Source organism: Magnolia sinica, chromosome 4 (genome assembly GCF_029962835.1).
Source record: "Magnolia sinica isolate HGM2019 chromosome 4, MsV1, whole genome shotgun sequence".
Lineage (NCBI taxonomy): Eukaryota > Viridiplantae > Streptophyta > Magnoliopsida > Magnoliales > Magnoliaceae > Magnolia > Magnolia sinica.
In genome coordinates this window covers 76838053-76910141 of record NC_080576.1, presented here as the reverse complement: position 1 = coordinate 76910141, position 72089 = coordinate 76838053, and the positions used below count along the sequence as shown (strand labels likewise).

At 42.2% G+C, this 72089-nt stretch overlaps 2 protein-coding genes and 1 non-coding gene across 3 annotated transcripts; all 3 read right to left on the bottom strand.

The window, feature by feature from the left end:
• Positions 1 to 24317: 24317 nt before the first annotated feature.
• Positions 24318 to 24424, bottom strand: LOC131244694 (small nucleolar RNA R71). The gene has a single exon (XR_009170472.1). It is a non-coding gene; the product is annotated as a small nucleolar RNA R71 (small nucleolar RNA).
• Positions 24425 to 40975: 16551 nt separating this feature from the next.
• Positions 40976 to 45885, bottom strand: LOC131243249 (uncharacterized). Its single transcript, XM_058242449.1, has 5 exons — positions 45308 to 45885; positions 45163 to 45220; positions 44994 to 45077; positions 44750 to 44885; positions 40976 to 41379 (listed from the first exon to the last, which is right to left on the bottom strand). The coding sequence occupies exons 1-4, from the start codon at positions 45450 to 45452 to the stop codon at positions 44783 to 44785; spliced, it is 390 nt and encodes a 129-aa protein (XP_058098432.1). The 5' UTR covers positions 45453 to 45885; the 3' UTR covers positions 40976 to 41379; positions 44750 to 44782.
• A 702-nt stretch (positions 45886 to 46587) lies between these two features.
• On the bottom strand, positions 46588 to 64625 carry LOC131243250 (uncharacterized). Its single transcript, XM_058242450.1, has 2 exons — positions 64206 to 64625; positions 46588 to 46695 (listed from the first exon to the last, which is right to left on the bottom strand). The coding sequence occupies exons 1-2, from the start codon at positions 64491 to 64493 to the stop codon at positions 46633 to 46635; spliced, it is 351 nt and encodes a 116-aa protein (XP_058098433.1). The 5' UTR covers positions 64494 to 64625; the 3' UTR covers positions 46588 to 46632.
• Positions 64626 to 72089: the final 7464 nt, after the last annotated feature.

Below are 72089 nucleotides of genomic sequence, written 5' to 3'. Positions count from 1 at the left end.
TATTGTGCTTCACCCAATATTTGATTTGTCTCCTTTGTATCCAAACATCGTAATAGTAGCTCATTGTAGGATTTCTTATAAAGTTCCTCATTACACATAACGAATTCTTTGCTCTTTGCCTTATTTGCATCTTTTATGTGGGATCCTCCGGTAGGATATCATATTTGAGATAATCCATAAAAGGCTGACGCCAATCATCAATCATATCTCTAAACATGATACGGGAAGTACCTCAGCAATCTCGACATCATCAATAAGTGGTAAGAACCTTCTTTCTTCGATTGTTACTTATAAAGGGCTCCAATTAAAACAAGCTAAAGCTGCAGCCAAACTAGCCAAAGCATCTGCCCTTGCCTTTTCGGACCTGGGTATGTGTTCGATTTCAACATCTTAAAATTACTCCAAAACCTGTTGTGCGCGGCAATGATATGGGAGGAGTTCTTGCTTCCTTACTTCAAATTCTGTTGTGAGCTGGTTTATTACCAACTTAGAATCACAAAAAATTTGCAATGCCCTTATCTTCATTTCCTGGGCTATTTCCATCCCTATAATGACGACCTGATACTCAACCTCATTATTGGTGCATGTTGTACCTAATGTGAATTAGATCGCCTTGTAGACTAATAAATATTACCCCAGCACCGGTTCCTGAAGTCCTGGAAGCACCATCAAAATACATCTTGAAATGGCCAGCTATATGTCCTAGTGGTGGATGGAGTGGATTAAACAAATTCATCATGGTGCGGTCCACGTGTGCGGGGGCAACCCAAATAGTCTTCCGCCCCTCACGTCACTGGGCAATAATGACAGTAAAAGAATCCACTTAGCCAATCTCCCAAATAGCATCGGCCTTGTCATTAAGAATTTCAATGGATCTACTCGTGAAATCAAGATTTTATCATAGGAGAGACAATAATGTCTTAATTTCTGAACTTCAAAGATCAGAGCTAGGCACATTTTCTCGATAGGCGCATAGTTGCATTCGACTCCCACTAAAGTTCTGCTCAAATAATACAGTGCGATTTCCTTCCCTTAATCGTTTATTTGTGCTAGCAAAGCCCCTAATGAATTTTCTAATGCAGGAATACAGAGAATGAGGGGTTTACCTTTCACAAGCACTGCCAATATTAGGGGATGTTTCAGCAACTCTTTAATTGAATCGAATGCGTTTTAACATGACTAGTCCCATGAAAATTCAACTCCTTTCTTCATTAGATGAGAAACGGTTGACACCTACCTTCAAGGTTTGAAATGAAATGACGAATATATGGCAATTTTCCTTGTAAACTTTTTAATTCCTTCAATGTTTTTGGGGGTGGCATTTCCTGTATGGCTTTGATCATTCCTGGGTCGATTTCAATTCCTCGATGTCTAATGACAAAACCGAGAAACTTCCCTGACGAAACGCCGAATGCACATTTAGACGGATTCATCTTCAATTGCTTCTTTCTGAGATGACGGAATTCTGAAGTTAAGTGTTCACAATGTTCTTCATGGTCGGTTGATTGAACCACCAAATTATCTACATAACATTCGATATGCTTATGCATCATATCATGGAATATGTTTTACATTGCCCTTTGATACGTAGCACCAACATTTTTTAGACCAAACGGCATAACTTTGTAACAGTAAATTCCCAGTGAGGTTCTGAATGCCGTAGCTTCCTCATCTTTCGAAGCCATTCTTATCTGATTATATCCTACTTAACCATCCATAAAGGACATGACAACATATTTCGTCATACTATCAATCAACAACTCTATAATCGGCAGTGGAAAGTCATCCGTGGGACATGATTCATTCAAGTCCCTGAAATTGACACATACTCTGATTTTTCCACCCTTCTTTTTTACTTGGACGATATTCGATATCCACTTGGGATACTTGACTTCCCTGATGAACCCAACTTTAATGAGTTTTCCCACTTCTTCCTCAATAAGAGGAACCAACTCCGGATGGAATCGACATTGCACTTGTTTTTTTAAGTAAAAGGAGCTTTTCATAAATGACACGCCAATTACATTCGAGGGTCCCCCGGGAGAAAAAAGGACATGGGGGACGCCTATTGTAGGATCAGGAAAAAACACAAAGCACTATACAAAAAAGAGGAGAGGAAATAAAAAACTTATTCTTGTCCTCTCTCGCCTCTCGACCCTTCCCTAATGGACCCGAGCCCAACCTTGTCTAGGAAAATCAGACCTCTCACCTTTTCCGTGAGGTTACTCTGCCCTAGAATGAGTGCACGACCTTGCTCCAAACTCCCCGTCTGAGCCATCTGGTCAGCCTCTGTATTGGCTTCTCTAAAAAAGTGTTGGAACTTAAAATTGCCACTACGCCTAATGTGGTTAATCCTCTGGATCCAGTACCCCCATTTCCAACAGGGTTTATCAGAACCAGAGAGGAAATTTACAACCAACTGCGAATCTAATTCCAATATCACATGCTTAAAGCCTCTACCTATACATAGCTTCATACCACCAAAAATGGCTCTAAGCTCCGTGTTAACATTCGATCCCACTCCATATCCAATGGAGAACACGAAATGACAATTGCCTTTGTCATCTCTACATACGCAACCCCCTCTAGTATTTTCGGGTTGTTGAGGGACGATTCGTCCATATTGAGCTTCACCCAACCTGGTTGCGGTTTGACCCAACTCACCACTGTGGGTGGGGAGTAGAGTCCATGAGAAGACCTCCAATGACAAGCAGAGGGAGCAACCGAACCAAGCCTAACAGCGGCTCCTGCGTTGGCCACTGGGTGAGAGAAAAAACCCAAATTACTTTGTATTCCAGCTGTTACGTCCTCACCTAGAACACCATAGATAATGGACATCCACCATTTACCTCTGGCAATAACTGAGGCGGCCGAAGGAGGAATACCGTCAAAGACTGCTACGTTCTTGAACTTCCAGATGCTCCATATGATGATAGACGGGGCCAGCTTATGTAGCACAGAAGTAGTTGAACCAGAAGCAGAGGCGACCCACCACTAGGCCAATCTTACCTCTACCGACTCTGTAGCCAGGATGTGGACGTCAAACAATCTACCAAAGAATGGCCAGGAGGCCTCCACAAGGTGACTGTTCAGAAACAAGTGGGAAATGGATTCAGAGGAGTGGCCCTGCCGAGAATTGCTGCAACAACACACACATTTGGACGCCATACTCACTCCATGGGACTGGACTGCCTCGTCAATTGTTATAGCCTTCATTAACACCCTCCAAGACAGCAGGGAGATTCTCGGCGAGAGCTTGCTATGCCACACCCCACGTGCCCAACTTCTATTAGGCAAAGGTGAGCAACACTTATCCCACGCCGAAGCAATGGAAAACTGACCTGACATCGAAAAAGGCCAAATAGGCAAATCCATTCCCTTAGCAATACAGAAGCCTTGCTAAAAAATAAAATTAATGACCCATTGCGGCAAGAAATTGAAAGTCGTCGAAGGGGGAAGAGGGTCATTCATACCCAACACTTGAGCCATTTTCAACTATAGAAGGGAGGACGGAACAGGGGCTAAAGAAAGAAGATGGAGTGGACCAAGACTAATCCAATTATCTAACTAGAACTTGTAGTTGCCTTCTCCCAAATACCACTGAACAAACGAATCCACTGTCGAGATTAAAGCATAGATCCTCTTCCACAGGATGATGCAAAACAAACTGGGCCGTGCGGCACAGGCGAGGACAAATCACGGGAGTATTTAGAAGAGATAAAGGAGCTCCAGAGACTCTTTGCCAACAAAAATCTGATCTCCCAGGCCATTTTCAAACAAAATGCAGACATAGGGATGCTACAGTCTTCCAGCTTTTCCAATGGCATTTACTTTTACACCGCAAATCTCTTCTCTAGGTCCTTCAGATCTATGGAAGGGATATGGACTGCTGCCAAGGAATGGACAGGAATGCTGCTCAACACATGACGAATCAGGACAACCCTCCCAGCCTGCGATAAATATCTGGACTGCCAACCCCTGATTCTCCCTTCCACCCTGTCCAGAAGCAGACGGAAGAATGCTGCCTTCAGCTTACCCATGGCCAAAGGGACTCCCAAATACATAAGCACCCCTGACGCCCTAGCAGTCCCAAGAACCGCTTCAATGGCCCTCACCCTAGCTTCACCCAGCTTGGGAGAGAAGAAGAAAGAGCTCTTCCAAAGGTTGACTTTTTGCCTCGAGCCTTGTTGATATTCTTCTAGGAACGACTTCAAAGCCCATAAGGACGCAAGACCCCCGTTGAGAAATAATAGCGTGTCATCTGCGTACAGGAGATGGGAGACAATAGGGCAACCAGTCCTAAGGCTGAACGGCTTACAACGACCTTGTATGCATAAAGATTTGAGACCATGGCTTCGAACTTCAGTTGCAATAATGAACAGACTGGGCAAGATCAGATCTCCTTGCTGCAGCCCTCTCGAGGATTTGAAGAAACCTGAAGCCTCCCCGTTAACAAGCACCGAAAACCAAGCAATGGCCCAGCATTTCTCCACTAGCTCGATCTAGGAAGAGCAGAAACCAAATCTGGATAAAACTTGCTTCAGGAAATACCAATCTAGCCTATCATAGGTTTTTTCCATATCCAACTTAAACACAATATTACCACCCTGAACTTTTCTGTTTAAATCTCTAAGATGCTCTTGGGACAACAATATTTTTTGCAATTGATCTACCTTGCACAAATGCCCCTTGTTCTTCAGAAATCAAGAGCGGGAGAAGTTGGCTTAGCCTGTTGGTAATGACTTTAGAGAATAGCTTGTATAGAAAGTTATAAAGGTTGATCGGTCTAAAGTTTGAGAATTTCTTTGGTGAGGCCGCTTTAGGAACAAGACATATCAGGGACACCGTGACTGCGCGAGGGAGGCAGCCACCTTGAAAGAGGAATGTGATAACCTGTAATGAATCTTTGCAGATAATACTCCAACAAGCAGAGAAGAAGGATGCCGAAAAACCATCCGGACCAGCAGCACTATCAGCTGGAATAGACCGCACTGCCTGCTAAATTTCCATCTTAGACTTAGGAGCCATCAGCAAATTATACTGCTCTTATTTAATTGGCCTTTTGTCTTTAGAAATATTTAACCGATGCACTGCCACTGATGGTTCTATACCTGACATTTCAGCATATGTCTAAGCAAATACATCTTTGTTCTCTTTTAAAAGTCTCACATATCGGTTGGCCTCCTGTTCAGAAAGACCGGCGCTTATAAATATTTTTTGGGGTTCTTCTTCTGTCCCTATGTTTATTTCTCACAAGTTATCAATCATCAGTTGCCCCCCATCTTCCATCTGTTTAAGAGCCACTTCAGGATGTTTAATCATTTCAATTTCCTTTTCTTCTGTCGCTCCTATAGTGATTGTATTTACAGAGGACTCCCCTCCCAACCTGTGAAATCTTTCCTATCTCTTTTCATCAATCCTAATTGGGATTAAAATACCTTTTCCACTATTCAAACCAACTGGTTCTTCACAATTAAAGCCCATATTCTGCATTATTCTTTTGCTAACAGAGCTGTACCTTTCCAAATCTTCAGGTGTCAACTTTGCAAATTTCATCTCATTATCTCTCTTTGCTTCTATTTCCCCCTCTGATGTCACATAGAAGTCGATAGGTTCAAGGTTCTTCCTATTGGCTTCAGCATGGAACCTTTTAGGCATAGCTGAGAATGGTTTCTTCCTTTCGGCTTGCGGTAGAGGCATCGTATAATTTGCCTTAAAATCTTTAACTGTTCGGATGATAATAATGTCAGTGGAGGTTGTCCTAGCCATCTCAGATGCTTTAGTACAAAATAGAATTTCTGTTTCACCTTCTTTTTTTCGGACATCACTATCTTTGCAATTCTGTTTTGTGTTGTGACAGTGCTGTCTTTCACCATTTCACTATTATTGCTTCTCTTGTTATTTCCTATGGCGAATTCGTCATAATAACCAGCATCAACGAAGAAGGATTCTGCCTCCGTATAGGGTTTTGCATCAGCCATCACCTTACATTGAATCCCGTCTTTACAACACTTGAAGCACTGGTGGAGGGTTGACAGTACAATGCCATATTGATGCATCCAAGGTCTTCCCAGCAGGAGATTATATGTTGTTACTGTATTGATAACATGACAAACAACATCTGTCATCAACTCCTTGATTTCCAATGTCAATGTGATTTTGTCGAGTGCTCTTTATCCATCGTGATTGAACCCTTGTATCATCATCCCACTAGGGCGCAGATGAGAGCGGCGATATCTGAGTTCACTTAGCATCATCAGTGGAAGTAGATTCATTGCAGACCCGTTGTCTAGCATTATCCATTTTATTTGTTTACTACTGATATGGCCTTCAACCATCAGCAGTCTATTATGATCTTCACCACAGATTAAGTCTTCATCAGATAAAGAAACGACCGGCATACAATTGTTTCGTTCTTCATGTTCCATCTCTATAAGCAATGCTCTCCTGACGTTATTATCAGATAAGGCTTGTATTAGACCATTTCTAGAATGCATGAAAATAAATATCATAGTGGGCCACACAAGGTGGTCCATGCTATGATAGCGTGCAAGACATACTCTCCAATAGCGTGGCCCACCTGTGGGTCTCACAACACCATGAGAATAAGAATAGAAAGGAAAATGAAGGGAAATAAATCCGACCATCGAGGTGGCCCCCCTCCACTATGGGATCCACCGCATACTCAATACATGATCAAGGTGGGTCTCACCCTTATGGGCCCGCCAAAATAGAGAAATTACAAAGAAGGGGAGGGTTTTAACCTTCCCATACACTCGTTTAGAAGGATGGACGGTAGGATCGGCTTGAATCGGCGATTGGACAATCCACCAAGATCCTCTCCACCCCTAACCTCCTTTAATCACTCTTTTCTCTATTCTCTTACTCTTACTCTCTTTATCTTTCCTAATACTCTCGCAAGCACTCTTTCTTTTCTCTTAATCTCTCCCTAATCTTTCTTTCTTTTCTTTCTTTCTCTCTTAATTTCTCCCTAATCTTTCTAATATTTTTTTCTCTCTCTTAATCCCTCTTTACTCTTACTAGGAAATTGTTAAAATGAGAGGGAGTTAGGGAGTTTTTGTGGTAGACATTTTAGAATTAATAGGGAGGGAATAAGGGGATGATGGAGGGGTAAAATGGGGAGGGAAAAAAAAAGAATCATGGCTAGCATAAGTAGGGGTATGGGTTGCATGAGAATGACATGGGTTTGTGAAAAGGCCAAGCTATATGTCCTGGGGGGGGGGGGGGGGGGTGAATAGGACTATGCAAAATTTAAGCTTTAACAGCGAAATAAAAAAAATATGATAACTAGAATATGATAGCTAATTAAAAGAAATCAATTCACAATGCTGAAAATGAAAAGTAACCTCAATAATCAAGAATTGAGAGGTTGATACAAATGATGTTCTAAGGACAACCTTACATCATAAAAACCAAGGGTTTATGGCAGGACAACCTTATTTCTAGAACGTTCTTTGTATCAAGAACTCAAACAGAAAAGGAATGAATAAATAACAATGAATTGAAATAAATTACAAGAATTTAAATCTAAATTATTACAACATTTCCCACTGTACTTGAAATGTAAATATTACAACATTCACATCCACACAAACATTCTACAATTCTGAATGATAAAAGATAGGAAAAATTAAACGAACATTCAGACCACAAGACACAAGAAATTATAGTGGTTCGCCTGTGTGTGCACCAACTGTTAAACAACAGCCACATATCTACTCCACTCCTAATATCCTCATACAAGGGATATCAGCGTTCACTATCAAAATAGGTTTCACAGGTTCACCAAAAATCTTCACAATTGTGTCTTTTTAACTTGGGCTTACACAATCCAAAAATTCCACTTTCTGAGTTTTCTGGTTCTCCTCAGATAACCATCGGGTGAGTTATTGGGAAAGATGATCTGGCCATTAATGGCAGATCACTACCCCATGTATATCGACCGAGGTCCATTTGAACGGACCAGTGTTCACTCCCCAAGTATAGGGTTGTGATGTAGTAATAAACTCGGTAAGACCGAGGTCGAATCCACAGGGACTGAAACTTGTACGTGATCTGGAACTAACTAGATCTAGAACTAGCAAAAAATGTAATCTCAATCAAATAGAATTTAATGAATAATTGTGGAATAATTATCGAAAACTTAAGGAATTTAGAGGAAGGAAACTAGGGATTCAGAGGATCCACTTGTAGAGATCAGGGAGATCTTATGCCTGCATCAAGAATTATTGAATTTAAACTGAACTTACTTGATCTGGTTTTCAAGAGATGAAGGTATATGAATTAGAATGGATTCCATCATCTAACCATGCCCAGGAGACAAAGCAAACAACAGGATTAAACTAATTACCAACCAATCAATAGTGCATGAAAGTTAGGAAGGGTACCGTCATCCGACCATGCCCATGAGACGATGGTGAACAATAGGGCTTCCTGACGTCATAAACATAAAAGGAAAGGAACATGCTCAAAGCTATCTCAGACCCATTGTAATTTCAGTCACAATAGACCATTAAAAACTACAAACATCCCTTAATAATTAAACCATAATCAAGTTTAATTCACAATTAAATAATTAAATCAACAAATCGAGTCTCCCATCTCAATACAAGCTTCACCTCTTAGCCCTAGCTAAGAGGATTAGCCCGTCATGATGTGGCTACCTTTAAACAAAAATAAAGAAAAAAAACCTTTTCCTTTCTATCTCTTTCCCTGCTCCACGTCCAGCTCCAAACTGTGCTCAACGTCCAGCTCAAAGCCTCCTCTTTTTGCTCACGTTCCCTGCCTCCACGGCTGCCCACGCCAAGCTTTTCTGTCCCCCACTGTCCCCTTTTCTTTTCTCTTTTTCTTTCTTTTATAAGCCAAGAGGACGTCCGTTCGGAGAGAGCCAAAACTCCTCACGCACGCTGCTAAGTTGGAACCGTCCTTTCTTCGCAGTCCGATTCGTGACAGGAATAGAATTCTTACGCTGAAGTTCCGGTGGGGCCCATTCTTGAATTCAAACAAGAGATCCACTCCGTTCACCAGATTCTCCTCGAAAAACCGACCGGAGATGGTCGGTTTTGGATCAGATTCAGTGTGACCCATGAAAGAGATCAGCTACAACAGTTGTAAGACAGTCCGTTTGTGATCATTGAAACCAGCACCTGCGCATGTATGAGTGCATAAAGACAACATGGGCTTGGCTAAAGCGAGCCCCTCTGTATGATGGGCGGTTAAGATCAAACATCTGATCATCGCCAGTGGGCCAGGACGATCTAGAATGTCCGGTTTTCATGGACACATCAATCTGCGCCAACTTCTTACGCTGATAATTTGGTGGGGCCCATGGTCGGACTTTTCAGAGAAATCCACCCCATACATCAGTTTCTCCTCGAAAAACTGTTCGGAGATGGATAGTTTTGAATTTCTTCTGACGTGGCCCACTTGATTTTCTATTTTACCGTCCGTCCTCCGTTTGAATGGTTGAAATCCGCTTCATGCTATCTTCTATAATTCCTCCACCTGAGTGAGGGTCAAGCCACCCCTCTAGGACACATTGGACGGTCCAGATCATGAAAAAGGATGATGGATGGGGCTCACTGTCAAAACCCAATCACAAGCACGTCCGTCACTGGACATTTTTCACTATTTGCGTGTTTTGTACAAAAAATGGGTGGGGCCCACTTATGATGACATTCTTGGAGATCCACTCCCTCCATTAGCTCCTGTACATAGTGTTAGCCCATGGCTTCCAGTTTAAAGTAGATCTGACTTCAGGGTGGGCCACACGCTTAACCAATGTATGGACAACATTCACCGTTAAAAAAACAATGGGCTTCACGTAAGCCATGCATGGCACATCTATTTACAGATTTGCCATTCTGTTTTGTTATATCTTCTGCCGTCAGTATCTCCCGATTGCACCATCCAAAAGAAGTGAAATTTGGTAAATATCCACCGTTTTTCGTGCTCTTTCCATCAATTCAGTTTGGGTCCAGATCTCCCAAGGATGTCCAAGATGCTTTCTTAATGGTTATTGTCCTCTGATCTCTCTGTTGGGCTACTTCCACAAGGATCTAATGGTTGAAATTTGACATGTACGATTAATTTATGGTCCTCGTGCCATGTATGAAGTTTCGAGCCGAGTGGATGGTGGAAACCCGTGATCTTGCATTCTGGCTAATTTTTTTGCCACTTAAGCTTTAGTTTCTCAATTTTCTCGAATCTCGGCGTGTATATCCATCGATCTTGGTCCCTTGGAGTCCATTCCTTGCTCTGATACTTGAGCATTAAATCCATGCTTTTAATACTCTTTTTCAATCAAAGCTCCTTATTACATCCTGCAACAAAAACACGATTAGATTATAATATTATGCAATATCGAATACGTAAAATCAGGCAGTAATCGGGGTCTGATATGCAATATTAGCAGCCCAGGAGAACCAATCGAAATAGAAGTTCAAATGTAGAAATTCAATGTCCAATACTCACTTTGAAATGGTTCTAAGTTCTAATTGATTTTAAATTAAACCAGTTGAGCTAGCTATATTTGATTTTGATTCCAAGACGAAGGAATAAAACAATTCCTCTTTTCAATTTAGATTGGAATATAGAAACAAAATCAAATTAAATAAGCTAACAAAAGAGAATTTTAAATATGCACAATGTAACTTAAAATAAATACAAACTTTTCTCAGAGTGATGCCTTGATTTTCCTTGAATTGAATTATCAAACTCTGAAATTCATCGTTTATTTATAGATGCAAAAATCACGTCTACGACTGGTCTTGGGAACCCTTCGACTGGTCGTAGATGAAATGGATTTTTGAATTTTTAAGCGGGATTGAATCAGACAGTTACACGACCGGTCGTAGGGTGTCTACGACTGGTCGTACGACTTAAAGATTGGTTGTTGTAGTTTGAGTCGAAGAACTAAGACTGGTCGAATGACTAGTCGATACTATTCACACGACCGGTTGAACAGAGTCCAGGACTGGTCATAGATGAACAAAAAATTTCGAACAATTGCAACAAACTTAGGACTGGTCCTGGATTTTGTAGGACTGGTCGAGTCAGTGCTAGGATTAGTCGAACAAGGTCCAAGACTAGTCTTAGAACATACCAAATACTTATAAAGTTATTCAATTTGAATTATGTATTCAAAATGACCTACCCTAAGGTCAATATATAGTCTTTCATACCTGGAACATGAAGTATGGACATTGAAATACCATTTCTTCGGATGATAGATGACCTTGGAAGATTGTGAAGATTGAGATCTCTATTCTTGATGTAACATTGAGCTTGAGATCTTCTAGGGCTTATATTACACTTAATCTTGAGTTGTACTTCCTGTAGCTTGAATTTCACTTGACTTGGATCTTGAACAAGATCACTTCTTTGTAGCTTGTACTTGCATTTCTTGAAATGGATTGAAGTAGTTCTTCGTTCTTGACTTGAAGCAAAGTGTTATGCAATGTCTAAATCATATATACCAATGAGCTACACAAGATATAGATTGATGTTTTGGCACCGCAAAATTTGACAACTAAAGGAGCATAAAACCATAACACTTACGGTTTGTTTGACTAATGGGGTAGAGTGACATGAGTGATGGATAGCTTGATGGATTGATGGATTTAATAGCATGAGGATTTGTGCAAGTGGGGCCCGTGTGCATTGTGCGGTCCATCTTGAATTGTGCCAAAATTGTAACTTTTAATCTAAGGGTCAAAATGGGGCGTGCTGCATGGCGTTGGAACCATAACGCCTGCGCGGTCGCTAGGGTATAAGTCTCGGGGTATCGCGGTACAAAAATAGGGTAACGATCAAAACTCGTTGATCTGGTCTGCTAAGAATATGTCTTTGTTTATGTAGAAGTGTACGGAAGGTCTTGCGAGGTTACGAGTCTTACATTCCATGTCCTACATCATTTGTTTAGAAAACTTAAAAACAACACTTTAAAAAATTAACCATGAATTCAATTCGGGGCTGGTACATGAGCAAAATGTGGTAAGTGATGGCTTTGGAATGCAGTAAGTAGCTTTGCCCTAACTTTTCTTCTAAAACTAACAACTTTGCCCATTCGAAGTTACTTCCAATGAAATTGTCAGGGTTAATTGCATCCATGTTGTGTGAGCGTGACAAAGTCCATTGGACTCTATCATAATGTATATTCCATCCAGTCCATCCATTTTGCCACATCAACTCAGGGCATGAGCCAAAAAAAAATTGAAATAGACCCAAAGCTCAGCTATACCACACCATAGAGAGTTGTGGGGACAATGACGCTCTTCATTAAAACCTTCCATAGGCCCACCATGATGTTTTCAGCCATCTAACCTGTTCATAATGTCACACAGACCTCGATGAAGGTAAAATACAAATATCAGCTGGGAACAAAAATTCCGTGGCCCCCAAGAAGTTTTTAATTGTAGGCATTCATGAATCAGTTTCGACTTGTTAATGTTGTGTGGTCCAAATGAGCTTTGGATCTGCCTCATTTTTGGACTCATGACCTACAATGATTTTTTATTTTTTATTTTTAAAGGATAAAAAGGATGGATCTGACACATATCATGGTAGGGCTAAAAGAACTTTACCATCTCAACACCTAGGTGGCTACTGGATTGTGAACTTGGATTTCCTGCTAAACGACTTTCAAAGGAAGTTCCTGAATAGAGATTATTTTTAAAAATCCAGTTTGTCCATCTTGTTGTTTATATGCCATCTAAACCATTTATAAGGAAATTCCCATTGGGATAAAGTGAAAATATTAAAAACTTAGCCTGATGAAAAACAATTGTGGTCGTACAAATGTTTCAACAATGCTCACTGAATCCCCATTGTTCCCTTTCATGTGGTCCAATTGAGTTTTAGATCCACCTCATTTTTGGTCAAATGTCAAAAGGAATGGACAAACTAATGTAGGAACTTCTTGTGAAAGGTTTTTGGTAGGAAATCTGTGTCCGAGGAATGTCAGGGGGCCAGATTGGGTGTGGCCCCAGCCTCACCCAAGACGGTGCCAGCCTTACATAGGGCCCACCATGATGTATGTATTCTACATCCACATCATTCATCTGTTTTCTCATAGCGTTTTAGGGCCTGAGCCCAAAAAATGAAACGGAACAAATTCTCAAGTCGCGTAGACCTGGATGTAGGGAGCAGATAACTACTAGCTTGATCCAAAACTTGTGTTGCCCCCAAAAGTTTTTAATGGTGTGATTTCAATTCATGATGTCTGGTCTGTTTTAGATCAGGATCTTCTTCATTTTTATGACCATATACTAAAATGATCTAGGAAAATGGATGGACTGTGTGGATATACAACACATACATCAAGGTGGGCCCCATGGTCCGATGTTAGCCCAGTAAAATGCCTAATCCACTCCTTCCCCAATAAAACGCCTAATCCACTCCAATTAATTTTGGAAGAACGCCAACTAAGTGTGGCCCATTGTGATATCTACGAGAAATCCACCCACCATCCATTTTTTTGGATCATGTTTGGGTATGCACCCAAATTACGGACAATTTTGTAAAATTGTTAAATTCCAGACATTTTTTAGGAAAAAATAAATAAATAAAATTGAGTTCAATACTAAATTTCAGTGTCCAAGAAATTTTTTTTTTTATACAGTTTACCAAGCAAGCATTTCAACGCTTATCAATACTAAAATATAGTACACAATGGATCCATTATTTAAATTAATTTCAGGCCTTTTTTATTCAGTTTACCAAACGCACCCTGACTCTAATTTAAAGCAAAATGTTGAAATCAGAATGGGTTTGAAACGAATTTCTTGCCCATAGTGCATTTTGAATTTTTTTTTTTAATAATAAATATTGTTAATTAAAGGACAAAGTTGGAAAGCAACATCCTTTGATAAACGAGTCTTGAGTACCTGATTCTACTCAATTTATAAGAATAAAGAATTATAAGAAATTTCTAATCACACAAGATTATTAGTTGGTTCTGAAATATGGATCCATATCCAATTAAAACGGCTCAAACGTTTAACATATATCTGAGTATGGTAGCTAGTGACATATCTATATATATGACAAGCTAGGCCTATCTTTATGGCTACCGATCATAGTTACTCTATGAATACTAAAAGATGAATAATCATAGTTCTTCTACGATGGCCACCAACCGGATTCGAAGTATTGCAAGGGAGACAGGTTTCTCCAGATCTGCCCTGCCATTTTCCTACCTTGGAGTCCCTCTATCCAAAGGGCGTATCAAAGCTTCCAGCTTCCAGCCATTAGTCGAGAAAATTTTAGACCGAATTTCTGGGTGGAAAGTGCGCTCCTCAATCAAGCTGCTAGGGTTGTTCTAATTAAACATGTCCTCTCCAGCATTCCCATTCATTCCCTTGCGGCGGTCGACATCCCTATGAAGGCATTTTCTTCCCTGGAGAAAGGGTTCACGGACTTCTTTTAGGGATGATCCGAAGGAAAAAAGAATCTCCATTGGGTGAGTTAGACGTCAATTGTGGGCCCTTCTAAAGAAGGAGGTCTAGGCATCAAAGGATTAAGAGATGTCTCGTCAGCCCTCAAGTTAAAGAGAGCCTGGACTATATTCATTGATCACCACAATAGGCTTTCGGCGAAATTCATGAGAGCTAAATATGAAGTCACGCAACCTTGGGGTCAAGTGACTCGGCGTAAGTCTGACTCCCTGTCTTGGACTCAGGTGAGGAAACTCTGCGACCTCCTTCTTGCCAACTGTCGTCTGTTGCTAGGTAATGGAAACAGTAACTTTTGGGAAGTGGAGTGGATGGGGCTGGGCCCTCTCAAAGGCTTCCTCCAGGACAACATTTCCCCTCAGCCCCAGAACCTACAGATTAATGAGGTCATTGGCCCTGAGGGCCTGTTCCATAATAACTCTTTCCCTACCTCCCTGCCACCTTTAGTTCGTCTCCACATCTCTTCAGAAGGCCTGTCCCTTCACCAGGGAGAGGACCGTCTCATCTGGACTAGGGAAAGGTCGAGTCGTTTTTCCACCAAATCATCCTGGCAAGTCATCAGATCCCAACGTCATCAGTGTTTCTAGGCTAGATGGGCGTGGCATTCTCACCTCCCCCCCAAAATGGCCATCTTTTCTTGGAAAATCCTACACAAAGCAATCTCGGTCGATATTAGTGTGAAGAGAAAGGGTATTCAAATGGCTTCCTCCTATGTTTGCTGCAATGCCGATAGTCGAAATGAGGAATCCCTCGACCATCTCTTTGTGGAAAGCGAGATGGCTTCTGCAATGTGGTCCGTCTTCATCTCCTCCTTCTATGTTGATTGTATCCCCAACCAATCTGTAGGCGGCAGAGTACTTTAATGGTGGGCCATTGCTAAGGAGTCGTCCCCTCTGGGTTTGTTAAGAGGGATCACGTTGGCCCTCATCCTCTGGGAGATCTGGATTGCGAGGAACGATCAACGATTTGACAACCACCCCATCAGGACAAATCATTCCATCAACAAGGTTTGGTCTTGGCTCTCCCGCCTGTACAACGCTTTTCCCCTTCCACTGTGTAAATCCCAGAGTGATAGCAAGGTGGTTGCAGCTGTCGGCCTTCCACTGTCGGTTAATCCTCTCCCCACCATGTCTGTGGTGAAATGGTCTCGCCCATCCAGGGGCTGGATTAAGTTGAGTGTTGATGGCTCGTCCAGAGGTAAGTCGGGTCTTTTTGGAAGTGGGGGAGTCTGTAGAAATGAGAAGGGCGACTTCCTCTTGGCCTTCTCTACTGGTTATGGTGTGGGGTCAAACTTCATGGCAGAGGTCAAGGCTGTGGTTGACAGGTTGAAGCTTTGTAAGGATTTTGGCTACACTAATGTTGAGGTGGAGAGTGATTCCATCGTCATCGTGAATTTATTCTCCAATAGAGGAAATGTCCCTTGGATCGTCTTCTACTGCATGAACCAGTTCGACAATCTTTGGACCGCTCTTTCCAACTCGGTTAAGCATATCCCTAGACAAGCGAATGCAGTCGCAGACAGCCTGCCCGATGGGGTAGCTTAAATCAGCAATATCGGTTGTTCCATTATTCCTCGGATCTCCCCTATATCACTCGTGGGGAGCTGGTTCTCGATAGAGCAGGTTTGGGGGCAATTCATTTCTCGTAGCATAAGTTTTCTTCATTTTGGTTTTGCTTGTTTTTTTATTCTGTTTAGCTCTCCATGATAGGCGGGCCCAGTCCTTTTTCTCTGGGCCTACCGAAATTGTAAATCCCCTTTTTGCAAATGAATATATCTTGGGCCGTTGGCTGGCCTTTATTTGAAAAAAAAAAAAATTATATCAACAACGTCCTCTGTCATACGGATCATGAAGAATCTAAAAGAGCCAAGCAATGGTCCGGGTTAGCATCCTCAATCCCTTCAACGGTGCATATTACAATCACATTTCTTCATTAAAAGAGCCAATAATAGTGGATGATTCTTGTCAATCTGAATTATTCCTTTGAGAATTTCAAAAAGATTTAGATGCAACAATATGTTAGGAAAGATGGATAATGTCACATAACATTTTTAACAAGGAAAGATTAACATAAATGTAAAATAATTCTTGAACTTTTCAAGAATAAAATTGGAATTGAAATTTAAAATTTTGCATTGAATCAAAACTGTGAGGACTATATACAGATGTACAATTCAGAAAGAAGAATAGTTCATATGGCTTCTTTTAATAGCCATGAACAAGTATTGATTGGTTGGCATGTGGTTGATGTAGGTACGATGATGTTGAGCATTGACCATTGCCTATGGACATAAGAAGAGCTCTCTCAACAAATTTAGGCATCTCTCTTTGGATAAACGAAACAATGTAATCCATGAAGACTGCATCGCAAGGCATTTTGATAGGCCCAATATTGCATGGTAATCCGTATTTATCCTCAGATATTTTGAACGACTCTTGAAAGATGGGGCTGTTGTGATGTGCCAAGGAAATTGCAAACCGTCTTCCATCTACTGTATAGATGATGAAATGTCCCTTACTGGGAATTGATTTCTTGTATGCTTTCCAATCTATGGCGACATCTGATCTGGACATGGAGATTCTCATCCGGCCTATGGCAGCTAATTTCTGCCACTTATTTGCAATCGCAACGAGCCTCTTGGGATTGATCATGGTTAGTTGTATTGGCTTGGAAAAATACTTTGAAAAGCAAATAGGAGATTTATATCTTAGATTGCAAAGAATGTGATTGGGTTGAGAGGAAGGTGATGAAGATGGTTAGCTATATATAATAAGTTGGACGGATAGACACTGCATTTAAGTGTGGCTTTTTTATTTTAGGTTGAAAGGATGCGTAGCCATGGGCTGATTGAATGTGTGGAGAGCCTTTTGTGTGGTTTACACACTGAGCAACCATTGCTATCCACACAACATAGGTTTCAATTATTGAATGTTTTTATTGTTAGTAAAAATGAAAGTGGGAAGCTAATTTTAAAAGACAGCTCCATGTAAAGGTCATCCAATTATCCATGATGATCTTCTGAATGGACCCCATGTGTTAAAATTAGGCAATGATGGACCAACAAATTCCATTAATAGCCACATCACTAAATTTCTTCCATGTCTGGTCTGCACATGGCCCTGCGTCCTTAACAACCCACATTAGTATTGCTACACTCAGATGCATGTAGTATGTGGCTTTGTACACACAGACAGGAAACAGCCAGAAATTCGGTGGAACTCCCATTCAACTCAACCTTACCCTTGACAGCCTATAATCTAAAGGTTGTCTGGGTCCACACACACGTGATAGTACATGATAGTAGGCAAGTTGCATTATCCCAGCCATCAACCATCAGGTTGGTCGGACCTTGAAGATCTTCACACCGAAAGTTGGTCCTTCAATTAATATTATTTTTGAGAGTATTTCCTATTCACATTGAGAATCGAAGTTTTAAAAAATTTTGTATTGCATGTACATCATGTTTACCGAACATGAGGTAAAAAGCATGTTGGGCTTCCTCGTCAACTATGTTACGGTGCGAGCAGTGAACACCCTTGTGATTGGTGAACCAAAGAATAGATGTGGTCATCATGCACCCAATAAAACCCTTTCTCTTCAACCTCACTTTCCAATGGTATGCATAATGAGGGAATTTCAACCTTGATAGGTATAACAAGCTCTATTCCATATGTATGCTCATATGGATTGAGGTATGTCCATCGCAGTGCGAAGGAACGTTTGATAAGCCTAGAGTGCATATGGAAGCTTCTCTGACAGTCATGGTGCGTCTTTACTATTTTTTCAATGCTGCGAATAAGTGTCTTGTTTGAAATTGCGATGAGGACCGCTTTAGTTGAAGTGGGAATATGCCAATATGTCCTAAGGGGGGTGAATAAGACTTTTTAAAGTTTTTATGATTTATTAAAAATCCTATTACACTAATCCTAGCAGACTATACTTATCAGGATTACTCAAAAGTAACTCTACTGGCTTCCAAGCCCAGTAGAGGATCCAATCACAAACTATTTAAGAAATGAACAATATGTAAACTAATTTATGATGGATATGACTGTGTGAGTGTGTGTGAGGTGTGATCTCAGATATGAAAGTATTAAAGTAAATAACATAATCAAAAGAATAACAATTTCAAACACAGTCATTTTTATAGTGGTTCGACTACTTGTCTACTCCACTCTCGGTAACCGCACTCAACCCTTGAGTGTACTAAATTTCACACGCATGATATCGCTTAATGGCCTGATTAATCGTGTTTGTAATGCAGAGTGTATGTACGAGCCTGGACCGAAAAGGGTGCTTAAAGCATGGACTTAACGCTCTAATGACACCAAAGCATGGGACGGACTCCAGAGATCCAAGATCAACAAGATTACACATCGGGGACCCGAAAAAATCGAGAAACCGAAGCTCAAAAAGTCAGCCAAAACGCAAAATCACAGGGTTCCTACCATCCGTTCGGTTCGAAACTTCACATATGGCCTAAAAACCAAAAACTAACCGTACATGTCAAATTTCAGCCATTGGATCCCCCTGGAAGTGGCCCAACGGACAGATCAGCCTATAAATCAGTGAACTGGGGCCCGCCTGGTGTCTGAAAGTGCTTCAATCTTGGGTTCAACGATTAAAATGAGATGGCAAAACGGATGGATGGATTAGATTCCGCATAAGACATAAGGGTGGGGCCCATTTTACACGGCCCGTGCACACAACAGGTGTACACCCGCTGTGCACCGGACCGAAAGTCGCCCGGTCAGCAAAGGAGACCCGTCTTCTTCTTTCGCAGCAACAGCGGACGGACGCTGTCCGTCCGTTTTTCATCAGTGGGCCCCACTCGCTCTCCAGATGATAAATCTGGACCATCCATCAGATTCCCATGGTCCATGTTACCATGGCCTAGGTGGAGAAATTTCAAGATGCATTGGAGATCGATTTTCTATCGTTCAAACGGAAGACTGATGGTGGAATAAAATAATTCGTGGGCCACCACGAAGCTGATCCAAAACCGATCAGATCCGACTGGTTTTTCGAGGGGAAACCAATGGACGGCGTGGATTTCTTTGATAAAACAGATCATGGGCCCCATCAGCAGCTCAGCGCAGGTTTTGCGCAGACAGAGCGTGGTTTTCCGTGCGGTTCTGGCCCACCATAGTTGATCAGAGGCTTGATCCAAACCATCCATCGTGTATCTCGTCCAGAGATTTCCCAAGGGACGTCATCTATTTGGAAAGAATGTGATGGAAGTGGAAGCTTTCCCTTCCGTTTTCTTGGCTGCAAAACGCCCCTACGCTCCAACCTTGCGTAAATACATCTTCCGCAGCCTATTCCTTCTCGGACTCAGCCTCTCCACGGCCCTACGCACCTGCCTATAAGGAGGAGAGTGGAAACCAGTGGGAAAAAGGTGTGAAATTGTGGAGGGACGGGAGGACGGCTGGAACGTGAGAGGTGATGTAGTAATAAACTCGGTAAGACCGAGGTCGAATCCACAGGGACTGAAACCTGTACGTTTCCTGAAACTAGATAGAAATAAAACTAGCCTAAGATGCAATCTAAATCAAATAGAATTTCAGAAATAATTGTGGAATAATTATCTAAAAACTTTAAACAATTCAAGGAAGGGAAACTAGGGATTCAGAGGATCCACTTGTAGAGATCAGGGAGCCTGCATCAAGGATTATGGGATTAAGTTGAACTTACTTGATCTGGTTTTCAAGAGATGAAAGGTATATGAATTAGAATGGATTCCATCATCTAACCATGCCCAGGCGACAAAGCAAACAACAGGATTAAACTAATTACCAACCAATCAACAGTGCATGAAAGTTAGGAAGGGTACTATCATCCAACCATGCCCAGGAGACGATGGTGAACAACAGGGCCTCCTGACGTCATAAACATCAAAAGAGAAAAAGAAATATTCAAAGTCATTGCAAACCCATTGTAATTTCAGTCACAACAGACCATTAAAGACTGAGAAAATATTCCTTTAATAATTAAACCACAATCAAGTTTAATTCACAATTAAATAATTAAATCAACAAATAAAGTCTCCCATCTCAATACAAGCTTCACCTCTTAGCCCTAGCTAAGAGGTTTAGCCACACATGAATGGGCTAAATAAAACAACAAAATAAAAATAAAAAAAAGGAAAGAAAAGAACAAGAAGGAAAGAGAGAAAACCAGCTTCACATTCCAGCCGCTACTCGCTCACGTTCCCTGCCTGTGTGTTCCACGTTCAGCCCTCCTGCTCTCCATCTGACGTCCCCTATTCAAGCATACCCTCTTCTCCACGTTTGGAACTCTTTTTATAGCTTTTGGAGTGGTGGAAATCGGATTTGGGAAGCTATCGCATGCGCAGCGAAAGCCTTTTCGCAGCCAAGTTCGGGGCTTCATAACTCTCGCGTTCCTTGCATTATTTCTGTAAAATCAGCGTCTCTTGGAAGTGTTTTGGCTGGCCTACACGATGGACGGTTCAGATCTGCCATATGATCAAAGATGGTGGGCCATAACTGCTTGGAAAGTCTGATTTTGCGGACGTGCGTAGCCTTTCGCACGTCCGACGCTGACGTGATTGGTGGGCCCCACAGAGGTATTTTCTGGGAAATCCACCCCGTCCATTGGATTCATGTCGATTTTTCGATCAAGAATGGGTGGTTTTGAACGTCCATTGACCCAGAGAAGAAATCACCTCAAAATTCGTTTTGAACGTCGCAGCCGCCTGTTTGTGGCCTCCGTATCGCGCACGTGTGCTTGCATGGGTCCAAAAGTTCAGCAAGGTTTTATAGTAGTCGAGGCCCTCTACACGATGGACGGATTGGATCATCCGTCAGGCCATGGGTGGAGCCCACTTGCGTCCGTAAAAACGGACATCGTCCGTCCGTTTTACCGCGTGAAACGGTAGTTGCCGTGTTTGGGAAGGAGACGCGGCTGCTGACCCACCCACGTTTGTTGGCTCGGTGCGGCTCGGGGCACGTGTGTTGTGCACACACACATCACATACGGGCCCCACCGTGATGTGTTTCAACAATCGATCCATCCATTCATTTTCCTATCTTATTTAAACCGCCGAGACCAAAGTTGAGACAGTTCTAGATATAGGTGGGCCCATAATCAATGGTTTATGGGCTGATCTGTCAGTTGGGGTACTTCCATAGTGATCCGAGGGCTGAAATTTGATATGTACGGTTAATTTATGGCCCCCAGGCCATGTATGAAGTTTTGAGCCAATCAGATGGCGAGAACTATGTGATCTTGCATTTTTCACTAATTTCAGGCCTCTTTAACGTGAATAACTTGATTTCCTCGGATCCTTGGTGTGTAATTCTATCGATCTTGGTCCCCTGGAGTCCTTCCCTTACCTTGGGTGTCATCAGAGTGTCAAATCCATGGTCAAAATTTCGAGGAGCAGCTAGTGAACGGAGTGGATCTCCTGTACGAACTTAAGAACGGGCCCCACCGGATTTTTTGCGTAAGCAGTTTCTGTTGCTGTGCACGCTGCCGTGCGTAAACGGGTCTTTGGCACTCTCCGTCTGCAGGTAGGATAAAAGGAGAGAGGAAGTTTGGAGGGGGAGCATCCACGGCTGGAGAGGTTTTGGAGACAGTGGAGCTTGGCTCGGTGGTAACGTGAGAGAGAGAGGAAGGCAGCGTGAGAGAAAAATTTCAAAGAGGAGACAGGGAGCAAGGGGTGCTCGGTTTTGTTTGGCTGTGAAGCTGGGATGTGGGAGAAAGAGGGAGGAGCCTGGTTTTTCTCTTCCTTTACTTTATATTTCATTTATTTTTTAATGTTCAGCCCATCCATGTGTAGCTAATCCTCTTAGCTGGGGCTAAGAGGTGAAGCCTGTAGCGAGATGGGAGACACGATCTCATGTGTTTAAATTGAATTTCTGAACTGAACTTAGAGTTAAGTTGATTAATCAAAGAATAGCTTCACAGTCTTTAAGGGTCTGTTGTGACTGAAATTACAATGGGTTTGCAATAGCTTTGAGTATGTTCATTTCTTTTTATGTTTATGATGTCAGGAAGTCCTTTTGTCCACCATCGTCTCCTAAGCATGGTCGGATGACGGTACCTTTCCTAACTTTTATACATTAATTGGTTGGTTGGTAATTAGTTTAATTCTGTTGTTTACTTTATCTCCTAAGCATGGTTTGGTGATGGAATCCATTCTAATTCATATACCTTTCATCTCTTGAAAACCAGACCAAGTAAGTTCAGTTTGAATCCCATAATCCTTGATGCAGGCATAAGATCTCCCTGATCTCTACAAGTGGATCCTCTGAATCCCTAGTTTCCTTCCTCTGAATTCCTTAAAGTTTTAGATAATTATTCCACAATTATTTCTTAAATTCTATTTGGTTTAGATCGCATCCTAGACTAGTTCTATTTCTACCTAGTTTCAGGAAACGTACAGGTATCAGTCCCTGTGGATTCGACCTCGGTCTTACCGAGTTTATTACTACATCACAACCCTATACTTGGGGAGTGAACAAGTTTTTGGCGCCGTTGCCGGGGACTGACGGTTACGATTCTCTGAAATTAATTGGTTTTAGAATTAGGTTAGGATTGAGATTTTACTTACTTTAGGATAAAAGTTTTTCTTTTATTTTATTCTATTTTTAGAACTTAACCTGTTTTCCTGTTTTGTAGGATCCTGACATAAGCTCTTAAATTGGTAATCCCTTCCTAAATTCTCTACTTTTTCTGTTTTTAGAATTAAGGTTTAAATCTTAGAAATTTTCTAACTCAAGTATTTCTCTATTTGTAGGAAATAGTTTATTTTTTTAAAAAAAAACTTTCCTCTTTTGTTTTTAGAAACTACGTTAGTTATTTCCCTTTTAGAGATTAAATTTCTATTTTTTGTTCTCTAGTAACCTTCTAATTTCAACTCTCTTAGAATCTAATTTGTTTCCTAATTTATTTTTAGAATTTTTTTAGAAACTAACCTTCCTATTTTGTAGGCCTTTAAGATAGAAATTTCTAATTCGGTAAGCTCCTTCCCTACTTTCCATTTTTCACGTAGTGTTAGTAATTTACTTTCTAGTAGAACTTTCTAATTTATTTTAGAAGTTTCCACTTTCTTTTAAAAATCAGTTTACTGCTACCTTTCTTTTAAAGAATTGTTTCTCTTCTTTTAGAATCTAACTTATTTTATTTTTATTTTGCAGGTCCTTAACTTAGGGGCTTCAATTTGGTAATTTCTTTCCAACTCTCCCTCTCTCTCTTTCTAGATTTTCTTTTCCCTTCTTAGGATTAGGCTTTCAAATTTAAATTGAGGGCTGCGAGTGTTTCATGCCCAAGTGGGCCCGTGACAACATTCGACGTCTCTTGACTGAAGGAGGATTGGTTGAGGGGTTGACTATCCATCGCAGAACTAGACACCGTTCAAAATTCCCTGAGTTAACTGAAGTTATGGCTGAAGACCAACCTCCTCTACTTCCACCTAGGGTGGAGGATACTCAAGATGAGAATGAGGTGCAACAGGCACCCCCGCCTCATACTTTATGAGATTATCTACAACCGGCGGGAGTGAGTATGCCCTCATGCATGATTTTCCCTGAAAACACAGGACAAATGGACATCAAGCCAGGAGCCATCTAACTTCTTCTCAAATTCCATGGACTTGAATCAGAGAGTCCATATTTACATTTGAAAGAGTTCGATGAGATTATAGCTACATTATGTTTTCCTAATGTATCTGAGGATACAATTAGGCTGAAACTCTTTCCTTTTTCCTTAAAAGAGAAAGCTAAGACGTGGTTACATTCACCGCGTCCTAGATCCATTGGCACATGGAACGACATGCAGAGGGAATTCATAAAAAAATTCTTCCCACATCATAAAACGATTACCCTCAGAAAAGCAATCATGAACTTTGCCCAAAAGGAAGATGAAACATTCTTCCAATGTTGGGAAAGGTTCAAAGATTTGGTCAGTTCATGCCCACAACACGGATTTGAAACGTGGCGCATTACAAATTTTTTCTACGATGGACTGACATCTTCCATGCGCCAAATGGTCGAGACAATGTGTAATGGAGAGTTCATCAACAAAGATGTTGACGAGGTATGGGATTACCTCAATAGTCTCGGAAAAAACACAATCATGGGACTATTACCCAATGGCAAACACCACATCTAGGCCGACTCAATTAAAGGAAAAAGGTGGATTATATCTCTTGAAAGAAGAGGATGATCTCAAGTGTAAAGTGACTACGCTCATAAGGAAAGTTGAGGCCATGGAAGGAAAGAAGGATAAGGTCAATGAAATTGTTTGCGGCATCTGTGATTGCAACATTCACACAATTGAAAATTGTCCTACAATACCCACCTTTCGAGGAGTGTTGAATGAACAAGCCAATGCCGTAAATAATTATCAAAGACCTTTAACTGGACCTAACTCCAACACATACAATCCTGGCTGGAAAAATCATCCAAACTTTAGTTGGAGGAATGGACAAACGGTGACTCCTCCAGGTTTCTTCAATCAAAATTCAAATCAAGTGAAACCTCAAGAGGAACCGGTTCAAAATCCCATACAAGAGCCGGCTCAGCAATGCGGGAATTACAGATTTTATGCAAAAGATAGACTCTCGTATGACGGTTATAGAAAAGGGGATGCTTCCTGCACAACCTCTCCCCAATCCTAAACCGCAGATGCTTCCTGCACAACCTCTCCCCAATCCTAAACCGCAGTATGAGAGTAATGATCCCAGCTCTTCAAATCAAATGGGGCATGCTAAATCCATCACCACTCTTAGGAGTGGAAAGATCATTGATAAAACTCTTCCTGGTTAGGCCCGAAAAGCCTCAAGAACCGAAGAGGACAACAATGATGGATCCAATGATGCCCCACAAAAAGTAGAACCTGAACTTCTAGAGAAGCCGTTGCTCCATTCCCCAACGGTTGGTTTCACCAAAACCTCTCTCTAACTCTCGGATATCCTAGAGGTGTTGAAACAGTGAAAGTCAACATTCCTCTACTTGATACCGTGAAACAAATACCTTTATAAATTCCTGAAACACTAACGTAAGACTAAAAAACAGTAAAATATTTAAATGAAAATCTTCTTGACTGAGAAAGTGAGTGCCATCCTACAACAAGATGTGCCGCAGAAATTCAAAGATCCCGGTAGTCCAACATATCATGGGTAATCGGGGACTATTGAATTAAGCACACACTTCTTGACTTAGGAGCGAGCGTTAATCTGATTTCCTGCTCGGTATACAAACATTTAGGTTTGCTTGAATTAAAATCCACCCTAACCACACTACAACTTACCGATCGCTCTGTTCGTGTACTAAGAGGGATAATTGAGGATGTGTTGGTCCAGGTTGATCGATTTTACTACCCTGTAGATTTTATCGTCCTAGATACCGAACTCATCGGTAACATGAGCACTCAGATTCCCGTCATTCTTAGTCGCCCATTCCTTGCCACCTCAAACGCAATTATCAATTACAGGATGGAGTCATGACTATGTCTTTTGGAAATTTGACATTGGAGTCAAACATTTTTTTCAATAACGGCAGCAACTCAGAGGATGATGACGATTTCCACGACATTAACATGATTGACTCTTTCGTGGAAGATACGACACCGCTGACTTTATCCTCCGACCATCTGGAGACGTGCCTGGCCCACTCCCATGATTTTGATAATGACATGATTAGGGAGACGTGTGCCTTGCTTGATACTGCACCGGTACTTGAAGTTAACCGGTGGAGGCCACAATTTGAAGAATTGCCACAAACCGATGTAGTGCCTCTACCGTCTAACCTCAAGCCGCCGAAGCTTGACCTAAAACCTTTACCCTCTGATTTGAAATATGCCTATTTAGGTCAAGATGAGACATACCCGGTGGTGATCTCTGCCCACCTGGAGAAAGAACAGGAGAGTATGCTTATATCTACTCTCATTGAGCATAAAGGAGCCCTAGGATGGACGATAGCGGACCTCAAGGGAATCGATCCGTCGACTTGTACTCACCGCATATATCTTGAGGATAATGCAAAAACCGCTCGGCAACCACAACGTAGACTAAATCCAAATATGAAGGAAGTGGTTAAGGCCGAGGTTCTTAAACTATTGGATGTGGGTATTATATACCCTATATCTGATAGTCAATGGGTGAGTCCAACTCAAGTGGTCCCTAAGAAGTCCGGAATCACCATCGTAGCCAATGCTAATAATGAACTCGTGCCAACTAGAGTCACTACTGGTTGGAGAATGTGCATTGACTATAGGAAGTTGAATACCGTCACGAGGAAAGACCACTTTCCTTTACCATTCATTGATCAGATCCTGGAAAGGTTAGCTGGTCATTCCTATTACAGTTTTCTTGACGGGTATTCGGGCTACAACCAGATAGAGATAGCCCCTGAAGACCAAGAAAAGACCACATTTACATGTCCATACGGCACCTTTGCTTACCGAAGGATGCCATTCGGACTATGTAATGCCCCTACCACCTTTCAGCGATGTATGCTTAGTATCTTTTCTGATATGGTGGGGCAATACCTAGAGGTCTTCATGGACAACTTCTCTGTTTACGGTCCATCTTTCAGCAAGTGCTTGGAAAATCTTAAATGTGTACTGAAAAGATGTGAAGAAAAGAACTTGGTACTTAATTGGAAGAAGTGTCATTTCATGGTTCAGAAGAGAATAGTCCTTGGGCATATCATCTCGTCCAAGGGAATCGAGGTAGATAAGGCAAAAATCGATCTTATCTCTAACCTACCCTCACCCAAGAACATCAGAGACGTGCGATCCTTCTTAGGACACGCAGGATTTTACAGGCGATTCATAAAGGACTTTAGTCTCCTCTCTCGTCCTTTATGCACTCTTCTTCAAAAGGATGCTCCGTACGAGTGGACTGAGCAATGCCAGGAAGCTTTCACCAAGCTTAAGGGCACGTTAACCATCGCACCTATCATGCGACCACCCGACCGAGCCTTCCTTTTGAGCTTATGTGCGACGCTTCGATTATGCTCTTGGAGCGGTCCTAGGCCGAGAAAAGATAAGCGGCCCTACGTCATTCATTACGCAAGTAGAACTTTAAATTCCGCCGTGAACTACTCAACTACGGAAAAGGAACTCTTACCTGTAGTGTTCGCCTTGGACAAATTTAGGTCCTACTTGATCGGATCCAAGATCATTATCTACACAGATCATGCGGCACTTAAGTATCTTCTTTCTAAGAATGATTCTAAGCCCCGTTTGATACGATGGATCCTTCTACTCCAAGAATTTGATTTGGAAATTAAAGATAAAAGGGAGTAGAGAACGTAGTGGCCGATCACCTTTCTCGCCTTAATACATCTGATTCCTTTGAGGCGACTCATATCAACGACATGTTCCCTGATGAACAATTGTTCCGAGTCTCCCATTCACCTTGGTTCGCTAATATTGCTAATTATCTTGCTACGGTGCCATACCGACACGGTGGACCACGAAGATAAGAAGAAATTCTTCACCAAGGTGCACAACTTTTCTGGGATGATCCTTACTTATTTAAATATTGCCGACCAAATCCTAAGGAGATGTGTACCAGCGATGAGCATCAAAGCGTCATCTCCTTCTGTCACCACAGCCTGTGGTGGTCACTTTTTCGCTAAAAAGACCACGGCCAAGATTCTGCAATGCGGCTTTTCTTGGCCCACTATGTTTAGGGACACTCATGAGTTTTGCAAAGCTTGTGAGCGTTGTCGAAATTGGGAGCATTGTCCCATCGAAATATGATGCCTTTGAATCCCATCCTTATCATTGAAGCATTTGATTACTGGGGCATCGATTTCATGGGACCATTCCCCAATCGTTTGGGAATCTGTATATTTTGCTCGCCGTGGATTATGTCACTAAATGGGTCGAAGCAATTCCGTGTCGAAAGAATGACCATCGCACGGTCATTAAATTCCTAAAAGAAAACATTATTTCTCGATTCGGAACACCTCGAGCCATCATTAGTGATGGGGGCTCACACTTTTGTAATAAACCATTTGAGAGCTTAATGAAGAAATACGGTATCTCTCATAAGGTGAGCACCCCATACCATCCACAGACAAGTGGGCAAGCCGAGATTTCTAATAGGGAAATTAAACACATCTTGGAGAAGACGGTCAACCCTGATCGTAAGGATTGGTCAATTCGATTGACCGATGCCTTATGGGCATACCGTACTGCATTTAAAACCCCTATTGGAATGTCTCCCTTTAGACTTGTCTATGGGAAGGCTTGTCACTTGCCTGTGGAGCTGGAACATAAAGCGTACTGGGCGATCAAAAATCTTAATTTCAATCTTGACAACGCTGGCTCGCTACGCAAACTTCAATTGAATGAACTTGAGGAAATCCGGAATGATGCGTACGATAATGCGAGAATTTACAAGGACAAGATGAAAGCATTTCATGACCAACACATTTTGCGAAAATCATTCACGCCTGGTCAGAAGGTCCTTTTGTACAATTCTCGATTACATCTCTATACGCGTAAGCTTCAATCTCGTTTGACCGGCCCTTACATTGTTGTTACTGTTTTTCCTCATGGGGCCGTTGAGATAAGAGATCCCGACAATGGCAAGGAGTTTAAAGTCAATGGCCATCGATTGAAACCATTTGTCGAGAAATTTGATTCAGAGGACATGTCCATGCCTTTGACTGATCCTGTTTACCAGGATTGATCTCCTAGTCTGATGGAGGTATAGGTAGGTTTCCTGTTTTCTTAGGACTAGAGTAGTTGCTTTATTTGTCTGGCTGAAGACGGTAAACTTAGCGCTCCTGGGAGGCAACCCAGCTCTTCATTTCATTAGTTAGTTCAATGTTTGTGGGTAACATTACTGCAAACCCTCACGAGACTACAACTCGTCCACTAGGGGTAACCTAGGGGTTTAAAGGCTTGTTGCATACGCTAAATGCAATCGAGAGCACCTACGAAAGTGGTATAGGTAGGATTTCATTTTTCTTCTGTTGGTTTCTCTCACCCGTTCTTACGTAGATATCTTTGGAAAGCCTCTTGATTATTTCATCCAGGTATTATCTTTCCATCACTTCTCATTTACTTATTTTGTCCCATGTGCATCGCATGCTTATTTCTTTTACATTGAGGACAATGTAGATTTTAGGTTGGGGGTGGGAGATTAGGTCACCTAACCAGCATTTTCTTGGTCTTGAACAAAAATTGTGAAAATTTTTAAATTTTTCTAGAATTTCATATGAATTCGAAGCGATTTTGACGGCCATCTTGGATTTAGAACTACAAGATGCGTGATGTTGGTACTTTATGACTCTTGGATTCAGTTATCTATCAAATTTCACAGCTAAGTTTGAATCGTTAATCCATTACTAGAAATTGTAAACATTGATTGAGACATGAATTCGCAGGACACATCTCGCGTGCATATTAAGGTTTCAGTTTGATATTGAAAGATTAACTTGGTAATCACTAAACATGAAAGGAACCAACTTGAAAAATTGAATGGATTGGATGAACAGTCTTTACCATAGGTTTGCTCCCTATAGGTGAGGATTCGATTCCCCATGAATGATATGTGAAAAAGTTGGGTGTACAGTCTTTACCTTAGGTTTGCTCCCTATAGGTGAGGATCTGATCCCTCTTCTTGGCGTTACTTCTAAGGAAAAAATCAAAAAAAAATTAAAAGAATAAAAAGATAATGTGTAAGCCAAGTTGAGTTATCGTGAATTCTCTTAATTGTTACCAATGATATCCTTAAATATCGAGGTGAATCTTAATGTTGACAAGTCGAGATTAGACTATACATTCATAGATCTCAATGGTTAGAATTTTTCTAATTAATGGAATAATACTTTGAACTTGATTATGAAGTTTACCGTGCGCTGGAGTCTAGGAGAAAGTAATATCCAACAGTCATGAATCTAAAAATTCTCATATCTGGATTACTCTGCAAAAATCACTCGAGTTTATAAATTGTTCTGTAATTCTTAACTTATTTTTCGCATACTTTGCTCGGGACTAGCAAAATGCTGGTTGGGGGTTGTGTTGAGGGTCAAATATTGCATATCAGACCCAGTTGTTGCATAGATTTACACGCATGATACCGCTTAATGGCCTGATTAATCGTGTTTGTAATGCAGAGTGTATGTACGAGCCTGGACCGAAAAGGGTGCTTAAAGCATGGACTTAACGCTCTAATGACACCAAAGCATGGGACGGACTCCAGAGATCCAAGATCAACAAGATTACACATCAGGGACCCGGAAAAATCGAGAAACCGAAGCTCAAACGGCCTGAAAGTCAGCCAGAATGCAAGATCACAGGGTTTCTACCATCCGTTCGGTTCGAAACTTCACATATGGCCTAAAAACCAAAAACTAACCGTACATGTCAAATTTCAGCCATTGGATCCCCCTGGAAGTGGCCCAACGGACAGATCAGCCTATAAATCAGTGAACTGGGGCCCGCCTGGTGTCTGAAAGTGCTTCAATCTTGGGTTCAACGATTAAAATGAGATGGCAAAACGGATGGATGGATTGGATTCTGCATAAGACATCAGGGTGGGGCCCATTTTACACGGCCCGTGCACACAGCAGGTGTACACCCGCTGTGCACCGGACCGAAAGTCGCCCGGTCAGCAACGGAGACTCGTCTCCCTCTCCTTCTCCATCACGTACGACAGCGGACTGACAGCGTCCGTTTTTCAACAGTAGGGCCCACTCGCTCTCCAGATGGAAAATCTGGACCATTCATCCTATTCCCAAGGTCCATGTTACCATGGCCTAGGTGGAGAAAATTCGAGATACATCGGAAATCAATTTTCGAGCGTTAAAACGGAAGATGGACGGTGGACTGAACCAGCTTGTGGGCCACACTGAAATCTAACCAAAACCATCCCTTCCTTAACAGTTTTTCGTCCTGAATCTAATGGACGGCTTGGATTTCCCAGAAAAATAGTGAAGTGGGCTCCACCATTGTCACAGCGCCAAAGGACGCTACTCTGTTTTTGCGTCCGGAAAACCCGGGTTTTCCGTGCGGTTCTGGCCCACCATAGTTGATCAGAGGCTTGATCCAAACCATCCATTGTGTATCTCGTCCAGAGATTTCCCAAGGGACGTCATCTATTTGGAAAGAATGTGATGGAAGTGGAAGCTTTCCCTTCCATTTTCTTAGCTGCAAAATGCCCCTACACTCCAGCCTTGTGTAAATACATCTTCCGCAGCCTATTCCTTCTCGGACTCAACCTCTCCACGGTCCTACGCACCTGCCTATAAGGAGGAGAGTGGAAACCAGTGGGAAAAAGGTGTGAAATTGTGGAGGGACGGGAGGACGGCTGGAACGTGAGAGGCCAACTCTCGGGCTTTGGGGCTATAAGAAAGAAGGAGGAAAGCATAGAGGGGATCGGCTGCAGGAGTGAATTAGCAGGGTGGCGGTCTTGGCTTGGACGAAGGAAGAGAAATGGAGAGCGAAAGGGAGCAGGGACGTGGCTGCTGGCACGTTGGCTGGGGAGTGCTGGAGCAGAGGGAGGAGCCTGGTTTTTCTCTTCCTTTACTTTATATTTCCTTTTTTTTTAATGTTCAGCCCATCCATGTGTGGCTAATCCTCTTAGCTAGGGCTAAGAGGTGAAGCCTATAGCGAGATGGGAGACACTATTTTCATGCGTTTAATTTGAATTTCTGAACCGAACTTGGTTTTAAGTTGATTATTAAAAGAATATTTTCTCAGTCTTTAATGGTCTGTTGTGACTGAAATTACAATGGGTTTGCAATGGCTTTGAATATCTCTTTTTCTCTTTTGATGTTTATGACGTCAGGAGGCCCTGTTGTTCATCATTGTTCCATGGGCATGGTAGGATGATAGTACCCTTCTTGATCTTCATACATTGTTGATTGGTTGTTAATTAGTTTAATTCTATTGTTTACTTTGTCTCCTAGGCATGGTTTGGTAATGGAATCCATTTTAATTCATATACCTTTCATCTCTTAAAAACTATATCAAAGGTAGTTCAGTTGATTTTCACGGTTGAGTTCTTGAAATAGGCATAAGATCTCCCTGATCTCTACAAGTGGATCCTCTGAATCCCTAGTTTCCTACCTTTGAATTCTTTAATTTTTAGATAATTATTCCACAATTATTTCTTAAATTCTATTTGGTTTAGATCATATCTTAGTCTAGTTCTATTTCTACCTAGTTTCAGGAAACGTACGATATCAGTCCCTGTGGATTCGACCTCGGTCTTACCGAGTTTATTACTACATCACAATCCTATACTTGGGGAGTGACCACTCTCGGTAACCGCACTCAACCCTTGAGTGTACTAAATTTCACTATGGAGGTTTCACAGTGGTTCACCTCAAACCTAAGGTTTTTAAATCAGATTCACCTTCAACCTTTACAACCTACATTGAGGCTGACTATTTATGCTCCCTGAGTAAGGGTCAACCCATAGCACCCGGGTTTTAGGCACACTGGCTAAGGATCCACACAAGGAACCTCTGTTTATGCTCCCACAAGTAAGGGTCAACACATAGCACCCACTTTTAGGCACACTGGCCAAGGATCTTTTACAAGACCCTAACTATTTATGCTCTCCATAGAGTAAGGGTCAACACTACGCACCCACCACGTACACTCCCACCGGAGGCCTCCTACGAGGGCTTCCAAGGGTGAGAAATATCTTAGACCCAATCCTAAAAAGGAATGGTCACAAGTGTCCTCTTGACTCTAATAACTTACAAATAAGTGGATGAGTCTCATTCAGCACGTTGACGAAGTTCTCCTCCTTGTTGATGAAGAATCTTCGACTTCCTTGATCCGCAACTCAGATGATGTACCAATACGAGGCTTCGGGTTGGGTCAAGGTTAAGACAGAATCCTACTCTATAAAATGTTTTCCTATAAGGAAGATAGAGTGATTCCGATTATACATTCAAGGCATCCCAACTTAATGATTTGCCATTAAGGTAGTAGCTAGAGGATCCTTGAATGCGGAAGTTCATTCCCCAATTCACTCTATTGAATATCAATGATGAGGGTGGATTAGAGGATGAACTTTCCTAAGAGAAAGGGCTTTGGATATATGATCTAAGGTAAAACACTCAAAAGTACTCTTCTTTCTCTCCCAGCAACAATAGACAAGCTCTCTTTATATAGGCAAAAGGTTTCAACGGATATAAAACATTCACATTTATGACAGAGTTCAATATCATCGAGCGGGATCGATATCATCAAGCGTATACTCTCGGTAGCATCGACGATCCGCTCGATGACACAAATTCAAATGTTATACGCTTTTGAAACTAATTGCTAGTTAGTTGAGGGAATCGAAATAATATATCGATGCTATCGGATTTCAAACTCCGATTCCATTGATGCGAGGTTCGATTCTTCGACATTTGAAAATGAGAGAGACTTGCTTTGAAATATTTCAGGTTTACAAGAATGATCGAGGGACCTTCATGATCATCGAAATTTGAATGTCGATGATATTGATAGCTATGTCGAGGCATCGATAAATCCAAGGGATTTTTGTTTAAGCTTGCTAGACAATTTCTGTCCTTGTTCGATACCATCGAAACCGTACCGATATCATCGATATTTGAATTCAATTCTATCGAGTGACCCTCGATCACAGATAAACAATCCTGAAATAATTGCTGGAAGACTAGGCGCCCATGACCGATAATATCGAGAGCCCTCCGATGTCATCGAGATTTGAACTTCGATGGTATCGAGAATGACTTTGATATATCTATGCACATGTGATTTTCTTAAGTAAAAAAAAGGGCGCTGGATATCTGTCTGTCGATATTATCGAGTCAACTTCGATGGACTCGAGATTCAAATATCGATGATATCGATAGGCATATCTATACATCGATAAATCCGTCCAGAGATATATGTGTTTGCTGGACGTATTTTGTCCTCATTTCGTTGATATCATTTAAGCATCGAGGACATCGACAGCACAAGTCAATTCTATTAAGAAGTGTATCGATAAAATTGACAAAGCAAGAAAACTTAAAGAATTTTCTGATTTTGAAAAAGTTTTCTTAACTTAAAAATCCTATGATATTCTAGTTTGTTTTAAGGGTTTTATATACTTGGTGTTTTGGGACATGGGATGTGAGGCTTAGATTTACTTGTGGCGAGCTTGCACACATCCGGTTGAGACAGACACTTTGATTTGATCTTCTTATGAGGCTCTGCAGTCTAACTGACTTAACACTCATGCTAATTAACAAACCAGGGCACTTTCATTGTTGGCAACTTCAACCCTCCATTCATCTACAGTTGATAGGGTCTGACCGTTGTCTTTTAACTTTGAACTATTCAAGAATTTTTTCCACTTTTCAGCATACAAAGGATATCCCTTTATCTATGATGATGACTCGTTAGACTCGATATCAACTAATGATGTTGTTCTTTAGAAACCATACCACATGTGAGGCTATAGTGGTTGTATATGATGCTACCTCCACCAATTTAGTGAAGTAATTGACTAACACCGGGATATACTCATTACCATTCAATGCCTTACGGCTAATTTTGTCGATGATGTTGATACTCACATTGAGAAGGGTCAGGGTGTTATTAGTTTATATAATTCAGAAGTAGCGGAATCGATCTGATTCACGTGCTCCTGACATTTAAAGCATGTCTTGATCACATCCTGGCAACAATCTGTTTCCATAGTTAACCAGTAGTATACTTGCCGTAGGATCGTTTTTGCTATCATGTGCCCGTTCATATATGGACCACAGATTCCATCATGGACTTTTGTCATGATTTTTTCATCTTCATCTCGTCTACCCATCGTAGCAGAACCTGGTTGAAGGACCATTTGTACATGATGATGTCGTTGAGTGTGAACTGTGCAGCCAATCATTGAATTTTGTGTTCGTCATTGGTGTGGCACTTTCTGGATATTCCTAGTCTTCTAGGTATTTGTTGATGTCAGTATACCAAGGACATCCGTCAAGGGGCGTTTTGACCTCTTTAATCTACAAGCAAATGCTAGGTCTTTTTAAAGTTCAACTATGAGCTCCCATTGGGTTACTTCTTTAGGAAATTCTTACATGAATGCTAGCGTAGCCAAAGGATCTGCAAATTGATTCTTAATGCACGACATGTATGTAAAAGTGATTCTGTGGAATTCGTCAACTAAAATTTTGAGGTAGACATGATATGAAACCAGCTTCTCGTTCCTTTCTTCTTCTTTTTTTTTTGCCAATCACCATTTTTTTAATTGATGATGAGTTCTGAATCACCAAAGACCCCCAACTTCTTTACTCCTAAGATGATTGTTTCCTTTAAACCCGCTATACATGCTTTAAACTTGGCTATATTGTTTGTGCATCTGTAAGGTCACTACAAGAAAAATAGGCTTTACTGGCGGCTAAAACCGCCCCTAAAAGTCCCAAAAACCATCGGTATAAGAATTACCGGCGGTCAAACACGTGCCGCTAAAGGGGGGGGGGGGGGGGGTGTCGCTGTATCTTTTACCAGTAGTTGCACCTTTTTAGCGGCATTTTTTATGGCCTCCACTATTATTGGTACTTTTATCGGTGTTTATTATTCTTTACCGGCGCTTTTGATGACTACCAGTGAAAACTGTAAAAGCACTAGTAAAAACTGTATGAAGCACTGGTGTAAGACCCGTGTCCTAGTCCGTACCGTTCCGTTAGCTTCCGCGGTCCTTCCGGTCAAATTTCGGCAACCTTCGCACCGTATTCGATGTTTGCGCACGATTCTAAATCAGGTCCCGCATACCGAAGTCGGTTCGAACCGAAACCTGTATCTTAGCAACCGCGTCGTCGCCGCGACTCATGCACCGACCCGATACCTAGGCTAGAAGATGTCGGTCTGCGTTTATCTCAAAGAAACGCCGCGCGTTGTGAATCTCGAGGGAATCTCTACAATAAGTCCCATCAATCAACCATAAATGTATCCTTTATCCAAGTACAACCACCCCACTCCTCCTTTTCCCATAAGTCAAACCTCTCTCTCCCTCACCATCCCTCTTTTACCCATTTTTCAAACCAACCCATACTTCATTAATTACACCCACCACTTCATGCATCACTCTTAATATTCTCTTTCCCTCATTTACTCAAACACTCTCCCAAGTAACAATTCCATACGTCCAAGCTTCTCTCTCCCAAGCTAAGTGTGGCCCACTTTCCCCACCCCTCTCATCTCTCATCTCCACCATACAAACCCCATCATCCATCGTCTAAGGTGAAGGCAAGGAGCTTAGGAGGCTAAGGGAGCAAGGAGGAGGCCTAGAGGTGGGTGATCCACCGTTAATTTTAAATTTTAGGGTCCACTTGTTGTGGGACCTACTTGATGTATGTGTTGTATCAATGGAGGGCCCATAGTGGCGGGGTCCCTCCTCTCCATCACCGTCTCTCTTGTCTCTTCCTCTCTCCTTCTCTCTCTCTTTCCATTGTGATGGTGTGGATCCCACCAAAATGTGTTATATCTACTCCATCCATTAACATCATACAGTGTGGCCCACCCTATTATAGGTGAAGATCCACACCATCCACTGTTGAAATGGATCCAATGCCCTTCTTGTTATATGTTATATTTTATATACTATATATATGATATATAATATAATATATTATATATATATAATATAAGATATATAAATATTATATATGTATACAGGTGTAGGCCGGCCACATGCATGTGGAGCCCCACCATGACGCCTATGTTTCCACTGTCCAGCGTCCCTGGACGCTGGACATGGGTTGGCTAACATGGAGTGTATGTATTGACATGGGTGGGTACTAATAAAGCTTTAAAAAAAAAAAGAGTTGCTTTTAGGATAGGCTACCTATGTAGGCTCCACCTTGATGTATGGGGTCGATCCACGCCGTCCATTCCATTCTTCAGCTCATTTTAGGCGTTGAGCCGAAAAATGAAGCTGATCCCATTTTTTGGCAGGCCATACCATGGGAAATAGCGGTGTTATCATTGAAATGCACCTTGATCCTTCTATTCGCTAAAAACAGGCCGCATATTGGACTCATTTGGTCGGTCTTAGACCGTGGAATCCAATGGCTGGAGTGGATTCATCTGATGTGAGCCCTGCAAGGGAAAAACCACAGAATTTCATTTTTTTTCAAAAAAAAAAAAAAAACCAAAATAGCAGCAGCAACTGTTGCCGCTGACAGAAGGCTACGGACGGACGAGGCAGCCTCACGGCTCCAGCCGTGGGCCCCACTGTGATACGTTTCGAACATCCACTCCATGAATTAGATGGGTCCCCACAGACCAGATGTCCACCCCAAATATCAGCCTTATATGGATCTCAGGTGGGCCACACCATCTAAAGTCATGTGAAGACATACAAAAACATATAAAATCATTTAGTGGGGCCTACTCGAGTTTTGGATGTTGCTGAAACTTGGTGTGGATGGTCCGAAAAGTGGGACTCACATAATGGGTGGGCTGGATTTCACTGATGAGGGTCCCACCTAGGAAATTCCTCAGAAAAGTAAATTTTCAAAAAAAAAAAAGCAGCAGCAGCGTCCGCCGCTACCGCGTGGACGGACGAGCTGGGCCTCATGGCCCCAGCTGTGGGTCCCACCGTTATGCGTTCGAAAATCAACGCCGTGGCCCCGGTCCATGTGACCTTATCAACTGGTTGAATGGGAATAAACATTACAGTGGCCCCAGGGTCTGTATGACCTTATCCACATATTGGATGGAAAAAAAACGTTTATGGTGGGCCCACACGGGACCCACTAATGTATGTTTTGTATCCACACTGTTCATTTATTTTGTGGGGTCCACCCTATTTATGTGCCCCAAATATGGTCCACCCTAGGCAAGCCCATCGTGATGAGTGTGTCGGACCCTCTGTCCTTCTAATTTTGCCAATCATGGGCTGTCATATGAGGCCCATGTGACTAGGCCTATTTTGATGTATTTATGGGCCGTCCATCAAGGTCCACTTTGATTTGTATAAAGCCATTAGTTGAGGCCCATCTTAATGTATTCATGGTCGCCCACTAAGGCCCATTTTGATATATATGAGACCATGGTTTGAGGCCCATTTGATGTATTTAAGGCCCATGGGTTGAGGCCCAATGGGATGTAAATGAGGCCCATTACAACGTGATTCTACCATGGTTCGTGTGTTGACTATTGTAGTGGGCTATGCCTTGGGAACAATGTTGGTTTGACGTCCACATTGTAAGGATGATGTTGGTTAGATGTCCACATCATCACTCTCCCTAAGGCCCACTGATAGGCCCATACTTGTAGTAAGTAGGCCGTCTAGGCCCATCTCCGTTATACACAGAGCCCATCTCTTTATACATGTTTAGTATAGATCCATGATCATACGCATCATATGTATGCCTGATATGAGGAGTGACCGATCATAGCATATGCCTTCAGGCAGCCTGTTTATGGGCTCCCTGATAGGCGGAGTTGCCCCAAATAAGTGCATGGTACATGCAGGACTGTTGCATGACTGGTAGTGTGACTCATGCACTTGCATTTGTGTGATTATAGTTACTGTATGCCCTAGTGACATCAGGGCCATAGCCTCCACAGACATATCGTGGATGGCAGGATTGGATACCGAAAATATTTGATTCTAGCATAATGAAAATCCCTAAATCTGATGGTACCAGAGGATGACTCCAACGTCGAGACCGAGTGGATACAGGAGCACGCGAGGGCCGTATACCAGGAGGCCGCGTCTCTTACTGCGTCGTGGTCGGTTGGAAAGGGTGTGACCTTACCCGCCTGAGTGAGGGGGCAATTTCTAGGTTGAGTTTGACTAGCTTGAGGAATCGTCCACTATCGATGAGTCGGGCCCGATATTGGCAGATAGTGAGGTCTCTTCCACCCTCTCAGTTGTACGTCCGGATAGGGGCGACAAGCTGACATAGAGTGTACTTGATCCCGGTGATTATCCAGACTGAGAACTGCACTGATTTGATGCTCTAGTGAGGAGCTACATTGATATGTGGATGAGGATTGACATGCTTGACTTGCATTCTGCATCGCATGGCCTTGATGTGGCCGATCGCATTCATGTTTTGCACTGTATGGCCTTGGTATGACTAATTGCATACATGTGTTCATCAGCATGATTCTGCATTTCTCTGACCTTGCATCCTGAGCACGCTCATATTGCGCACACACTTACACCACCCTCTAAGCTTTCTATAAGCTTATGCACGATTGATGCGTGCATGTGATGCCAGGACGCAGCCGTAGCTTTGCCACCGTTGGAGTGTACAGTCGAGCTTCTGGAGTTTTTGTTACTTTCAGTATATTGTATTTCCCTTACATATGCCTTGTACTCAAAAGTTTTTGATCATAGTGAATTTTGTGATGGTGTTCTTATGGTTATTATTCATGGGTTATGCTTTTAGTTATGCTCATTATGAATCAAACTGATGATTATAAATCCTCCTTATAGTATCCCAGGATTGGAACCTGGTAAATGGGTGCCGGGAGCCAAGAATGGGGTTCTACGGAGGCTGTCAGCGCCGGATTCGGTGATCGAAAATTTTGTGAGCCTAGTTTCCGAGTTCGAGGCGTGACAACCGGTAAAATTTATTGGCAACACTGGTTAAAATGTATGAGAAACGCCAGTAAAAACTGCAAAAAATGTTGGTAAAAGATATGAGAAACGTAGGTAAAATTTGTAACAAACGTCGGTAAAAGTTACAACAAATGCGGTAAAAACTGTAACAAGTGCCGATAGGAGATTGAAAAAATGCTAGTAAAAGCTATAAAAGAGAGAGAGAGAGAGAGAGAGAGAGAGAGAGAGAAATGCCGATAAATCATTTACAATGTAAAAGAAATGGAAAAAAAAAACAATTAAAAATTTTGCTAGGTTGAATCTTCTAGATCAGAAGACTTTTACGGGCTTAAATTAGCATTCAAACATAACCTCTAAATCATTTACAACCAGCCCCATTTATAGGCATCCTGAGAATGAAAGGTTACATAATGGACAGAAAATTTATAGATTGAGACACAAGGAAAAGCAGGAGGAAAAAAAAAAAAAAGCAACGGATTTTAGCGACGCCCGAGGTGAGACTTCTCAAATGCACCCCAAGAACCAGAACCCATGCCATATAAAGGACCTTTGTCAGCAGCACCCTTCCATGCATAAAGGTTTGCTAATAAAAATAGTATGTACACTCATAATCTGAGTTACACTATCTAAAATTAAATTTTCAATCATAAATATTTCTTGCAAAAATAGTCATACCCAATGAAGTCCATATCCATCCCCATATGAAGCATCAAAGCCCCCCTCTGGGCTACCACGTTTCACCCCAAATGCTCCACCTTCAGTCACCAATGCAGAGATAAGAGTTTACAAAACAAATAAAATAACAAAAAAAAAAAAAAAAAAAAAAAAAAATTGAAATAAAATAAAAGGAACCAATAAATATCTGTAACTAGCAGATGGAGGATAAAACTGCATCATAAGCATCATAGCATGCAACTCAAGAAACCTGCCTTCATCTCACTGTCACCATATGCAGTTTCAGCCCGATCACCAAAACCAATAAAAAGAGAATCAGCAATAGCTTCATATGTTTCTACTCTTTTGCATCAGAAATTCAAATTGGACAATGCTTCCTTTTTGATGTATTTTATATCAATTTCATTTTATCTCCAATAATGGCCATGCAACAGAGAAGAAAAGGATAGAAAGGATGGTTTAAATATGTGGTTAGGTTGTTGATTACAACAAAATTATTCCACGAAACTTGAATGGTGTCATATGAAATGTTATATATCTACTAACAAGTGAATCAATGTCTACAAAGCTGAATACCTGAAGTGACGAAGATATTCATAGTGCTCATCTTCAGTCATTATAGTTTTCCATTTGTACGTATGAGTGACTTCATCGTGGCAGCAACCAACAAGTAGATATGTGTTCAGGAACCTAATCCACTAGCACGGCAAGTCACTTCAAGATTACTAATTTAAAAATATTTCGTTGCAAAAGAACAAATTTTATTAACAACATATAAAAATAAAATATAATTGAGAAACCATGATCAAGCCTGAACTCATATGGATCATACAAATACATAGTAGCATGAAAAACTTACAATGGCCAACAACACCATTCTCTTGATATGTAGAGTTTGAAATCAATAATGGCCATGCAAAGTTTGGTTAAGTTTCAGTTGACTTTCTAAAATACGAAAATACATGAGACATAATTACCAACACTAAATCCCACCACAATAAGCAAAGAAACAGATGCAAACAGGACTCAGACATTTAGAAATCCCATCGGATCAAATGGCACATGCTTGTTACTAGAAGGAGACAGATCAAACACTGTAAAAATGCATGATATTGTTCGAGATGTTGCCTTATCACAAAATTTCCTGTCATTTTTCTAGGTATTAAAAGTCAATCCATGTAAATAAATGTAATCGGGCCATCGGTTGTAAAAGTTTAGCCCACCACCAAAGGAAAACATACTTCTGAATATCTGTATCATATCAGCCCAATACAGCTGTATCATATTCATAAAGGCCTGATATAAATATCTGTATCATATCAGCCCAAAAACACATGGATTTATTGGCCCAAAACATGGAAACGCACGGTATCTGTCTCAATAAGATGCATGTGGCATGGAGGACCACTACCCTATATCAATGGAGTCAGCTTCCAACAGGTGGGTACCACACACCAATGTGGCACATTGGAGCAAGACCCAATCCATCCATCAAATGGGCCAGAGATGATCTAATTTGTGCAGCATCATGTATGCACCCCTGCCCATGGTGTCGTGGCCATCAAGATAAATTTTGGATTAAGGTTTAAGAAATGCAGTTGTCTTTGTACATTGACTTGGCCGCTGATCCCAATTGAGAAAGGTGGTCTCAAGTCCAATTGATAGCATGGTTTCATCCAAAAAAGGATTTGGCAAAAGCATTTCATCAAACAATTAGCATGTTGTCCCTGTCGATGATTTGGGGATGGGGCGATTTGGGAAAGTGGGGGTAAAAAGCCCTCTTTTATTTTTATTTCAGCATTCAGAGGCGGTGGCTTATCTATACACTGGCGGCCACATGAAAACGCCACTGATTTTACATGTACACTGGCGCTTTGTTGTGGCCGCCTGTGATAGTGCGCCACTGATACGTAGGTTTCTTGTAGTGTAAACATGAAATTCATTCATAATAATATCTATAAAAAGGCAATTGAAAACTCAACTTGTGGCAATTGCACCAGCCTGTCTCCAGTCCACATAAAAGTGCTGATCTCATGTAGCTCTGGTTTGCTCATTGTCAAACTTTTGCCCACCAACCATGATAATTGTCAGAAATAGATGGGACAAGGTTATAGTGATGATGATCATGATTCATGCATGAGAAAAGGACAGCAGTTGGTATTCTAAAGCAGGAAAAAAAAAAAAAAGTCATAAATTACAAGGCATTACTCTACAAAAGTTTCAACACCGTGAGTACCACAAATGACAAATTCCAGTAAAGTGAGTACCACAAATGACAAATTCCAGTAAACTGTTAAAGAATTACCATTGCAGATTATGAAGACATCCTTTTCCAAATTAATTCAAGAATTCCAGGAAATTTCTAGTTCACCAAACCTTTTCCAAATTATCCCTGTTCACTGCATTCGACAAAAGCCCAACTCTAATTTGCAATGCGTCTACAAACATTACCTCCAACATGATAGTTACTAGATTCATACTTCAATAACCAAATGACGTTAATATGATTAAGCAATTACCCTTTCAAATAAAAAGTTGTTTCTAGCTGAGGTATAACCTGCAAAAAACACAATTGTCAGAATTGGTAGAACAACAGATGGTAGCGGTAAACAATACCATAACTCTCATGTTTTTACTGATTAGTGAAATAAGATTGGGTGTAAATATCAGTTCCCTTGATAGGAGGGAAAAGCTCACGTGATCCCTGCCCTGCAATAGGGCTATTTGGTAGACCCTAGTACAACATGACATGTGCACAATTAAATCATTCATATGGATGGCCATTAGGATAGCCCCACTACTCATGGTCTATCATAACAACCCTAAGGTGATCACAAGATTCTAACCTTCAAAATCCAAGTCTCTCTTCTTGTAGTTGTTGGTTTGCCAGTTGTATTATTCTAGGTGAACTCTAGACCTTTGAACTATACAATTCATCTTTTATGGCATTGATTGGATGGAAAGAATAATTCACAGTGGCCCTTGAAAAATGGGTCACACATGAGAACCATGTAAGTCGATAATTTGATTGTCCACATATTTAAAAAGTATAATAAAGTAGAGAACTACTCCAATGCTCTCCTAGTAGCATCAAGTAATTAATTATAGTTGGATGTAAACTATCTATTAAGTACAGAACACATTAAAGATTTACCGTGAAAAAATCAGACTGATCTGATGATCAAATCCATGCTAAGTTTGCCTTCTTACTTATAGACATCCTTTTACTAACCCATTAATTGGATGGTTAGAATTGCCCCACAAAAGAATTATAAGCAATCCATGATGGGAACCATCAAATAGATGGACCAAATTATGTATTAGACCAATTTTTATGCAAATGGTTTTAACAGGACCATTGATAAGATGGTTAAGATGATCAGTTCAATTTGATATTGGCTTGTTAGCCCAAGAATGTGTGCTTGACCAAATGGACAGTCTAGATCAATTAATTAAAGGCAACAAAGAGCACTATAACTTATAAGTGCTATGAAAGCAGAGGAGCATCTCTCATTAAAATATATGTGATGAGGAAAGATTCTACTGGCCCCTTCAACAATAGTGAGTGAGAAAAAAATCTGTTGATTGACAACCATATACAACAGATTTGGGAAAATACTAAATTCTTGAAATCCATAGGTTTGTCAAATTCGAAATTTATTATTTTTCAAATCAGCAAAATGAGAAACTCATAAAAGCTATAAAATGTCTCTCCTTGCAATATCCAAAGGCCTTGTGAATTTGCTAAATCCGATTCTCATTTCCTAGAACCCAAAGAGGCCCTTAAGTCAAATCAAGAAGTGGATTTTTGAAATGTTAGAAATTGTTTTGGGTTTATAAGGTGGTAAATACAGTCTTAGGTAGCTATTTTGGATAGGCTTTCTTTTGCAATTCCATTGAAGTAGTGAGTTATTTGATATGCTCTTGAATTCAGGAGAATGTGTATAAAACATCATACTCGATGTGCTAAAATGTTTAAATTTTCTTATTAGAATATAGTGAACACAACTTTTGAAAATGATGACTAGAGAAAGAAGAGGAAGATGATTATGTTTCGGACCTGGAGGATACTGTTAGCATTGTTGACAGCACCTCAAACCTTTTTTAAATCCAGGTTGCAATTTGTGGCCACTGATGCTATTTGTCTTTCTGTGAAGTTGGCGACGATTTTTGTATCAAACCTGGCAAAAGCAGCCCTGATGATAAAGAACATTTCTTTCCACGAATTCATTATCTCTCTCTCTCTCTCTCTCTCTCTCTCTCTCTCTCTTAATTTTTTAACTTTCCATTACAATAATAATTACCTGAAATCATGGCGTTTTCTCAAGATAGAAGTCCAATCCATCCCAACTTTTGCACTGGTTAGGACAAGCAATTCAAACAACATCCTACAACACATTGAAATGCCTAATCAGTCTCACTCTAGTCTTATATATATGAGAATGAGAGCGAGAAAGCGGGAGAGAGACTCACTTGTCGTCATGGACGAGAACTCCCCATTCCTCATCATGGTAAGCAACATACAAAGGATCTGCGAAAAATGTAAAACCCAAAGATTTATCAAAGAAGAAAATTAAATGATGATGTACATAGTCTCTTAAATCAGTGCAAACCATACCTGAATTGAGTGTAATGAAACTACATCTCTTCTCCTCTTGAGTAGTATTAGCCATCAAAGAAGAGTCAATTTGAGTTGTTTTCCCGTAAATCTTCACAGGCTTTCTTCCATAATGAGCAATTCTCATCTTCCGCTGCGCTTGCATGAGGGATACTTACTCCCTCCTCGCCACAGCAATGCTCCCAGGAGAATCACTAATGAAATAATTCAAATTCCACAAAGACTCATGAGAAAAATCCCCCCCATGATAGACAACAATTTTGACCTCTATATTCACTAAAGTTTTCATTTTAGCCCCATACAAGAACAATAGTCATGCCATCAATTACGTTTTGGGAGAACCAAGTCATAAAATTAGTAGGTACTGAAGAGCTAGCATCTTTGTCTCTCAACCTATTCAAACAGATTAACTCCTCAAAGCTACTACCTGAAGAGAACTTGTCATGATTGTTGGGCTTCATTTGTACATTCTACATTGAGGTTCACTCTACTTGCCTTCAAACAAGCTATAAGAGATTCTCCATCTCTTTCCAATCATTTCCTTCATACCAACTTCACATTATTGCCTAAAGCACAATCAACATTTAACTTAATATAACCAACAGGAGGATAGCCCATCTTGTAATCTTAACTTTCTAGGATTTAACCAACATTATATTATCACCCAGAACTTTTATTGATAACTTGTTTGAGAAGCTACATTCCTCATTGAAAACCTTAGGCCATATTATATTAGGGACTCCATCCCAAACAATGGAAAAAGAAAAAAAAAAGGTTTGGATAACAATGAAAATGATGAATTCCACAAAACAATATTCAAATCAATATCCAGAGAATTATTAAAATAAATGTTTAAATCCTTCTATAAATTTGCACCTAATTGAACATGACAAAGGAAGCAGAACAGCAGTCAAAATTCAAACCTCTTTTCAGAAATGAACTCCAAAGCATGCAAAACCAAAGAATACAAATATTCCAATTTCCAACTATAACCCGAATTGACCTTGAATAAGCAGAATAATGCATAGTGGAAGAAAAAAGGCCTTATGATCTAACAGGCTTCTCCATTAAGCAAGGGAGCAAAATGTTACACAGTGGCTCTAATATGCACGATAGGTCTTTGGTGGAATGCTTGAGAAAGTAGCTCTGATTTTCTTTATTCAATATCATTTAAGTGAGATGTGCGTTAAACAATTATTAAAACGGCATTAAACCCATCATATGGGTACTTCTAGCAACTTAAAATCCAAATTCCATTTCTTTAGAGGTGAATTTCCTAACTTCCAATTCTCGTCCTATGCAAGAGCCCCCTGCTTCAGCTTACATCAATTTTTCCGAACATTCTTGAAACTGCCTACTTTGCCATGTTGAGCACACCTATCCCTACACTGAACAATAAATAAAAGAATTAGAGGATGCAAATCATGGTTACAGTTAAAATGTCCAATGTAAGACCTGTATCATGGTCCGTACTATTCCGTGGACTTCTGCGGTCCTCCTGGTCGAATTTCGACAACCCTCGACCTGTGTCCAATGTTTACCCACGATCCTAAACTAGGTCCTGCATAACGATGTCAGCTCGAACCAAAACTTGTATCTTAGCAACCGCGCCATCGCCGCGGTTCCAACGCCATGACTCGCGCATCGAACCGATACTCAGGCCAGGAGATGTGGGTCCGCGTTTATCCTGAAGAAACGCCGTGCATTGTGAATTTCGAGGGAATCTCTATAATGTGTCCCATTAATCAATCAATCACCCAAGTCAAGTACACACCTTACCCCAAGTACAACCAACCCATCCCTCCTTTTCTCTTAAGTCAACTCTCTCTCCCCTCACCATCCTTGTTTTACAAAAAACTCAAACAAACCCATATATTCCTTACAACCACCACATTACCCCATCCCTTTTAGTCATTACTTTCCTCTCTCTCTCTCTCTCTCATATTCCATCTCTTCACTTCCAAGCAACTAAGAACCCCAAACATCCAAGCCTCCCCAACTCTCTCAAAAGCCAAGTGTGGCCCACCCTCTCATCTCTCATCCTCACCATCAAAACCCCATCAACCTCCATCAAAAGAGTAGGTAAGGAGCTAAGGAGTCCAAGGGATCGAGGAGAAGGCCTAGAGGTGGGTGATCTACCGTTGATTCTTCATTTAAGGACCCACTTGTTGTGGGACCCACTTGATGAATGCAATGTACAAGGGAGGGTCCAATAGTGGCGGGTGCCTCCCCTTCACGTATATCTCTCTCTCTTCCTCTCTTGTTCTCTATATACATTATGTTGGAATGGGCCCCACCAATATGTGTTATACCCACTCCGTCCATCGGAAGGTGTGGCCCACCATATTGTTGGTGAGGATCTACACCATAGATCCATAACTCAACTTGCAGTCTGAGTGGAGATACCTCGTTTCAACACTTGAAGTCTTGGTAACAATCCCTAGTAAGGGCGGTTAGTATGGAGCGTCTGTACTGACATCACCAAGCTGGTGAGCGTGGGCCCCACTTCATGATGCATGTGTTGCATTAAAACCGTCCATACATGTGAGGCCCACCATCAGCCAAGACGTTGGGCACTGACAGCGCTGGCCTTTCTCCCTCTGATACGCACACACTCACACTCACGCTTAAATCTAAATATAATATATGTTGTTATATATTATAATATAATATATTATAGGCCACTCCTACATGGGACCCACCTTGATGTGTAAGTCAAATCCACACCGTCCATTTCATTTCTCAGCCCACTTTAGCCGTTGAGCCAAAAAATGAACCCAATCTGATTTTTTGGTGGGCCCTGGCATGGAAAACAACATTTTTTCACCTTTAAAATCCATTAGGACCCACCGTCATGTCTCTAACCGCCAAAAACATACTGCGTATTGGACTTGTTTTATCCATCATGGGCAATAGAATCCAATTGTTGGGTTGGATTTTCCTAAGGCAGGCCCCACATGCGAAAAACCGTTAGAAAACGGTTTTCCAAAAAAAAAATTGAGGCAATCGCAGGAGCTGCTGCTGACCGTCCTCTGGACGCAGCAGCATCCTGCGCTACTGTGTTGGGCTAAGACCCACAGCCATAGGCCCCACGTGATGCGTGATGAACATCAACACCTTGCACTTTGTGGGCCCCCCTCAGGGCAGCAAGCCACCCAAAAATCAGCCATATACGATACTCAGGTGGCCCACCTCACATGGAATAGTGTTGAATTGGACGTCTGCCATTGAAACCCTTGTTGGGTCACGGAAGTTTTGCATTAATATGAAATTTGTTTTTTTTTTTCCACTTCACCCAGTCCGTGTGACCTTGTGAACAGGTTGGGTGAAAAATAAAGATTACGGTGGGCCTCAGGTCCACGTGACCTTATTAGCAGGTTGGGTGGAAATAAACATTACGGTGGGCCCCCATGTCTGCGTGACCTTGTCAATAGGCTGGGTGGAAAATAAACATTTGGTGGGCCCCACATGAGACCCACTGATGTATGTATAGTAATCCACACCTTCCATTGGTGTGGACTTCACCATGAGGTGTGTACTTCATCTATGTCGTTCATCTCTATGGGACCCGCCATGATGCACGTGTTGCATCCAAACTGTCCAACCATTTTTAAAAGATCATTTTAAGGTTTGAGACTAAAAATATTGCAGATCTAATTATCAGGTGGACCACCCTACAGAAAGCAGTGGATTGAACACCCACCATTAAAACCTCTTTTGGAGATTGCAGAAGTTTTCGAACCAATATGATATTTGATTCCTCTCTTAATCCAAGTTTTTATGACCTTATGGACAGAGTGGATGGAAAACAAGTACTACGGTGGGGTCCACTAGGATTCAATAGTGGAAATCAATATCACCACTGCCATTGGTGGTATGGTCCAGATGATCTTTAGATATGAATTTTTTTATAATGCTCTAAAATAATCTCCAATAACGGTTGAAGTATGTAGTTGGTACAGCCCATTGGTATAGCCCATTTATTTGGGTCCCATTTGATGAGGTCGATTTGATATATTTGAGGCCCACTTAAGGCCTGATATGATGTATTTTGGACCTGTGTGATTTGTAAGACCTGTACCCTAGTCCATACCATTCTGTATGCTTCTGTGGTCCTTCTGGTTGAATTCTGGCAACCTTCGCACCGTATCCGATGATTGCTCGCGATCCTAAACCGGGTCCCGCATACCTAAGTTAGTTTAAATCAAAACTTGTATCATTGCGACCGCGCCGTCACAGCGGTTCCAACGCCGTGACTTGCGCACCAAACCGATACCCAGGCCAGGAGATGTGGGCCCACGTTCATTTCGAAGAAACGCCGTGCATTGAGAATTTCGAGGGAATCTCTACAATATGTCCCATCAATCAATGTCAAGTACAAGCCTTACCCAAAGTACAACAACCCATCCCTACTTTTTTTAAAAATCCACTCTCTCTCAACCTCACCATTCCTCTTTTTCCAAATTTCAACCACAACCATACATCTTTTACAAAATTTTCAACCCAACCCATCACCCATCACACCTCACCCATCCATATCACTCCCATCATCTCACTCTCTCTCTCATTTCTTAAATCTCCCAAGCAACTCAAAGCCTCACACGTCCAAGCCTCTCCAACTCTTCCTAAAAGCCAAGTGTGGCCCACTTTCCCTACCCTCTAATCTCCCATCTCAACCATTCATCTTTCATCAACCTCAATTAAAAGTGAAGGCAAGGAGCATATAAGGCTAAGGGACTAAGAAAGAGGCTACTAAAGTGGGTGATTTACTGTTATTTTCGATTTTAGGGCCCACTTGTTGGTGGGACCCATTTTGATGTATGTGATTTAATCAAGAGGGGCCCATAGTGGCGGGGTCCCTCTATCTCACCGTGTATTTCTCTCTCTCTCTCTCTCTCTCTCTCTCTCTCTTTGTGATGGTGTGGATCCCACCAATATGTGTTATATCTACCCCGTCCATCTACATCAAACGGTGTGGCCCACCCTATTGCAGGTGATGATCCACACCATCCACTGTTTGGATGGACCCAATACATCCTTCTTTCTATATGTTATATTTTACATAATATATATAATATAATATGTATTGTATATATATAATATAAGATATATATTATATGTATATATGTTGGTGGGCCACGTCCACGTGGGACCCACCACAATGATGTGTTTACGTATGCTGAACAGTGAAGTGTAAACTGACATGGGAGTGTAATAACGAGCTAGCCAAAAGAGAAGGGAGTGGTGGGCCACTCATGCAGGCCCCACCTTAATGTTTTTATATAATCCAAGCCGACCATCCTATTTTCCAGATCATTTTAGGCGTTGAGCCGAAAATGATCTCAATCTAAATTTATGGTGGGCCTTAGCATAGCAAACAAGTTTCCTACCATTGACATACATCCTAATGTTGCTGTACATCAAAAAACCATTCAATATTGGTCTTGATAGGTTTGTATCGAGCCACAGGGACCAATGGCTGGTGTGGATCTTACTGATGCGGGCCCTACCTGTGAAAAACCATAGGAAAATAAAATTTTCAAAAAAAAAAAATTTAAGCAGGCAGCACTGACGCTGCTACTGCTACAGACGGACTAAGCAGGCCCTCACGGCCTTAGTTGTGGGCCCTACTGTGATGCGTTTCGAACATCCACACCATGAATTTGATGGGTCCCCACAGACCAGGTGTCCACCCTAAAAATTAGCCTTATATGAACTTAGGTGGGCCACACCATCTAAAATCATGTGAAGACATGCTTAAACATATAAAAACACTTGGTGGGGCCTACCTGAAATTTGGATGCGGCTGAAACTTGGTCTGAACCCTCAGCCAAGTGGGACACACATAATGGGTGGGCTGGATTTGTGAACCACATCAGGGTGGACCCCCTGTCTAAGTGGCCCTATCAACAGGTTGGCTGGTAAAAAAAATCAACGTGGGCCCTACCTTGGTCCACGCGACCTTATGAACTATTGGATGGCAGGTAAACATCACCGTGAGCCCCCTCACCCATGTGACTTTCCGATGTCGAGTCTCGCGTGCCAAGGCGATACCTAAGCCCACGTGACCTTATGAATAGATTGGATTGCAAATAAATATTACAGTGGGCCCAAGGTCCAAGTAACCTTATGAACAGTTTGGATGGCGCATAAACATTATCGTATCCTTTCCGTATCCGCATGCATCACACATGTACTATTTGATTCCGGTGCATCGCATTCATTCATGTCCGAGGATTTTTGTCATTCGACTGGATTGCTAACAGAGTCTGCTCGCGAGGGGTTGACCGTATCAATGCCCTTCGGGAAGACTACAGTATTGGGCCATTTTTGTTCATCTTGCTCAGTTCTGGTCAGTGATATCTTTTTGCCCACCGATCTATTTGTGTTGCCGATGTCAGACTTCGACGTTATGTTGGGCATGGATTGGCTTGCCGAGTACCACGCTGTGTTAGACTGTTCCGCGAGGACTGTCACATTCTCTATACCCGGCTTGCCACAGTTCCAGTTCATTGCCGAGCCCAAAGGAGAGCCGTTGTCATGCTTGATGTCCTGCCCCGTTGAGGAGCCTGTTGCCATTTGTATTAATCAGTAGCCGGTTGTTTGTGATTTCCCCGACATATTCTAAGAGATTCCGGGATTGCCATCACGCCGTCATATTGAGTTCTAGATAGATCTTGTGCCTGGTACCGCACCTATCTCGAAGGCCCTGTACCGTATGGCACCGATGGAGTTGCGTGAGCTACAGCGACAGTTGGACGAGTTACGTGAGTTAGGATTCATTCGTCCGAGCAGTTCTCCGTGGAGAGCACCGGTACTCTTCATCAGGAAGAAGAATGGCTCGTTGAGGCTCTTCATGGATTACCGCGAGCTCAACCGGGTCACGATTAAGAACAAGTATCCGCTTCCGAGGATAGATGATTTATTTGATCAGCTGCAGGCTGCATAGTTCTTTTCGAAGATTGACCTACGTTCTGGTTATCATCAGATTCGTGTCTGAGAGGAGGACATCCCGAAGATGGCTTTTAGGATGCATTATGGTTATTTTGAGTTTCAGGTCATGTCCTTCGGACTGACCAATGCACCCATAGTCTTTATACAGTTGATGAACGAGGTCTTCCGTCCATATATCGATCAGTTTGTTGTGGTAGTCATCGACAACATTATGATCTATTCAAGGACCTGTGAGGAGCATGAGCAGCATCTGGAGATCTCTTTGCTGACCCTCCGTGCCCACCAGCTATATACGAAGCTAAAGAAGTGTGAGTTCTGGCAGGAGGAGGTGAGATTCCTCGGTCAAGTGGTAACGAGGGAGGGTGTCACAGTGGACCCCTCGAAGGTTGAAGCAGTGCATCAGTGGGATCAGCCCACGACTGCGTCCGAGATCCGCAGTTTCCTTGGTTTAGCGGGATACTATCGACGTTTACGAGAGGCCTGGCAGGCCCTCACGGCCCCAGTTGTGGGCCCCACTGTGATGCGTTTCGAACATCCACACCATGAATTTGATGGGTCCCCACAGACCAGGTGTCCACCCCAAAAATTAGACTTATATGGAACTCAAGTGGGCCACACCATCTAAAATCGTGTGAAGACATGCTTAAACATATAAAAACACTTGGTGGGGCCTACCTGAAATTTGGATGCGGCTGAAACTTGGTCTGAACCCTCAGCCAAGTGGGACACACATAATGGGTGGGCTGAATTTGTGAACCACATCAAGGTGGACCCCCTGTCCACGTGGCCCTATCAACAGGTTGGCTGGTAAAAAAATCAACGTGGGCCCTACCTTGGTCCACGCGACCTTATGAACTGTTGGATGACAGATAAACATCACCGTGGGCCCCTTGGCCCACGTGACTATATGAATAGTTTGGATGGTGTGAACATCACAGTGGGCCCTACCTTAGTCCACGTGTGTAAGCCCCGTATCCTAGACCGTACCATTCCAAAAACTTCCGCGGTCTTTTCGGTCGAATTTCGGCAACCTTCGACCCTTAACCGGTATTTGCGCGCAACCTTGATTCTCATGCCGTCAACCCGAGTCGACTTAACCCAAGAGTTGTTCCATAGCGACCACGCCACCGCCGCGATTCCGATGCCGCGACTCGCGCGCCGAGGTGATATCCTGGTCAGGAGATGTGGGCCAGCGTTCGATGCGAGGAAAACGCCGCACGTTGCAAAACCTGAGGGAATCTCTACAACATGTCACCTCAATCCATCAATCAATCCCATCAAGGGTCAAGTACATGTCAAGTACACATCACCTTTCACCTATCCCCAAGCAATCCCCAAAGTCCATTTGCCACAAAAGTCAAAAAAGGGCTCTTACACCCATCACTCACCACATCAACACATTCATCACCCATCCCTCTCCTTACTTACAACTCTCTCTCTTATTTCTCAAAGTCATTCTCAAGCAACTCCAAGAGCACCATCCGTCCAAGCCCCTCCCCATATCTCCCAAGCTTCAAGTGTGGCCTATTTCTACCCTTTCATCTCCCATCTCAACCATCCAAACCTCATCTCCTCTGTTGGAATCAAAGCTAAGGAGCTAAGGAAGCTAAGGGAGCAAGAAGATTAAGTGGTGGGTGCTTTGATAGGGTAGGTTTAATATTTTTAAGATGAGCCAAGTGAGGCCAACCGATCAATGGTTTGGATCACACTTTGGACCCTAAGATGTGGCCGATGACCCACTGAGATCATCATGATTATTCCATGATGGGGCCATTATCCATGGACCCCATCATGATGTTTATTTTTCTTGCATACCTAGGGTCATCTACACCATCAATTTTAGTGGAGAATGGGTCTCCACCATTGGATTTCGATTTAATGGGCCCACATGTAATGGCCCACTTGATTTATGTTGTAGATCATTGAAGGGAGGGCCCATAGTGTCGGGGTCCCTCCATCACGTGTGTCCCACTCTCTATCTCTCTCTCTCCCTCTCTTTTTCATTTCCTTTTATAAGATCATGATAATGAGGTTATGTGGCCCACTTGAATGGACCCCACCATGAGGCATGTATTCTATCCAAACCATCTACAAGTGGGGCCCACTTTGTGTGTGTTGTATCCACACCACCCTCCATGAGGTGGCCCACCTAAGCAAGGCCCACCTCTATTGTAATTGCTACGTGCAACGTCTAGCGTCCACTAGGGACGCTGGACGTTTGTTAGAAAACACAAATATTAGCTTGGTTCCAAGCCAATGGGGTGGCCCACTTGTGTAGACCCCATCTTGATGTATGTTTTCAATCCATACCATCCATTCCTTTCCCAAGCTCCTTTTAGGCGTTGAGCCGAAAGATGGGACTAATCAGACCTTCGGGCGGGCCATACCATAGCAAATGGTAGTTTTCACTATTGAAACCTTCCCTGATATTTTTATACGCCGAAATATGCTCAATATTAGGCTTGTTTTGCTTGTCTTGAGTCATGGAGGGCCATTGGACGGAGTGGATTCTCAAGATGTGGACCCCACCTATGAAAACCACAAAAAAAATTGAAATAAGAAAATGTATAACAGAATGGCAGCAGGCGTTGCCTGCACATGCACGGGCGGACGGGCGAGCGGATGGCAACCCACGGCTCTAGCCGTGGGCCCCACCTTGATGTTTATTTGTCATCTAACCCGTTCATGAGGTAGCCCACTCCCAGCAGTGGGCCCCCTCCAAATTTCAGCTCCATCGGCAGCTCAGGCGGCCCTCACTGCAGGAAACGACGATCTTAAACTTCTGCCTTTGAAACTATTTTGTGGGCCACAGAAGTTTTGGATCAGGATGAAATTTGTTTTCACTCTTCATCTAGGTCTGCGTGACCTTATGGGCAGAATGGATGGCACATAAGCATTATGGTGGGCCCCACATGGGACCCACAGTGATGTATCTGTTTTATTCACACCGTCCACCATGGACGGTGGAACCCACCATGGTGCATGTGTCTTCAGCACATCGCCTAGTGTTGGACGGTGAGACCCGATGATGCATGTGTTCTCTCCATGCTACCCATCCATGCGGACCCCATCATGATGCTTGTGTTGCACCCCAACCGTCAATCCATTTTGTAAGCTCATTTTAAGGCATGAGCTAAAGAATGAGTCAGATCCGTGGTTCAAGTGGGTCCTGCCACTACTATTTGAAGTGAGGATCGGTTGATCCTTTGACATAATTCATGTATATGTATATACTTATATATATATGTATGTATGTATTTGTGGCCATTTTTTTTAGGGCCCACCTTGGCATTTATAAGGCCCATGTTATGAGGCCCATTTGATTTACATAAGGCCCATGTGATTAAGCCCATTGTGATGTATTTTAAGGCTCATGGGTTATGGCCCATTGCAATGTACATAAGGCCAGTTAGTGAGGCCCATTAATGCCGCCCATTTGATGAATGTAAGGCCCATATGATACGACCCATTTGATATATTGAAGGCCCAATGGGATGTACCTAAGGTCCATTACAATGTGTTATCCCAACATGGTTTATGCAATGATGTTTACGACAGTCGTGCCTTGGGAGCAATGTTGGTTTGACGTCCATAATGCAAGTATAATGTTGGTTAAATGTCCACATTACAACTCTCCCTAGGGCCCATTGTTTGACCCGTACTTGTTGTACGTAGGCCGTCTAGGCCATCTGCATTGTAAGGATAGTGCATTACTTTATATCATGTGTAGTATAGCTCCATAACTCATGATCATACGCATCATATGTATGCTTGATATGAGGAGTGACTGATCATAACATATGCCTTCGAGCAGATTATTTAGGAGCTCCTGGATAGGGGGTGTTGCCCTACATGAGCGCATGATACGCGCAGGATTACTGTATGACTGGATAGTATGATTCATGCATTCGCATTGTGTGATATGGTTACTATACGCCCTAGCAACATCAGGGCCATAGCCTCCACTGACGTATCATGGTTGCAGGATTAGATACTGAAAATATTATTCTACATGGGGTGCTATAGATATCCCTGGGTGAAAGTCCCCAAACCCTTATGGTACCAAGAGGTTGCTCCAACTTCTAGACCGAGTGGGTGCATGAGTGCTGAGTGCTGATTACCAGATGGTTGCGCTTTCCACTGTGTCGTGGTCGGTTGGAAGGGGGTGTATCCTTACCTGCCCGAGAGGAGGGGCCAAAGCTAGGCTGAGTCTGACCAGCTCGAGGAATGGGTCTGCTATTGACAAGGCGAACCTGATATTGGCAGGCGGATAGTGAGGTCTCTTCCACTCACCTTATTGCGCGCGATGGGGCGGCAATCTGGTTGGGGTGTACTAGACCCCGGTGATATTCCAGATTTTGAGGTGTATTGATATGTGGACTTAGATGAGGATTTGTATGCTTGAGTTGCATTTTGCATTGCATGGCCTTGGTATGGCCGACATCATTCTTTGCACCGCATGGCCTTGGTACGGCAATGATATTCTTGGCTTTCATTAGCATGTTTCGCATTACTCTGATACTGCATAAATGCATTACCACCTTGAGCACACACTTTCACCACCTTCTAAGCTTTCTATAAGCTTATGCATGACTGTTGCGTGCAGGTGACGTTGGATCGCAGCAGTGCTGAGGCTTGAGCACGTTGCAGATTATTTTGGAGTTTTTGTTCATCATCATTGTATTTCCCTTTATGCTCACTGTACTTGTAAAGTTTTTTATCATAGTGAAAATGTGATGGAGTTTTTGGTTGTTGTTTGTGGGTTATGCCTTTGGTTATGCTTATTGCGAATCAAACTAATGTTGAAAATCCTCCTTGTACCATCCCAGGATTGAAACTTGGCGAATGGGCGCTGGGGGCCGAAAATGGGGTTCTACGAAGGCTGTCGGCGCCGGATTCAGCGATCGAAAATTTTGTGAGCCCGATTTCCGAGTTTGGGGCGTGACAACATGACCTTATGAATAGATTGGATTGCAAATAAATATTACAGTGGGCCCAAGGTCCAAGTGACCTTATGAATAGTTTGGATGGTGCATAAATATTATGTTGGGCCCTAGGGTGGGTGGAAAATAAACATTATGTTGGGCCCTAGGCTGGGTGAAAAATAAATATTATGTTAGGCCTTAGGTTGGGTGGAAAATAAAAATTATGGTGAGTCCTACTTAGAACCCAGTTGTGTATGTATTGTAATCCATACCCTCCATTAGTGTGGGTTTCATCATGATGCATGTGTTTCATCGAAACCGTCCAACCATTTTGGAGATAATTTAAGGCCCATATTATGAGGCCCATTGTGATGTATGCAAGGCCCATGTGACTAGGCCCATGTTGATGCATTTGTGGCCCGTCATTGAGGCCCACCTTGATATGTACTGGAGGCCCATGGGTCAAGGCCCTATAGGACGTACATAAGGCCCATTGTAGTATGATTCCACCATGGTATATGTGTTGATTTTATAGTGGGCTACACCTTGGGAGCAATGATGGTTTGATGTTCACATTGTAAGGATGATGTTGGTTAAATGTCCGCATTGTCACTCTCTCCCTAGGGCCCATTAATAGGCCCATACCTGAAGCATATAGTCCGTCTAGGCCCATATTCGTTTTGATCAGAACCCATTACCACATAACATGCTTAGTATAGATTCATGATTCATGATCATACGCATCATATGTATGCTTGATGTGAGGATTGATTGATCATTGCACATGCCTACGAGTAGATGGTTTATGGACTCCCTGATAGGCGGAGTTGCCCTACATGAGCACGTGGTATGCGCAGGATTGTTGCATGTCTGATGGTATGATTCATGCACTTGCATTCGTGTGATTGTTCTCATTGTATGCCCTAGTGACATCAGGGCCATAGCCTCCACAGACACATCGTGGGTGGCTAGATTGGATGCCGAAAATATTTAGTTCTAACATATGGGTGCCGTAAATGTCCTTGGGTGAAAATCCCTAAACCCGATGGTACTAGAGGATGACTCCAATGTCGAGACCAAGTGGATATATGAGCGCACGAGGGCCGAATACCAAGAGGCCGCGTCTGTCAGTGTGTCGTGGTCGGTTGAAAAGGGGTGTTGCCTTACTTGCCCGAGGGTAGGGGGCAATACTAGGCTGAGTTTGACCAGCTCGTGAATGGGTCCGTTATCGACATGCCGGATAGGCATTGGCAGATTATTGGCCAGGCGGATAGTGAGGTTTCTTACGCTCACTTGGACTGTGCGGCTAGGAGAGCGGCAGTGCTACTTGGAGTGTACTAAATCTTGGTGATTATCCAGAATGAGAACTGTACTGATATATGATGAGGATTGGCATGCTTGAGTTGCATCTCGTATCGTATAGTCGTGTTATGGCCAATAGCATTCATATGTTGCACTGCATAGCCTTGGTACAGCTGATTGCATTCATGTACCCCTCACCATGATTCCGCATTACTCTGACCTTGCATTCCGAGCACGCTTATATTGTGCACACACTTACACCACCCTCTAAGCTTTCTATAAGCATATGCACGATTGATGCGTGCAGGTGACGCCAGGACACAGTCGCAGCCATAGTCTCGCTGTAGTTGGAGCGTGCAGCCGAGCTTCTGGAGTTTTGTTACTTTCTTTACATTGTATTTTCCTTAAATACACACTGTATTCAAAAGTTTTTGATCATAGTGGATTTTGTGATGGTGTTCTTGTGGTTATTGTTCGTGGGTTATACTTTTGGTTATGCTTATTATGAATTAAACTGATGATTATAAATCTTCCTTGTAGTATCCCACGATCGGAACCTGGTAAATGGGTGCCGGGAGCCGAGAATGGAGTTTTACGGAGGCTGTAGGCGCCAAATTTGGCGATCGGGAATTTTGTGAGCCCGATTTTCGAGTTCGGGGTATGACAGAAGTTGGTATCAGAGCGAAGTTTAGGAATAACCAAGAGCAACATCACATGTTTGCTATGAGTTTAGGACGATTAAGTTCCGAGTGCGTAACCTTCCGGTTGAATTTCCTAACGTGCGATTCTCAAGGTTGGTCAGCGTCCATATTCTTCTTATAGGACATGCCGCGTAGGCGAGTGACCCAATCGACTCCCGCTCCACCACCTGAGGCTCCAGCTTTACCACCTGCGCCTCCCATTCTACCACTAGAGATCCCTGCTCCACAGCCTGAGGATGTCGTTCCTCCACCAGAGGCCGGTGTGAATCCGACTGTGCCTGTGAGTGACTCGCAGTTACAGCAGATGTTGCAGGCTGTGACTGCTGTGCTTCAGGGGCTTGACAGGCACCCAGTTATTTCTCCAGCCCAGGCCGAGCAGGAGCGCACAAGTGCCCTTCTTCGAGAGTTCGGACACCTTGATCCCCCGCATTTTAGGGCGAGCCAGATCCAACTGTAGCTGAGAGGTAGCGCTTCGATGTGGAGAAGATCTTCAATGCCATGTCATGTACGACCCAGCAATGAGTCCGGTTGGCAGTGTTTCTTTTCCAGGGCGAGGCCAAGCACTGGTGGACCTTCGTTACCCGCGTCGCAGGACCTGACTATGTCTGGACATGGGAGGACTTTATCGACCGATTCGAGCAGCAGTACTTCCCTAACCATATTCGACATCAAAGAGTACTGGAGTTTGAGACTCTAGTACAGGGGGACATGACCGTGGCATAGTACGCAGCCCGTTTTGTGGCGCTATCGAGGTTTGCACCATATATGGTTGATGATGAGGGTCGGAAGGCCCACCGTTTTGAGAACGGCTTACGTTACGGTCTTCGATGCCGTATGATTGGGCATGAGCTTCCGACCTTTCAGGTAGTAGTGCGGAGGGCCCAGATTTACGAGACTGAGTGGGCCGGCTCGCAGAGCGACTGAGATCAGAGGAGGGGTCAAAATCGGAAGAGGCAGGCCCCCTCCAGTAGCTCCCAGCAGCATCGACGACTATAGAGGTATAGGAGCCACCCACCTGCTAGAGCACCACCAGCAGCCCCAGGAGCACCTCCAAAGCCACCCCAGTAGCCATTTAAAGGGACTTATTTTGGATGTGGAGGGACAAGGCACTGCCTGTCTGAGTGCCCTCGCCCTCATCTACAGCCATCGAGAGCACCACATCAGCCTTCACAACAGCAGCCGAGAGCACCGCAGCAGCCTCCAGCACAGCAGCCACCTCAGCCGTTGAGGCCCTAGCAGTACAGGCCGCCGCAGAGGTAGTAACAGCACCAGGGACCTCAGAGGGGACAGACACCTCCCCAGCCAGCTCAGACTAGGTTTTATGCGGCTCAGCAGGATCCGCAGTCATCTAGAGGAGTCATTGAGGGCTTCTCCTGTATTGTAGCCCCGTTGACCAGGTTGACTCAGAAGGGCGCAGAGTTTATTTGGAGTGGCGCCTGTGAGCGAGCATTTGTAGATCTGAAGGACCATCTAAAGTCCACTCCTATCCTCACTCTTCCCTCTAAGAGTGATGGATTTATTGTATTTACTGATGCTTCGTGTATTGGATTAGGTGCTGTCCTGATGCAGCACGACAGACCTGTGGCCTTCGCGTCTCGTCAGCTCAAGGTCTATGAGCTGAACTACCCTACACATGATTTGGAGCTGGCAGCAGTCGTCTTTGCACTGAAGGTGTGGAGACACTATCTTTATGAGGTCAGGTTCGATCTCTTCTCTGACCACAAGAGCTTAAAGTATCTATTCTCTCAGTCCGAGCTGAACATGAGGCTGAGACGCTGGATGGAGCTCCTGAAGGACTATGATTTTGACCTCCAGTACCACCCAGGTAAGGCAAACGTGGTGGCGGATGCCCTCAGCCATCAGCCACGAGGCCTGGTGGCACATATGATGATTCAGGAGTGGAGGATGCTCGAGGATATAGCAGAGTACGACTTTGATTTTGGTCTACAGTCTTCTATCGTTCAGCTATCGAGTCTATCGATTCAACCCTCTCTTATCGCAAGGGTGATCGAGGCTCAACAGACAGATGAGTCGTTACAGGATTATCGAGCAGGGGCAGCATCTAAGAGTCAGATAGATTGGCAAATTGGTGTTGATGATGCACTTCACTTCAAAGGCTGATTATGTATCCCGGATATTCTCGAGTTATGCAGAGATCTTATGACCGAGGCACATTGATCGCGATTTTTTATCCACCCTGACTAGACGAAGATGTATCGTGATATGAGAAGACAGTATTTTTGGGTGGAGATGTAACGTCAGATTGCCAGTTTCATGGCCGAGTGTGACACATGCCAGCGTGTCAAGGCTGATCATCAGAGACCCCCTGGTCTATTGCAGCCATTTAGCATCTCGACGTGGAAGTGGGAGCACATATCTACAGATTTTATTATGGGTTTGCCGAGGACTCAGTGCGGTCATGACGCCATTTGGGTCGTCGTTGATCGTCTGACGAAGTCGGCACATTTTCTTGCGATTTGTGCGACTTGGCCTTTGGACCGGCTTGCGAGGTTATTCATCGAGGAGATTGTGAGACTGCACAGCGTTCTGGTCTCGATCATTTTTTACCGAGATCCGAGGTTCACGTCTCAATTTTGGAGGAGCTTTCAGAGAGTTATGGGCACTGATTTGCAACTCAGCACCCTGTACCATCCGCAGACTGATGGCCAGACTAAGAGGGTCAACCAGATCCTTGATATAAGGAGTGACTAGTCATAGCATCATATAGCTCATACGCATCATACGTATGCTTGATATGAGGAGTGATTGGTCATAGCATATGCCTTCGGTTAGATTATTTATGGGCACCCTGATAGGCAGAGTTGCCCTTCATGAGCGCGCGGTACGCACGGAACTGTTGCATGACTGGTAGTGTGATTCATGCACTTCACATTTGTATGACATGATTACTACATGCCCTAGTGACATCAGGGTTATGACCTCCATAAACACATCATGGATGGCAAGATCGGATACCGAAAACATTGTTACTAAGCATCGGGGCGCCATAGATGTCCTTGGGTAAAAATCCTTAAACCCGATGGTACTAGAGGATGACTCCAACGTCAAGACCGAGTGGATATATGAGCGCACGAGCGCCTAATACCAGGAGGCCGCATCTCCTACTGTGTCATGGTCGGTTGGAAAGGGGTGTGGCTTTACTCGCCCGAGAGTAGGGGGCAATACTAGGCTGAGTTTGACCAACTCGTGAATGGGTCTGCTATCGACATGCCGGATAGGTATTGGCAGATTATTGGCCAGGCGGATAGTGAGGTTTCTTACGCTCGCTTGGACTGTGTGGCTGGGAGAGCGGCAGTGCCATTTAGAGTGTACTAAATCCCGATGATTATCCAGAATGAGAACTGTACTGATATATGATGAGGATTAGCATGCTTGAGTTACATCTCGCATCGCATGGCCGTGTTATGGCCGATAACATTCATATCTTGCACCACATTGCCTTAGTACGGCTGATTACATTCATGTACTCATCACCATGATTTCGTATTACTCTAACCTTGCATTATGAGCACGCTTATATTGCGCACACACTTACACCACCGTTTAAGCTTTCTAGAAGCTTATGCATGATCGATGCGTGCAGGTGACGCCAAGACGTGGCCATAGCCTCGTCAGAGTTGGAGCATGCATTCGAGCTTTTGGAGTTTCTGTTATTATCATTATCTTGTATTTTCCTTTCATACGCATTGTACTCAAAAGTTTTTTATCATAGTGGATTTGTGATGGTGTTCTTGTGGTTATTGTTCATGAGTTATGCTTATGGTTATGCTCATTATGAATCAAATTGTTATTAGAAATCCTCCTTGTAGGATCCCAGGATCGGAACCTAGTAAATAAGTGTCGGGAGCCGAGAATGGGGTTCTACGGAGGCTGTCGGTGCTGGAATCGGCATCGAAAATTTTGTGAGCCTGATTTCTGAGTTTGGGGCATGACATCCAATACTACCAAAAAAGAAAAACATGCCAATTATTCTTTCTTTGGTATGGAGTTGGAATCACATGGAACACAAAAGAAAAAAAGACTAAGTTTCTGTTAATTATATATCCAATCGCTATTGTTTTCCTATGGTGTGGTCTACCTGAGATTTATATGTCTCTCATTTTGGGGATCAAGCGATAAAATGATCTGTAAAAATGGATGAAACACATACATCATGGTGGGCCCACAGAGCACCGACAACCAGCCACTGGGCTGGTGGTAGGGGACTAGCCAATCCGTTTCCAATTGATAATCCAATCAGGTCAAACCAACCTGATAAATGGGATGACTCAAAAATAATGGCAATCCATTGGTCCAAACTCACCATGAAAATGGAATCACTCAAAATTGATGAAAAGATCAGCTTAGACTCACTGTTAAAATGTAATGGCTCAGAAATTACGAAAATCCAATGGGATCACACTGAAAAGAGTTGACAACCACCAGAAAAAAAAAACTCCAAATTCAAATGGTCGCCCATTTACAATTGGATTGTCAGGCATCTTACTCTAATCACGAGGTAACCCTTATTAGTCTGATTGGATGCCATACATACATCATGGTGGGCCAAGAAAACAATTAATTTAAGCTATTTGTCCATGAAAAAGGGAAAGTTTCAAAACGGTATTTTTGGCCTGTACGACAGTTTATAGATTATGAATCCTCTCTATGTGGGTCGACAAATGAGTGAACCGGCCTAAAGTTGGGAATGGAGTACATTTCATTACACGGCCTAGATATTGCATTATAATACAAATCATCATTTGAAAATCTAAAATATAGTTTATTTAGTGTCATGTACCCGCATAACACCAATAGCCGTTTGCAATTACAAGTAAAAAGAAATGATAGACCCTATCTTCACTTTCCCCCGAAGCATATAATATCTAAAAGCAGAAGAAACCCCATACAGAAAATTCATACCAACCTCCCAAGAGGAAGCCTGGAAGGCACACCATGATAATGGTGGTGACCCATAATAGTTTTGTCCAAGCATACCAAAGGAGATGGGGTTACCTCCATGAACATGTAATTTCCAGCAATCGGATCTCCTATATGATTTCTACTCTCCTTCAACCTCTTCCACATCTTGGTCCATGTTGCAGAAACCAGCCTAGCCTTTCTTCTCAACAATCTCCTCAAGCCTGGGATCCTTAGCCTTGGTCTCTTCCTACTAGATGCCCTTTTAAGCCTCCTCCAACTCCTTGTCCTATTCAACCCTTTATCTTCCTCTTCTTCTCCTTCGAACTTGCCAACGTTTCTTAAGTCTCTAGTAATAGATCTTGGTAGAAACCATTTGGACATTGTCTCTCTCTTTCTCTAGAATCGGATGGATGGAGTTGTGAAGGGGGATAGGTGGATGTGTTGATGGTTATTTTCTTTAAAGAGGAAGTCTGGAGGCCATATCAAGAGAGGCCGAAGTGGAAAATGGAGAGAGAGAGAGAGTTTCGGTCGGTTATTGAAGGGAGGAGAGAAGAGGGGAGAAGGGTTTTGGGAGAGAAGAGGCAGGAGAGGAGGGGAGAAGGGTCTTGGGAGAGAAGAAGCGCAATCGATTTGGGGAGGGCGTGCGATTTGGGGGGTGAAAACGAATTTAGGTTTTTTTCCATTTAAAACCAGTGGCGATGGCTTCATTGTACACAAGCGGCCCACATAAAAATGCCCCTTATGTCCATCTACAGCAGCGGTTTGTTGTGGCCACCTATGATAAAAACGCCCCTAATACAGGTATTTTTTGTAGTGGGTAGCCTTCTCAAGATAGGAATGGGAATGTCATCTAGAGAGCAGAGGATTTCCCCTATTCTGCTTCCTTTGGTGTTAGCTGCACCATCCAAGTATAGAGTTGACTTGTTCACGTCTAGTCCTCCTTCAAGGAATAGGATATTCTCGTCAAGGAAGAAAGTCTTTAATGGCTCAAAGTTGAGCAGCGAATATATTGCGAGGTGATCAGTCAATATTTGCCCTGTGAACATATTTTGGGTGACATAGGTGACGTCAAACTATAAAAGCAGCAACTACCATTTTACTATTCTTCCAATCAATGCTGGTTTCTCAAACATGTACTTCAATGGATCCATATGCGCAAGCAATAGAATAGGATTCGCGAGTGTGTACTAACATAGGCGTTGAGTGGCCCACACAAGGGCAAGACATGTCTTTTCAATTGGAGAGTATGTAGACTCATAGTTAGTGAATCAGTGGCTGAGATAATAGATCGCTTCCTCTTTTCTTCATGTGTAATCGACTTGTATGAGGTCTTCTCTAACAATGAACTCAAGCAACTTGTTCCTAGTTGCCCCAAAGACACACTTTTGTGGGTTTAGGCGGAGCTTCAACTTTTCCAAATGGTTGAAAAGCTTTTCAAGATCTTTGAAATGCCCCTCAATGCTTCAGGACTTGATGATCATATTATCCATGTAAACTTCAAGCTCTTTGCTCATCATGTCATGGAATAATACTGTCATAGCTCATTAATATGTTGCTTCGATGTTTTTTAACCCAAACGACATGACTTGATAGCAAAAGGTTCCCCACTACATGATAAATGGTGTCTTTCATAGTCTTCTTTGACCATTTTGATTTGGTTGTAGCTAGAGAAGTTATCCATGAAAGAGAAGATTTTGTGCCCTTCCATGCTGTCGACTAGATTATCAATGTGGGGTGAAGGAAGTCATCCTTCGAATTGACTTTGTTAAGGTCTCAAAGTTTAACGCACATTTGGACCTTGCCACCTTTGTTGGGTACTGGGACGATGTTGGTGAGTCATTCCGGGTAGTTAAACACTACTAAAAAACCTACGTTGTGTTCCCTGATTACTTCTTCCCGTTTCTCATTATGTTCTTGTCAATTTTGATTGACCGGCTTGATTTCAAGCTTCATAGGTAGATGATGTACAACCAAGTCTTCGTCAAGTCCTGACATGTTTTCGTAAGAAAAGGTAAAATATAACAACCATGATTTTAGGAAATCGATCATCCTCTGCCTATCATCGGGTGATAGCTTCTTACTAATGGGTACTTCTAGAAAATTCTTAGGGGTTCTTAGATTAATCATGTCAAAGTTACTAGTGTGACGTTGGCTTTGACATCAAACTTTTCGTGGAGATGCTAAAGTTCAGGAGTCGGATCATCATTTTCCTCATCATTAACTTTTCCCAAACGCATGAGTTGAAAGTTTAGTTCAACATTTAAATCATAAACATCGACTTCAAACCCACGTTTCTTGTCGAATAAGTCTGGCACCTTATTGCTTGGATTTTGAATAGGTTTTTGAAGGTTTTCTAATTTTTTGGGTTTTTGAAAATTTCCTAATATTTTTTCCTTTTCTGTATTGTTTGTTTTTGTTTTTGTGTGTTTTCTAGTTTTTTGGTTTTTTTTTTTAAAGATTTTTCAAACGTTTTGGGTTTTTCTGCATTTTCTATTATTATTGTTTTTTTTTTTTTTTTTTTTTTTGGGGGGGGGGTTGAATTTATCAAACACCTGAGCAAGATGGCACTTCAAACCAAGGGTTGCCCTGGCTTAGCTCAAGGTGTTGGTGTCTATTTACAGCGACATTTTTTTCAGGCCAGTATTGTTAAGCAATTGGTCAAATGATCCAACAGTCATGGGATTGTCAACTAATTAGTGCTCTAATATCCCTTCACTCGGGATACAGTGCCCGAGAATGCAATAGGTGGATCTGAACCATCGTGCCCAACCATCATAGGGAAACAATGGCTGGTTTTGACTCTGTATCATATGGGGCACAATTTTCTTCCTTTATGGGGTCATGGCATTCCTTAGGCTACTACAATTCTGGAGGGACCATGATGGAGGTCCAATCAAGGTGGGGCAATGCTTGCCCCTTTCCCACGTATTCTTCAAGTAACTCTGTGAAGGTGAGACTATAATCGTGATGTGGTGGGAAGGGATTCTGATTTCCATTTATATGGATGAATCTAAGATTGGTGAACTTGACTAACATAAGGGAAAGTGGTTGACCTGTCTCCTATCCTTGCCATCTCCTTTTGGAATCTAGTTCCTTTGGCTCGTCTTTCGTGAGAGACACATATCCTAGTCATGTCTTACCTATCTTTTATCGTACCTCAATTACCATAGTGTCATTTTGGTGTTCGATCGATAGTTTAAGATTTGGTACTAGCTGGAGTGAAGACATAATCTGATTTGGGGAGATAAGCGGTTGGCACATGATTCACTGCCTAGAACTAGAAGTTTTGGTATGGGTTATCCCTATCTAGGCCCCAAGTGTCAATTACTGGTATGTTGGGCTCTCCCGAGAGAGCTTCTTTGGTAGGAAAGAGTAACTTAGAGTAAGCTAAAATAGATAGCACCTTATCCTTGAGGATGTACTTGACCGTTTGGTGAAGAGTTGAAGGTATGGCTCCAACCTTATTTAGCTTGGGTTAGCCGAGGAGGAGATTAAATGAATAAGAGATGTCTAAGACTTGAAACATGATTGTAGATGTATCTGGACCGATTTACAGTTCAATGTCAATCTTCCCTTAGGCCTATCTTAGGGAATTATCGAATGCTCTAACATTCATGTTGCTTGGCCAGAACATAAAAGGTTCCAGTCGTAGATACGTGGTCATCTAAAGAAGGCATACATTCATGATTTAACTGTCGTCATTAAGTACAAGTGGGATGGTACAATCCTTGCGATAAACGGTGACATTTAAGTAATGAACATGGTCATGACCTTTTGGTAGAAGCTCATTCATCTAAAAAGGCAATGGATCGCGGGACGAGAGGAGTTGCCCTATCATGTGTGTAAGCATTTCAAGCAAGGCTTCATGAGAGATGTGTACATCATTTAAAGTTTTAACAAACATTTCTCGATGAGTTTGTGATGTACATAGAAATTCCAAAACTGAGATTTGAGCAGGAATAATTTTTAGCTAGGCCACTACATCGTATGTGATTTCGGCCTTGGAAGTCAATCCTGCCAAAAATTTTGTGGGATCTCCTCTTGGCATATGATCTCCAGAAACATTGCCCATTTGGGTTCATGTTTCCCACTTCAGAGCACTTTGGATGGTGAGATGGGACTATTTTGTTGTCGAAGACTACCACCACCCTTCCTTAAGGAACTAGAGGAAATTGCGATGGTGGAGGTGATGGCTGGTAGGAGACAGGGGCCAGGTGATTCGACCGGGGTGGCGGTTTTGCGCGATCGGATTTTGCAGGATAGGGACCATTTGGGCCAATTTTACTAATTCATGTTTATGTAGAATGGGGAGGGATACACTCCTTATAGGGTGAGTGGTGGATGGCTAGCAATGGGTGGTAGCTCTAGGGCTCTCCCCATGAGAATGACTGGTTGTTGAGTCTAAGACTATAAATGGTTGGCGACTAGATTGATTGTTGGGGCATGCCCTTATAGAACCAATGGTTGGTCCCACAATTATATGCATTGTAAACTGGATGATGGGCTGGTTCAGGGGCTTTTCCTTGGAGGATCAACGAAGGACAAAGTGGTTCCCCTTAGAGGAATAAAGGGGGAAACTCTTAACCATAACTTATGGCCAAGTTTTCCTGAAAGATATGAAGTCGATAATCTTTGAGGATGGCATTAACATTAGGTATTCCCGATGTATTAGGACTAACTAATGCCAAGGTAAGGGATTTTAAAGTATGTTGTTTTTGCTTGCGGTGATAGGGTCAGGTTTCAAGATCATGATTTTCTTCTAATCAATCAGATCCTGCACCACATACTTCAAAGAGAAACATCATTCCATGGTGTGACCCCTTCCTTGGTGAAATACATAATACTCACTTTCATTGTAGTTTGGGGACAGTGGGTTTGGCGAAAGCCTAGGCTGGAGAAGAGCCACAAGATGTGTACGAATTAAGGTATACAGAATATTAGTGTATGATTGGGCTAGTGGAGTGAACTGGCCAGGTGCCTGAGCTGCATCTGACTACCTATTTTGATTCGGATATTGCAAATTACACCTGGGTTGTTACTGTTGCGAATGTTGTCCTTGTTGAGGGCCGATCGGTGCTTCCCGCGTCAAAGCGATGATATTGTTGGTTTCCATTGGATGAGGAGTGGTTGCATCCTTGTTTCTGGTTTCATACATGTCTATCTTTTCTTCTGATTTTGCTTTTGTGCTAGAGTAGATAAGTAAAGCCATCCCAGTTTGTGACATATCACTGATTTAAGGTTCTGACAGTCCGGATCTTTCCCCCCTCTGATCGGGCTTCTTTGTTCCATTTTTGCCATGAAAGTGTCTGTGACCCGTTCTATATCAGCAAGCCTCTAAAAAAGTCAGGCTCCGGTGGACAAGATTGCCCTGTAACGCCTTTTACATGGAGTTCTTTCGACATAAAGCCATGTGGTGCCCAACGAGATATCCACCTAAAATGAGTGGGATGGAAATGTCAACTATTGAAATAACAAGTGTTTTGCAATAATAATAATTTAAAAAAAAAAAAAGTGGAAAAAAGAGTAAAAAAGAGGAAAAAAGAAGAAGAAGAAAAGAAAAGAAAAAAAAAAGAGTGTAAATAACCAGAATCCAACTTGCAACGAGTAAAAGTAAAACTATTTTGCAAACTTGCCATGAGCCAAAGTTTTATTTCATTATAGATAAATGTTATATATTTAATTGATGGAGATATTTATGAACACCACTTATTCTTCAATTACATATTATATAATATCCAGTCAAGTCAATTTTATCTTCATTTGAGTCTTCGAGTTGATCTGACCCGACTAGACATCCAATGGAGTCTTGAGTTCGGGCTTTTTAACCATGGTTATGTACCATTCAACCTCTTTAAAAGGTGCTTCACAGAGGGATGAAGGGAAAAGACAAACATAAGGTTTTAATAGGCATTGGTCCCTACTATTTCTATTGGTGTCACTGATTTGAGTCTTGGATCTAGTTAATTTTTGGGATCTCACAGTAACAAGAGCTAGAAAAACTGACATAATAGATTTCACATGGACAACATGGTAGACCCCATAGGGCTTTTTGTTGCAGGAAACTCTCCTCCCGTTAGGTGTAGCACATGCATGGCCAGATATTGATGAAACTAAATTAATTGGATTCAAGTCCTTTTGGGCTCAAGCAGACAAACAATACACAAACCTATTCCATTGGGTTTTGTTAAGGGTTTGTTTGTTTGCCACTTAATATGCCCCTAAAATCTGAAAATCATATTTCAACCAATTAAAATGTTATTTTAGGTGTTTGTTGACACAAGGATGGGCATGATGAAGTCTAGCACCATCTTCCTTAGGGGATAATTAATCTGAATCCATGGAGCTTCTCTAGACTCCTCATAGAGATTCCTCGAATCCACGAGGAGAGATAGGAAATAGAAATAAATTCTAATAAAATCCAAAATAAATTGATTGATAGATAATTATTTGATCTGTATGTGTCCCATTACACTATTAATAAAGAGAAAAAAATCATAATTACCAAAAATAGCAAAATCCTAACTCTAATAAAAATCCTAATTCTAATCAAACTCTTTTAAAGTCTAATTTCTAAAAATAAAAATATCAAATAAACTTTTGGAAGAAGAGTCCTAGTATGATTACAATTTTTCTGTTATTGAAAAGAAGAAAATCTAATACTCTAAAAATAAGAAAATATTAAAAAATTGGAATTAATTAAAATAGTAATTTTTTAAAATTTTCGTTTTTGAGTTGAAAGCGCGCGTTTTCTGGCTAAACGGATAGGCGCGACTCACAAAGTGGGTCAGTTCACCTCAGATGGCCCGTTACAATAAAAATTGATAAGTTGTATGCCCCGTAACAATACTTGGATCAAAAGTTATGCCAATTTACGGTTCACCTTCTTTTGGTCCAACTACATGCTAAGAATCTATCATGCCACGTCTTACATCATTTGTTTAGCACACTTAAAAACAACACTTTAAAATTTTTGTCACGGATTCAATTCGGGACAATTATAAGAGCAAAATGCGGTAGGTGATGGGTTTGGAATGCAGTAAGTAGCTTTGCCCTAACGTTTCTTCTAAAATTAACAACTTTGCCCATTCAAAGTAATTTCCACTGAAGCTGCAAGGTTAATTGTGTGCATGTTGTGTGAGCATGACAAAGTCCACTGGACTTTATCATGATGTATATTACATCCATCCAGTCCATCCATTTTGCCACATCAATTCAGGGCATGAACCAAAAGAAAATGAGGTAGACCCAAAGCTCAACTATACCAGACCATAGAGAGTTGTGGGGACAATGGTGCTCTTCGTTAAAACCTTCCAAGAGCCCAACATAATGTTTTTAGCCATCTAACTTGTTCATAATGTCTCACAGACCTCGCTGAAGGGAGAACACAAATATCAGCTGGGTCCAAAACTTCCATGGCCCCCAAGAAGTTTTTAATTGTAGGCATTCAATCTCGACTTATTTATGTTGTGTGGTCCACTTGAGTCTTGGATCTGCCTCATTTTTGGACTCATGACCTACAATTATTAAAAAATGGAAAAAAAAAAAAAAAAAAGATGGATCTGACACATATCATGGTAGGGCTGAAAAAACATTACCACCTTAACATCGAGGTGGCTACTGGATTGTAAACTTGGATTTCCTACCAAAAGGCTTTCAAAGGAAGTTCCTAAATAGGGATGATTTTTAGAAATCCACTTTGTCCATCTTGATGTTTATATGTCATCCAAACCGTTTATAAGGAAATTCCCATTTGGATAAAGTGAAAATATTAAAAACTTAGCCTGATGAAAAATGATTATGGCCATACAAATGTTTCAACAATGGTCATTGATTCCCCGTTCACTACAAGAAAATTGGCCTTTACCGGCGTTTAAGACCGCCAGTAATGGCCTAAAAAACCGTCGGTAAAGGCTTTACCACTGGTTAGGTAAGCGTCAGTAAAGGCTTTACCGGCAGTTGTGTTTGACGCCCCTACAT

Coding starts and splice junctions, on each gene's coding strand:
- LOC131243249 (XM_058242449.1), bottom strand. CDS start 45,452: ATGCAAGCGCAGCGGAAGATGAGAATTGCTCATTATGGAAGAAAGCCT. Junction 45,221..45,307: donor TTTCATTACACTCAATTCAG/GTATGGTTTGCA, acceptor CATTTTTCGCAG/ATCCTTTGTATGTTGCTTAC. Junction 44,886..44,993: donor AGAAAACGCCATGATTTCAG/GTAATTATTATT, acceptor CTTTATCATCAG/GGCTGCTTTTGCCAGGTTTG.
- LOC131243250 (XM_058242450.1), bottom strand. CDS start 64,493: ATGTCCAAATGGTTTCTACCAAGATCTATTACTAGAGACTTAAGAAAC. Junction 46,696..64,205: donor GAAATTACATGTTCATGGAG/GTAACCCCATCT, acceptor TTTATTGTTCAG/TGTAGGGATAGGTGTGCTCA.